General features: G+C 47.0%; 1 protein-coding gene across 3 annotated transcripts; it reads right to left on the bottom strand.

Moving 5' to 3' along the window:
• Nucleotides 1-52,909: 52,909 nt before the first annotated feature.
• On the bottom strand, nucleotides 52,910-69,699 carry SPRY3 (sprouty RTK signaling antagonist 3). Of its 3 annotated transcripts, none has more exons than XM_029067395.1 (3): nucleotides 69,223-69,699; nucleotides 68,996-69,137; nucleotides 52,910-60,007 (listed from the first exon to the last, which is right to left on the bottom strand). In XM_029067395.1, the coding sequence occupies exon 3, from the start codon at nucleotides 59,874-59,876 to the stop codon at nucleotides 58,977-58,979; it is 900 nt and encodes a 299-aa protein (XP_028923228.1). In that variant the 5' UTR covers nucleotides 59,877-60,007; nucleotides 68,996-69,137; nucleotides 69,223-69,699; the 3' UTR covers nucleotides 52,910-58,976. The 3 variants fall into 3 exon arrangements, with proteins under 3 accessions (XP_028923228.1, XP_028923229.1, XP_039768272.1); XM_029067396.1 differs by having other exon boundaries at nucleotides 69,253-69,699; XM_039912338.1 differs by having other exon boundaries at nucleotides 68,996-69,699.
• Between the last annotated feature and the right edge of the window lie 2,229 nt (nucleotides 69,700-71,928).

Genomic DNA, 71,928 nt, shown 5'->3' with positions numbered 1-71,928 from the left:
GCATGGCTTAGAGAATAGAGCACAGGCCTGGGAGGCAGAAGGACCTGGATTCTAATCCCAGCTCAACCATTTGTCTGCTGTGTGACGTTGGGCAAGTCACTTCATTTCTTTGTGCCTCCGTTTCCTCGTCTCTAAAATAGGGATTAATAATAATAATAAAAATGATAATCATGGTATTTGTTAAGCACTTACTATGTGCCAAGCACTGTTTTAAGCGCTGGGGTAGACACAAGGTAATCAGGGTGGTTGTCCCACATGGGGCTCACAGTCTTAATCCCCATATTACAGATGAGGCCCAGAGAAGTGAAGTGACTTGCCTAAGGCCACACAGCAGACAAGCGGCAGAGCCGGGTTTGGAACCCACGTCCTCTGATTCTGCACATAGTAAGCGCTTAACAAATACCAACCTCATTATTATTACTCTAAAGGGTTAATACCAATCCTGCCCTTCCTTGGAATTGTAGGTCCGATTCCAACTCAGGCACCACCAGGAGGTCAGGGCTAAGCCTGAATCTCAAAGATCTTAGAGACAAGCAACCCCTTGGTTGCCCCAGAGCCCCAGATTTCCCGGTCCCCAGCCACTGGGGAATCCCCAGGTCAGGAATTTCTGGGCTAGCTGCTTTCCTGAGTCTAAACCGCTTAGAGATTCGGACTTAGATTAGAGCATCCTCCTGGGACTGGCCATCAACACTTTGACCCTCAATGATATCACCCTACTTTATACATTCCCCAACTGCCTATCTAAACTCTTGGTTACAGAGAAGCATCGAGGCCTAGTGGAAAGAGCTCGGGCCTCAGAGGACCTGGGTTCTAAACCCTGCTCTGCCACTTGTCTGCTGCGGGACCTTTGGCAAATCAAAACTTCTGTGTCTCACTTTCTTCATCTATAAAATGGGGATTTAATGCCTCTTCTCCCTCCCCCATAGACTGTGGTATTTGTCTCTACCCCAGAGCTTGGAATATTACTTGGCACGTAGTAAGTGCTTAACAAATACCATTGTCATCATCACTAACCATTTCCACCATTCACCATTCTGATGAATGGACATTAGCCGAAAAGAAACCCTCTACACTGTGGGTCAACCGTTATTTAAAATTAACAACACATTGCACCCAATACTGCAAAAATGCAAGCTTAAGTTCCTGAAAAATTCCATGTTAAGGAAAATTCACGTCATAGTATGCACTCCTTAACCTACACTCCACCCGTAATCATGGAGGTGTTGACTAAGCACTTACTATATGCTAAGTTCTGAGGTAGATACAAAGAAATCAGGTTGGACTGTCCCAGTCCTACTTAGGTAAGGAGAACAGCCATTTTATACCATTTTAAAGATGAGGAAATTGAGGCACAAAGAAGTAACTTGACCAAAGGCTGGGACTTGAACCTGGTTCTCCTGACTGTCAGGCCTATGTCCTAAGCTATTTCTTCCAAGGTCAGGTCAAATTCCACAGAAGTGTGTTTTTGGAAGAATGCTCCCAAATTCCTTACCGTAGTCTAACTCAATCATGTTAGAGAAGAACTGAGTGTAACTTTATCCTCCCTTAATAAAGAGGCTGAAGGGTAGACCAGGTGACTCTCAAGGTCCCTATCTCACTGATTCTCTAATTGACTATGACTACTACTAATAATAACAATAATTGAGGTGTGCCAAGCAGTGTACTAAGCTCTGGGCTAGGTACAAGACAATCAGGTCACAGTGCCTGTCCCACAGGAGGCTCACAATCTAATGAGGGAGAAAAGGTATTGACTTCTCTTTGCCTCAGTTTCCTCATCTTTAGAAAATGGGGATTCAGTATTTATTATACAGGTGAAGAAACTGAGACCCAGACAAGTGAGTTGTCCAAGGTCACAGAGCAGACCAATGCAGAGCCAGGATTAAACCCTGGTCTTCTGACTCCTAGGCCTAAGCTCTTTCCATTCGGCCACACTGCTTCAACACGGATGAGCACAGATTCTGCAGAGAAACAGCAGTTTCTGCACAAATTACCACTTCCTTGAAGTAATAATTGTAATTATTAAGCCCCTGTAGTGTGCACATTGCTGGGAAAATTTAAGCTAATATGGGCTTAATCTCCTAGGTCTTCACAGCCCTGTTATTGATCACCTCAGTCTCTTGCAACCTTTCAGGAGCCTTTGGTTTCTTCCTTTGAGGGCCAGAGCTGCTCTGGGCAGGAATGCTCCATCATCACTGCTGAGTGAGCAGAGAGGAAGGAAGGGAAGGAAGAGTCAAAGCAGAAGGAGCCGAAGACAGATGTCGAGCCACTAAGATTGGAGACCGACAATTCCACACATTTTTGCAGAATACCTTAGTGGGGGGCTGTGGTACCGTCTGTGGCGTGGTATGTGACCTAGCTATGATGGGGCATGTGAAGTGAGCCTGAGTGAAAAGGAAGCCACCTGCTTTGCGGTATTTACGATTTGAAAAAACCAGTCCAACTACTACCAAGCCGATCCAAGCACTCATCATTTCCTGCCTTGACAACTGCATCATCCCTCTCACTGACCTCCCTGCATCCTCTGTCTCCCCGCTCCAGTAAAATTCTTCACTCTGCTGCCTGGATCATTTTGCTAGACAAACATTTGGTCCCTATCTCCCCCTTCCTCAAAAATCTCCATCGGTTGCCCATCCATCTCTGCGTCAGTCCACTGTATTTGAGCTCTTACTGTGTGCAGAGCACTGAATTAAACAGTTGGGAGAATATGCTATAAACAGAGTTGGTAGACACACTCCTTCCCACAATGAGCTTATAATCTAGAGGGGGTTAAAGACATTTATATTTATAATTTACGTAAGTATTGTGGGGCTGAAGTAGGGGAGAATAAAAGTGCAAATTCAAGTGCCAAGGTGACACAGGAGTGGAAGAAGAGGAAATGAGGGCTGAGTCAGGGAAGGCTTTGAAGGTGGGGCGAGTGAATGTCAGATGTGAAGAGGGAGGATATTCCAGGCCAGAGGCATGACGTGGATGAGGTGGGCAACGAGACAGAGGAGATCGAGGTACAATGAGTTGGTTGGCATTAGAGGAGCAAAGCGAGAGGGCTGAGTTGTAGTAGGAAATCACGGAGATATGGTAGCAGAGGGCAAGATGATTGAGTGCTTTATAGCTGATGCTAAGGAGTTTCCATTTGATGCAGAGGTGGATGGGCAACCACTGGAGGTCCTTGAGGAGAGGAGAAAATGATCTGGGAAATGTAGAAAAACAATCCAGGCAGCCAGGTGAAGTATGGACTGGAGTGAGGAAAGACAGCAAGCAGGGAGGTCATCAAGAAGGCTGGTGTAATCGAGGAGGGAAAGGATAAACTCTTGGATTCATAATAATTCATAATAATAATTATGGTGTTTGTTAATTGCTTACTATGTGCCAAGCACTGTTCTAAGCACAGGTTGCCCCACATGGGGCTCACCGTCTCAATCCCCATTTTACGGATGAGGGAACTGAGGCACAGAGAAGTTAAGCGGCTTGCCCCAGGTCACACAGCGGACAAGTGGCGAAGCTGCGATCAGAACCCACATCCTCCGACTCTCAAACCCTTGCTCTTTCCGCTAAGGCACGCTGTTTCTCATTGTGGTAGCAGTTTGGAGGGAGAGGAAAGGGCAAATTTTAGTGACGTAAAGGTTGAACTGAAGGGATTTGGTGTCAGACTGAATATGTGAATGAAAGAGATGAGTCAAGGATAACACCCAGGTTATGGGCTTGTGAGACAGGGAGGACAGTGGTGCTGTCTACAGTGATAGGAAAATCAAAAAGAGGAGAGGGTTTAGGTGGGAAGAAAAGGAGTGCTGTTTTAGCCATCAAACAGAAACTCCTTGCCGTTGTCTTTAAGACAATCTCTCCCTCCTACGTAACGTCACTGATCTCTTCAATCCAATTTTTTACTCCACTCTTTTAACGCCAACCCATTCCCTGTACCTGGATTCATTCATTCAATAGTATTTACTGAGCACTTACTATGTGCAGAGCACTGTACTGAGCGCTTGGGATGTACAATTTGGCAAAAGTTAGAGACAATCCCTGCCCAATGACGGGCTCACAGTCTAAACGGGGGAGACAGACAGCAAAGCAAAACAGAACGAAACAAAAACATCATCAAGATAAATAGAATCAAGGGGATGTACACCTCGTTAACAAAATAAATAGGGTAATAAGTAATATATATAAATGAGCACGGTGCTGAGGAGAGGGGAAGGGGATCTCATCTATCCAGCCGTCAACCCCTTACCCACAGTCTCCATGAGGCCTAAAACACCGACTTCATAACCGACAGTCCACTATTTTTCCCACCTTCAAGATCAGTGGTATTTTTTGAGCGTTTACTATGTGCAGAACACTGTACTAAGCACTTGAGACAGTACAATAGAATTAGCAGACAAAATGCTCTGCCCACAATGAGCTTCAAAACCCTCTTAAAAACCACACCTCCTTCAAAAGGCCTTTCCAGACGAAGTTCTTTATTTGCATTATCCACCCTTGCCTCTGTATCAAATAAGTTACTATTTCCCTTATCCTTAATCTATTTTAATGTCTGTATCCCCCGTAGACTCTAAGCTCCTTGTGGGCAGCCTCTACTCAACTCTTTTTTTTTTCCTTAATGGTATTTGTTAAATACTTACTACGTGCTAGGCACCCTGCGAAGCGCTGGAGTTGATACAAGCTAATCACATTCCATGTCCCATGTAGGGTTCACTGCATTAATCTCCATTTTACAGATAGGGTAATGGAGGCACAGAGAAGTGAAATGACTCACCTAAAGTCACACAGCAGACAAGAGGAGGAGCAGGAATTAGTGAACCCAAGTCCTCCGACTCTCGGGCCCGTGCTCTTTCCACGAGGCCAGGCTGCTTCTCAATAAAATGCTGTTGAACTATACTTTCCCAAGTGCTTAGTACCATCTTCTGCTCACCATAAATGTTCATTAAATCCCACTGATTGATGGCTAGAGTTCTGGCAAATAAAGGTCAAAGCACTGAGAGGCAGGAAGTGCTATTAGTGAGGGGAAATTTCTTCCTGTGCAGAGCATTGTGCTAAACTCAGAAGAAAAGCAATAGAGTTAGAAGTACCAGCTGAATATTAATAATGATGGTATTTGTTAAGCACTTACTATGTGCCAAGCACTGTTCTAAGCGCTGGGGTAGATACAAGATAATCAAGTTGTCCCATGTGGTGCTCTCAGTCTTAGTCCCCCATTTTACAGATGAGGTAACTGAAGCGCAGAGAAGTTAAGTGGCTTGTCCAAGGTCACCCAGCAAATGTCGGAACAGGGATTATATCCCACATCCTCTAACTCCCAAGCCCTTGCTCTTTCCACCAAGCCGCGCTGCTTCTCAATCAAAACAATCAGGGTAAAGGTAATACTGTTCTGGGAGAGAAATGATCTTAGGCTCCAAAGCATTCTATTACAAATAATCTTAAGCACTAATCCATGCTTTCTCCAGAATAAACACACTAACCGTGTTACCTTTCCGTTGGGTAATTTATGGTAAAAAGTTTGAATAATTTGAAGCATGTTCAATACTGATTTCCATCATATCACCATATTGTACAGTGATGATTCAGATTTCAAACTCCTGGAAAATGGGGTCACATCCTTTCCTTTTAATGTTTTTTATGGTATTTAAGTGCTTAGTATTTGCCAGCCACTGTACTAATTGCTGGACTGAGGAGAAGCAGCATGACTTAGTGGGAAAAAACCCAGGCTTGCGAGTCAGAGGTAGTGGGTCTAATTCCGCTTCTGCCACTTGTCAGCTGTGTGACTTTGGGTAACTCACTTAACTTCTCTGGGCCTCAGTTCCTTCATCTGTAAAATGGGGATGAAGCCTCTGAGCCCTACATGGGTCAACCTGATTACCTTGAATTTACCCCAGCACTTAGAACAGTGCTTTGCACATAGTAAGCACTTAACAAATGCCATCGTAATTATTATATTCTCTCTCCATTGCTCAATATAATGTTCCACATATAGTAAGTGCTCAATAAATCCTACTGAAAGAATGAATTCAGATAAATTATAGTCCAAGGATTGTTCCTCTACAGCTGGACAGGTATCCTTTTATTTATTTCATTCTGCTATATATGCATTTCTTCCAGCTATATCCTTGCTCTTCAATCAGTGGAATTTATTGATCGCTTACAGTGTGCAGAGCACTGTATTAAGCACTTGAGTACAGTAGAGTTGATACCACAGGGACCACTATTTGTAAATAATTTTTTATCTGTCTACCCTAGTAATGGTAGTGCTCGTTAAAGGCTTACTATGTGCCAACCACTGTACTAAGCTCTGTGTAGACACAAGATAATCAGGCTGGACGTGGTCCCTGTCCCTCATCGGGCTCACCGTCTAAGTAGAAAGGGAAAAAAAATTTGAATCCCCATTTTGCAGATGAGGAAACTGTTTCCCAGAAAAATGAAATGACTTGCCCAAGGACACACAGCAGGCAAGGGGCGGAGCCGGGATTAGAAACCAGGTCCTCTGGTGCCTAGGCCCAAGCTCTTTCCGCTAGACCATGCTGCTTCCATATTTACATGTTAGGTCCTTGACAGTAGGGAATGTTGCCTTGCTTCTGATGTACTCTCCCAACAGTTTAGCACAGAGTACCTGCTCCATAGGTGCTCAATAAATATCAATGATAGAGGAGCAAACCTGGTCTAAAAAAGGCCCCACAGACTGCCTAGGATTAATTCAGAGACAGCCCTATAAGTGCAATAGACAAGACATATCTCTGACTGAAGGTAACAGGATTCATGTGACAAAGGGACAGTGCTTTGATCTCTTCACCAGAAAGGAGCTACCTGAATCCTCACTGGTCATAATAATAATAATAGCATTTGTTAAGCGCTTACTCAGTGCCAAGCACCGTTCTAAGCGCTGGGGTAGAGACAAGGTAATCAGGTTGTCCCACATGGGGCTCACAGTCTTAATCCCTATTTTACAGATGAGGTAACTGAGGCCCAGAGAAGTGAAGTGACTTCCCCAAGGCCACACAGCAGACAAGTGGCAGAGCCGGGATTAGAACCCAGAACCTCTGATTCCCAAGCCCATGCTCTTTCCACTAAGCCACGCTCAGACCAGCTAAGTATGAGTATGAATATAATTATGCTAACACAGAATGGGCTTAACACAGAATAACCAAAGGGAGATCAGGATGAGGCATTAGCTGAAACCCTAGCAGTCTTCCTTGAGGCCTGTTTCAATAATTTGCACATGAGTCATATGTATTTCACCTCGAACCGTGCCTGGAAAAGCCCAATCTGGGTTTCAGGGCTGAAAAGCGGTCGTGTGCTGGGGCAGGATTGGGGAGGGTGGGGGTTGCCTACAATTTAGGTCTCACCATGGAGCTAGGCCATCGCATCCACTTTCACCTCATGGATATTTGCCAGGGGGAAGCGGATATTTTTGTGAGTTTGGGAAGTGGCCAGTGCACACAGCTGTTTGTGGTAAAATGACAACATAAAAATTCTTCCAGCCAGAAAGTCTCAGCCCCAGGGAAAGGGGTGTTTAGGGAAGCTAGGGTGAGGTTCTCCCCCCTTCTTCTGGCCCTCTGCTTTCTGTTAACAGAGAAAGATGGGCCGGGAAACAAACTTTCCCTCCTGACCCTTCCAAATGCCTTTGGGTGGGTTCCATTTCCCACATTTCCTGTTGTCCTTGGTGACGGTCTCTGTTTCTCCCTTACCTCTCACCTCACGCCAATGAAAGGGCGTGGGGCTTAGAGAAGCAGAATGGCAGGATGCTCCCTGCTTCTTTCCCTGCCTAGTAATGAAGAGGCAGATGAAGAGCCAAGAATCATAAACACTAAAGAACCTTCTGAATCTCCTCCCTCTGGCCTAGATTGCCCCTTCTATAACCTATAACACATTCACCTGGGAATCACCTAGGTAGAACTGAAGTTACTAGATTTTAAACTCCTTGAGGGCTAACGTCGTGTCTACCAATTCTACTATACTGAACTCTTCCAAGTGCTAAGTCCAGTGCCCAGTACACACTAAATGCCTAATAAATACCAATGACCGACATGACAGAATCAGAAGGTTTTATGTTTCGTTTGGGGTATTTTTTTACTGATATTTGTTAAGCACTTAATATGTGCCAGGCACTGTTCTAAGCTCTGGGGTAGATACAAGATAAGCAGGCTGGACACAGTCCATGTCCCACATAATAATGTTGGTATTTGTTAAGCGCTTACTATGTGCAGAGCACTGTTCTAAGCACTGGGGTAGATACAGGGTAATCAGGTTGTCCCACGTGAGGCTCACAGTTAATCCCCATTTTACAGATGAGACACAGAGAAGTTAAGTGACTTGCCCACAGTCACACAGCTGACAGGTGGCAGAGCTGGGATTCGAACCCATGATCTCTGACTCCCAAGCCCATGCCCTTTCCACTGAGCCACGGCTCACAGTCTTAATCTCCATTTTACAGATGAGGTAAGTGACGCTCAGAGAAGTGACTTGCCTCTCTGACTCCCAAGCCCATGCCCTTTCCACTGAGCCACGGCTCACAGTCTTAATCTCCATTTTACAGATGAGGTAAGTGACGCTCAGAGAAGTGACTTGCCCAAAGTCACACAGCAGACAAGTGGCATAGCCAGGACTAGAACCCAGGTCCTTCCAACTCTCAGGCCCATGTTCTTTCCACTAGGCCATGCTGCTTCTCACTGGTTCCAAGGTTCAAGCATTCAATTTTCAGCCCCGAGCCGGGACAATGGGTGAGCTTGGAGAAATTCTCTCAAGTGTTTCCCTTTTCCCATCTCCATCTGAAGCTCATGAAAATTCATTCAGGTTTGCAAAGTGCTTGGAAATGAATGGCAATTGTGGCTGCATATTTATTGTGTTATTTTTATTTCAGTTAATGGAATGATCATCATGAAACCCTGGGCTGGTGGAACAATCCCTGGCTTTTCCATTTGTTCTTTGGGGATGGGGAATGCATTTTGCCTTTAAAGAGTGACAACGGCAGCAGGTAACGTGGCTTTCAGGATGAAACGGAGGCAACCTCACCACACAGAGTAGAACTTCATCATCCCCTGACATCAAGGCCAGCCAGGCCATCTTCTTCACCGGAAACCTTCCCTCCACGAGACCGATCACATTCATTGAGCACTTACTGTGTACGAAGCACTGTACTATGCACTTGGGAGAATACAGCCCACTGTTTTTATTTATTATGGTATTTGTTAAGTGCTTAGTACATGCCAGGCACCGTCCCAAGAGCTGAAATAGATACGAGCTACTCAGATTGGATTCAGTTCATGTCCCACATAGGACTCACAGTCCTAATCCTTGTTTTACAGATGAAGTAACTGAGGCCCAGAGAAGTTAGGTGATTGCCTAAGGTTAGGCAGCAGACTAGTGGCAGAACTGGGATTAGAACCCAGGTCCATGTGACTCTCAGGCCCAAGGTCTATCCACTAGGCCACATTGCTTCTCACTGAGAGCTTACTGTGTATAGAGCCCAATACTAAGATTTTGGGAGAGTACAATATCAGAGTGTGGGTAGGCACATTCCCTTACCGCAGTCACTCCCTTCTGTGTCACCCTGACTTGCTCCCCTGATTTTTCCCCCTTTCCGGCCCCACGGCACTTATGTCCGTATCTGCCGTTTATTTATGTATATTAATGTCTGTCTCCTCCCTTTAGACTGTAAGTTCTTTGTGGTCAGGGAATGTCTCTGTTTATTGTTGTTTTGTACTTTACCAAGTGCTTATTACAGTGCTCCGTACACAGTAAGCATTCAAATTCACTCATTCAGTTGAATTTACTGAATGCTTACTATGTGCAGAGCACTCTACTAAGCACTTGGGAGAGAGTATAACAATATAATATGCACATTCCCTGCCCACAGTGAGCTTAAAGTCTAGAGGGGGAGACAGACATTAATACAAATAAATTATGGATAATTCATTCATTCAATAGTATTTATTGAGCACTTACTATGTGCAGAGCACTGTACTAAGAGCTTGGAATGTACAAATCGGTAACAGATAGAGACAGTCCCTGCCCTTTGACGGGCTTACGGTCTAATCGGGGCAGGCAGACAAAAACAACAGCAATAAATAGAATCAAGGGGGTGAACATCTCATTGAAACGATAGCAAATAAATAGAATCAAGGTGATGTACATCTCATTTACAAAATAAATAAGGTAATGAAAATATATACAGTTGAGCAGACGAGCACAGTGCTGAGGGGAGGGGAAGGGAGAGGGGGAGGAGCAGAGGGAAAGGGGGGAAAAGAGGGCTTAGCTGAGGGGAGGTGAAGGGGGGTAGAGGGGGAGCAGAGGGAGCAGAGGGAAAAGGGGAAGCTCAGTCTGGGAAGGCCTCTTGGAGGAGGTGAGCTCTATTTATAATAATAATAATAATGGTGTTTGTTAAGTACTTACTATGTGCCAAGCAGGGTTCTAAGTGCTGGGGTAGGTACAAAGTAATCAGGTTCTTCCTACTGGGGCTCACATTATTAATCTCCATTTTACAGATGAGGGACTTGCCCCAAATTATACCGCAGACAAGTGGTGGAGCCAGGACTAGAACCCACAACCTCTGACTCCCAAGCCCGGGCTCTTTCCACTAAGCCAAGCTGCAAACACCTACTGTATGCCAGGCACTGTACTAAGCGCTGGGGTGGATACAAGCAAATTGGGTTGGACACAGTCCTTGACCCCCGTGGAACTCACAGTCTCAATCCCCATTTTACAGACGAAGGACCTGAGGCACAGAGAAGCGAAGTGACTTGCTCAAAATCACACAGCAGATGAGTGGTGGAGGTAGAATTAGAACCCATGACCTTCTGACTCCCAGGCCCCGGCTCTATCCACTCTGCCAGGCCGCTTCCCAATATGTACGTAAGGGCTGTAGGAACTTACAGTCAGGAAGATGAACTGACGTAAGGGACGACTGTTAGCCGAAAGGGAGAGATGAGGGTTCAGCCATGAAGCTGCAGGCGGTGGCGCCTAGTACAATGCTCTGCACACAGTAAATGCTCAGTAAGACTGAATGAATTAATGAAATGCCATTGAGTAGTTTCCGACCCATAGCAACTCCATGCACACACCTTCTTTAGAAACTCCCACCTTCTGTCACAAAGTCTTTCTGGTATACGTGAAAACAGAGCCCTCACGTTACTCCCTCCGCTTCTATCATCCCATTCTTTCTTCCAAGACCCTACACCTTTACCTCGTCGCTATTAAACTCCATGTTCTAATCCATTTTCCTTCCCCCTTCAGTGCATAGTTGCATACTAAATTTCCAATCTGCATTCCTTCCTCCCCAGTGCATAAATGCATATGATATCCTGGCTCTGCCACTTGTCAGCTGTGTGACTGTGGGCTAGTCACTTCACTTCTCTGTGCCTCAGTTCCCTCATCTGTAAAATGGGGATGAAGACGGTGAGCCTCACGGGGGGTGACCTGATGAACCTGTATCTAGCCCAGCGCTTGGAACAGTGCTCTGCACATAGTAAGCGCTTAACAAATACCAACATTATAGAGAAGCGGCATGGCTTAGTGGAAAGAGCCCAGACTTGGGAGTCAGAGGTCCTGGGTTCTGATCCCAGCTCCGCTACTTGTCTGCTGTGTGACCTTGGGCAAGTTACTTAACTTCTCGGTGCCTCAGTTACCTCATCTGTAAAAATGAGGATTTAAAAAAAAAGTGAGCCCCACGTAGGACAATCTGATTACCCTGTATCTACTCCAGCGCTTAGAACAGTGCTCTGCACATAGTAAGTACTTAACAAATACCATAATTATTAATAATAGGATTTGTTAAGTGCTTCCTATGCTCCAAGCCCTGTACCAAGCACTGGGGTAGATACAAGATAATCAGTTAGTAGTGCTACAGTACAGCGGTACTCACTCTTATTTGCAAAATACTTTTTAAAAAAAATTGGATTTGTTAAGTGTTTAGAATGGGTTGGCTATGGTTCTAAGTGCTGGGGTGGCCACAGGATAATGAGGTTGGACACAGTCCCTGTCCCACACTGTGCTCACAGTCTTAATCCCCATTCTACCGATGAGGTGACTGAGTCCAGAGAAGTTAAGTGACTTTCCCAAAGACATACAGCAGGCAAATAGGTTGGGGTCTCCCAAGGTGGACCCAGGCACCCAGGTGTAGTCTTTTGGCTCCTGTTCTAGTTGCCCCTCCCTTGCACCTCATTCCCCCTGCATTTCTCCATCCCAAATTGTGTCCTCCCCCACCCCTGCAGCTAATGCCTTTGAATAGCCATGAAGGAGCTCTACTCTCAACCAGTCTGACAGCTGATCAATACTCAGAGGAAGCAGATTTCCTTTAGCCAGCTCCCCGGTCCTGACACAGAGGCAGCGGGCCTCTCCCTCCCCCTTTCTCTCAAACAATCCATTCCCATCGAGCCGTTGTAACCTCCGCCAAAGAAGCCCATTAACGCCACTAAGTACCCCATTTCCTGGAAGGCCTGTGGTCCCCCGTCAGATAAAGCAGGAGCAGAAAGAAATGCAGCGGAGAAAATGCTGGAGCAGCAGCAAGGGATTGCAGCAGCACTCACGGCTGGCTCGGATACCTGAGAATGGAAACCACCTGCCGCGGGTTATCAGCGATGACCCTCAACTCCTCACCCTGAAAGGCTGTCAGGCCTCCTTAAACTCCAGATGCAGGCTTGACTGGGTCAGGAAGCTTGGTGAGGAAACTCACCACAGGCAACTGGTTGGGTTCAGTCAACAAATCAGTCATCCGATGCTACTTATTGAGCACTTCTGGGGTGCGGAGCACTGTACTAAGCATTTGGGAGCTTACACTACAGAGCTGGTTGACACGGTCCCTGTCCACAATAAGCTTAAAGTCTAGAGGGGCAGACAGAAATATGAATAAGTTACTGATCCATACAGAAGTGCTGTGGGGATGAGAGGGGTGAATATCAAGTGCTAAAGAAGAGTACAGATTCAAGTGCATTGGTAATGCAAAAGGGAGAGGGGAGGGAAAATGAGGGCTTAGTGGGGGAAAGCCTCTTGGAAGAGACGTGATTTTAGTAAGGCTTTGAAGAGGGGAAGGGTGGTGTCTTGTCAGATATGAAGAAGGAGAGAGATCCTGGCCATAGGGAGGACACGGGCAAGGGGTTGGTGGTGAGACAGACAAGATATCGGCACCTTGAATAGGCTTTAAAAAAAAAAATGTTTTTTGTTCAGCACTTACTACGTGCCAGGCACTGAACTAAGCGCTGGAGTAGAGAAAATATAATAAAGTAGGACACAGTTCATGTCCCACATGTAGCTCATAGTTTTAATGCCCATTTTACAGATGAGGGGACTGAGGCACAGAGAAGTTAAGGGACTTGCCCAACATCACACAGAAGACGAGTAGCAAGCAGAATCAGGATTAGACCTCAGGTCCCCTGACTCTCAGGCCCTTGCTCTTTTCACTAGGCCACGATTCTCCTCTTCGCTGCTTCCCGTAAGGTGAGATCTGACTGGATCCAAACGACCGATCCTTGGGGCTCCTTGAGCTTTTTGTGTTGCTGCTAGATCAGAAGGGAGAGCGCTGTCCTGTCTTGGGGGGACTTGAGAGGACTCAATCACGGATCCATAACAATAATAATAATAAAAATAATTATGGTGTTTGTTAAGCGCTTACTATGTGCCAAGCAGGACTGCTGACTTCTAAATAAGAAGTCCAGGATTAAGGCCAATGCTAATATCCTGAGGGTCATTTACAAGTTTTAGGATGACCAGAGATAATAATATGGCCAACTGTGGTATTTGTCAAGCCCTTATTATGTGCCATGCACTATACTAAGGAGTGGGGTAAATGCGAGATAATCACATCTCACTGGAGATCACAATCTAAGGGGGAGGGAATACAGGTATCAAATCGCCATTTTGTGTATTAGTGAACCGAGGCCCAGAGGTGAAGTGACTTTCCCAAGGTCACACAGCAGGTATGTGGTCGAGCCGGTTAGAAACCATGTCCTCCGATGCCGAGGCCCTTGCTCTTTCCAGTTGGCCACACTGCTTCACGGAGCCAGATTATTTCTGGCTCCAGCTGTGGCCTCTAGTTAGTCAAAAAGCCAACTCCCACGGTGGTAGATATGGCTGCTTTGTTCCATCCCAAGAAAGCTCTCACCAAGTGAATCATAGCATTGGCTTAGTGGAACGAGCACAGGCCTGGGAGTCAGAGGACCTGTTTCTAATCCCGACTCTGCCATGTGTCTGCTCTGGGAGCTTGGGCAAACCACTTCACTTCTCTGGGTCTCACTCACCTCATCTGTAAAATGGGGATTCCACCCTACTACTACTTAGACTGTGAGAATCCTGGGACAGGGACTGTGTCCAAACCAATTAACTTGTATCCACCACAGCACTCTGAATGGTGCTTGGCACATAGTAAGTGCTTGGCAAGTGCCATGATTATTGAACCTTATTTAAAACACTGATGGTCAGTCTCCTGAAGCAGATCCGGGCGCTGCTCTCTGAATTCACAAAGGAAATGGCTTTTGTGTACCATTTGGAGATCATTTGGAAATTTAGGCTGCAGTTTTCATCCTCTACTTTCCCTCTTCCTTCTTCCTATCAAACTTCTGGGCCAACTAGCTTTTTGGGGCCGCTTCACTAGAGAACCCTGAGTCCAGGAATCACGCTCTTAGCGCACAGGGAACGTGTCTACCATCTCTGCTTTATTGTAGTCTCCCAAGTGCTTAGTACAGTGCTCTGAACACAGTAAGTATTCGTGGCTCAGTGGAAAGAGCACGGGCTTTGGAGTCAGGGCTCATGAGTTCGAATCCCAGCTCTGCCACTTGTCGGCTGTGTGACTGTGGGCGAGTCACTTAACTTCTCTGTGCCTCAGTTCCCTCATCTGTAAAATGGGGATTAAGACTGTGAGCCTCACGTGGGACAACCTGATTCCCCTATGTCTACCCCAGCGCTTAGAACAGTGCTCGGCACATAGTAAGCGCTTAACAAATACCAACATTATTATTATTATTAAGTATTAAATAAATGATTGAGTTTTATAATAATCAAATCAATCAGTGATCTTCATTGAGCACTCACTGTCTCCAGAGCTTTATACCAAATGCTTGGGAGAGTACAATACAATAGAAGCAGCTTAGATTTTTAAAGGGGGAGAGAGACATCAAAACAAACTATTGAATGGGGAAATGGGAGAGTAAAAGAAGACATACATAAGTGCCGTGGGGCTGGAGTGAATACCAAGTGTGTAAGGGATAATAATAATAATGATGACATTTGTTAACTTATATGCCAAGCACTGTTCTAAGTAACGCAAGTGCACAAGCAACCCAAAAGGGAAGGCAAATGGAGGAAATGAGGGTAGAGTCAGGGAAGGCCTCTTAGAGAGATAATTTTAGTAGAGCTTTGATGGTGGAACAGTGGTGGTCTGTTGGATGTGAAAGAGGAGAATGTTCTGAGCCAGAGGGAAAGGGATTGCCAATGAGCCAAATGATATGATTGAGTGCCTGCCTTAAAGACGACAGTGAGGAGTTTCAGGTTGATGGTCTTGGGCAGGTTTTTGATGAGTGAGGATATGTGGACTGAAGGGGCTTTTTTGTGTGTTTTTTTTAGAAAAACTATCTGGGCAGGAGAGTGACCTATGGTCTGGACAGAAAGGAAGCAGGGAGGCCAGTGAGAAGAACGATGCTGCAATCAAGGCAGGATATAAGAGCTTGAATCAGTGGGGTTCGAGTTTAGATGGAGACGAAAGGGTGGATTCCAGAGATGTTGTGAAGGTAGAACCAGAAGGATTCCTTAACAAAATGAACATGCAGGTTGAATGAGAGAGATTAGTCTAGGAAAATGCCTAGGTTATGGGCTTTTGAGACAGGGATAACTGTGGTGTTGTCTTCGGTGATGGGAAAGACTGGGAGAGGATGAGGTTTTAGGAAGAAGATGGGGAGTTCTCTTTTGGATATGTTGAGCTTAAAATGTTGGCAGGACATCCAAGTACAGATGTCCTGAAGACAGGAGGAAGTGCAAAACTGTAGAGAAGGAGAGAAGTCAGGGCTGTAGAGCTAGCTTTAAGGAAGCATCTGCAACGAGATGATAGTTGAAGCCCTAGGAGCAAATACGTTTTCCCCAGGAACAGGTATAGACGGAGAACAGAAAGGGATCCAGGATGCTGAGAGATTCCCACATGGGGTAGGAGGCAGAAGAGGAGGAAGCAGCATGGTATAGTGGTTAGGACATGAGCCTGGGAGTCAGATTAGAGCAAGGGCCTGGGGCTCATAAGGACATGAGTTTTAATCCTTGTCGGCTGTGTGACCTTGGGCAAGTCACTTCACTGTGCCTCAATTACCTCATCTGTAAAACGGAGATTGATATTGTAAGCCCCATGTGAAACAAAGACTGTGTCCAACCTGATTACCTTGTATCTACCCCAGGGCTTAGTACAGTGCCTGGCACATAATGAGTGCTTAGCAAATACTATTTGAGAGCACACATCTGTGACAGAAACTGAGGAGAGGTGGAGAGATAGGAGGAGAACCAGGAGAGGACAGTTTCAGTGAAGCCAAGGTAATATAATTCTTACAAGAGAAGGGTTTGTCTATAGTGTCAGAGGCAGCTGAGATGCCTAGGAAGATAAGGATGGAGTAGACACCAATGGATTTGGGAAGAAGGGGGTCACTGGTGAGCTTAGAGAGGGGAGTTTTCATGGAATGGAGAGGGTGGAAGAGAAATGGAGGAGAGAAAGTTTAGACAGTGGGTAACAGCAACTCATCTGAGGCATTGGAAAAAGGAGGCAAGAGATGGGGCAATAACTGGAGGGTGCTGAGGGTTCAAATCAAGGGTTTTGTTAGGATAGGGGATACAAGGGCATGTTGGAAAGCAGTGGGGAAGAAACCATTGGGGAGTGAGTTTTAGTTGAAGACGGCAGTCTTCTGGGAAGAAGAGGGCAAATACTTTAACAGAGGAGAGAAGGGATGGGGGAAGAGGGGGAAGATTTTCAAAGGATGTGGAAGATCCCTTTCCCCTTTAGACCAGAGCTGTATCAGCTAATTCTGTTGTATTGTACTCTTAGTACAGTTCTCTGCACAAAGTAAAGGTTCAATATATACCATTGATTGATTGACTGACACGATACTATGAATGTTTTGCTGAGCCAGTGACCACATGGGCCACTCTGGGCTAGGTCAGCATCCAACAGGCTCCTTGGTTCTCAAATCTTGGAGCAGAGTCAGTTGAGCGTCATGATTAAGGAGAGAAGCTTCCATGCTTCAAGTTTCCCATCTCTCAGAGTTCATGCTAGGAAGCAGTGTTGCCTAATGCACGGAGTCACGGGAGTCAAAATGTCAGAGGTTTTAATCCCACATCTGCCACTTGTCTGTTGTGTGACCTTAGGCAAATCACCTCACTTCTCTGGGTCTCAATTCCCTCTTCTGTAAAATGGGGATTGAGACGATTAGTCCCATCTGGGACAGGGACTGTGTCCAACCAGATTTGCTTGAATCCACCCCAGCGCTTAGTACAGTGCCTGGCACATAGGTAGGGCTTAATAAATGCTATTATTTTTTCCTGGTGAGAATTTTTGAGTCAGTCAGTCCCTGTTCAGAGATGCAGGTTCAGACTGAGTTACTCCTTTAGACATCACATCTAAAATGGCCTCTGTTTCCCCGCTGAGAATGATTCGGCCTGGGTCTCAAGGAACCTCACAAAGCCAGGTGAGGTCTAAACTCCTCCCAGGATAGACCCAGAGTTGAATTTCACTTCAAACCAGACCCCAGGCCCACCCAAGAGTGGATCCCTAGTCCCTCTAGGCTCTTTTGCTTCAGTAGAGGGATACATAATGGGGAAGGGGGTCACCACCCTCAACCGGGACAGAATGGCTTGGCCCTGACATTTTTGCTGCCCCTTTCCACCCAGGGGTGGCCCCAGGTTAGAGCCCTCTGAAAATAACCCATCAGGGACAGAGATCAATCTTTCAGTGGCATTCATTGAGCACCTACTCTGTGCCAAGCACTGAACCAAACACTTGGGAAAATACAACAGAACAGGTAACACCCGATCCCACCCTCAAGGACCTTAGAACCTAGCAGAACCTCATTCTAAAATGGCCAGGTTTGTCCAACAACTCTTATAAAGCCAAGATGGAGAACATGTCAATGTCAGTGGGTTAGAAAACAAAAGGTGCACTGAGCGCTTAGCACAGTGCTCTGTACAAAGTAAGCACTCCATACCACTGATCGATCGATTGCACTAAGAAGGTCTACTGTCAGGCTAAAGAAACCAGAGAGAGAATGAACGGAGCCCGGCCCACTGGGCGTAGCAGTATCTCCTTCTGTTTCGCCTCCAAAACGGGCACTGAGTATTCTGGAAGTTGTACGCGGTGGCACAGCCTCAGCTTCCTGTCCTGCGGTTCTCCCAGCAAGACCTTCTGCCATCCCAGTCATCCCCCCGACTGGCAATCATGTGTTTCTCAATAGTTTCCTTCCAGAAGGTGGGAGGCTGAGGCAGGAGAGGGATCCAGAAGTCTGTTTCCTAGCATCCCATCTGGGAGCTCATACGGGAGGACTAGAAGCACTGCGATGGACCACACTGAAATTGAATCCTATATATAGAGATTGATGAAGGGGGGAGTTGAAGTGGGTGGAGTGGCTACGGGAATGAAAAGGAGGGGCGTGGGTAGGAGCGGCGTCGTGAGGGCAAGCTAATGAAGGTGCAGAGGAAGATGGAGAGTGGAGGCGGGTGGGAGCAGAGAACGGAGGGCCTGAACAACTGCCAAGGGTGAGAGGGTGTGTTGTGTGAAGAACTGGTGGGTGACCTGGGTGAGCCACAGCAGGAGATGGGATGGGAAGATGGGTGAGCAATCATAAGAGCTATGTGGTAATTGTAAAGAATATTTATTCATTCATTCAAAGGTATTTATTGAGCGCTTACTGTGTGCAGAACATTGTACTAATGATCCAGGGAGAGGAGAAGCAGAGTGACCTAATGGAAGGAGCATGAGCCTGAGAGTCAGAGGACCTGGGTTCTAATCCATGCTCTGTTACTTAATGGCTATGTGACCTTTGGCAAGTCACTTCACTGCTTTGTTCTTCCCTTTCCTCATCTCTCCTACTTAGTTTGACAGCTCCATGTGGGACAGGGACCCTGTCCGACCTCGTTATACTTTGTACTGTATCTACCCCAGCACTTACCTCAGTGCCTGGCACAGAGTAAGTGTTTAACAAGTACCATCAAAGGTATCAGAATGAGCCTCTCCATGGAATCAGCTTGGAGCTTCAAGAGGCAGGCTTGCTGAAAAGTTCTGAAATCTCTGTGACCCAGGAGAAGAATCGACTCATATCTGAGAAGTAGCATGGTTTAGTGGCAAGAGCTTGGAACTGGGAGGTCAGAAGACTTGAGTTCTAAGCTCAGCTCCACCCCTTGCCTGTCGTATGACCTCGGGCAAGTCACTGAATTTCTCTGTGCTTCTCTGTCCTCTGTAAAATGGAGATTCATTAACTATTCTCTCTCCCCACTTAGACTGTGAGCCCCATGTGGAACAAGGACTGTGTCTGATCTGATTATATCTTCTCTAAACCCAGTACTTGATTCATCTTGTTATAATGTACTCTCCCAAGCGCTTAGTACAGTGCTTTGCACACAGTACGCACTCAATAAATACAACTGAATGAATAGTAAACACCGAACAAATCATATTATTATCTGAAAAAGCAGCAACCTGCTTTGCTCCTCCCCACCAAGGACACCAAGGAAGAGGCTTTGGGGGACACCGTTGGAGAAGCAGCGTGGCTCAGTGGAAAGAGCACGGGCTTTGGAGTCAGGGCTCATGAGTTCGAATCCCAGCTCTGCCACTTGTCGGCTGTGTGACTGTGGGCAAGTCACTTAACTTCTCTGTGCCTCAGTTCCCTCATCTGTAAAATGGGGATTAAGACTGTGAGCCCCACGTGGGACAACCTGATTCCCCGTCTACCCCAGCGCTTAGAACAGTGCTCGGCACATAGTAAGCGCTTAACAAATACCAACATTATTATTATTATTATTAACTCCCCCTCCCTGGCCTGCCCCAGACTTAGCGGGGCCCTTCCTGAGCTTGTGTGTCTGGGGACGTGCGTGCGTGTCAGCAGATGTGGGCGGGATGACTCCATTGTGCACCAGGGCTGAACCTGGGTTGGCTTTTCTGGACCGACATCACATGAGTTATTTATAGCAGAGGAGTTGGAAGGCAGTCGGAGAGGGGACGGGGAAAGGAGCGGAGGGGGGTGTCTGATGGGAGCTTGAAATCACACTCAGGAAAGCAGAGTTTAGCATCACAGGAAAGAGTTGAAGTGTGGAAACAAAGACTCCCTTCCCTGGCTGTAGCCAGCAAGACTCCTTCCTCTAAACCACTGTCAGTTTCCTAGAAACAACTGGCTCGGAGAGTTGCTTTTTCTTCCACGGTTCGGTGTGTTTATTGTTCCGACAGAATTCTAGAACTGGGCCGGGAACTGCCGGGACAGGTGGGGAGGGGATGGGGAAGAACAGAGATTGAGGGAAGAAAAGGAGTCAGCAGCGGTAGGACACGAGGGCAGAGGGGAGCAAGGCCGGCACAGGTGGGCTTGAGAAGCAGGGGTCAACGAGCTGGGGGGCGGAGGGGGAAGTTGAGGAGAAATCTGTGCCGGAAGAACTGCATCGTGGGAGAAGCACAGGAAGGATGATAGTAAGGCACCCAGGTTAGTGGAACCGATGGGGCAGACAAGCGTCCGTCTTTGCGAGTGAAGAACCAGGTATGAGGAGAAACCTGACCACCCCCCTTTTGCTCCCAGATATTTGATTTTAGCCTTCAAGTTTGAGAAGCCCAGTAATCCCCAATGGAAAACTGTGACACTCCCACTCCCAGCAGCCTTGGGAAAGGGATGGCAATGAATCTGGGAAAGAGGCTATGAATCTGGCAAAGAGGCTCCCGGGCACCCCCCCCCCCCCCCCCCCCCGCCTACCATCTCCTCCAGCCCAGGAAGTTTTGATCTGTTCCCTCATGATACCCTCATCTAGCTGGCGTTAAACACCAGAGACCAGCTCTTGACCCGGGTTTGCCCTCGCCGAAGAAATCAGCCAGTGCTCCAGGCTGAACCTGGCTCCCGCTGTCGAAATGGCACAATCACATAACTTCCCGGCATTCATCTACCATTTCCCTGGTCCAAGAGGAGTGGCCTTGGAACGCCGAGTCCTGCAGGTGAACCCTACAGCAAAGAAGCTCAGACTGTCCAGCGCCCTTTTCCAAATGAGCGACTTCGTGTGTGGGTGTGGGACACACGTATTCCACAGATTCCCTGAGAAATTTTCCTTTCCCTCTCGGCGAGCCTTTCCAGGTATTCCCACCCATCTGGAGGGTTTGACGAGCAGCTATCTTCATCCTGAATGACACTTTCAAATCTAGCAGAGTGTGTGAGGGTCATTGAGGGTAGCTGACCTGGTCCCCGCCATGCAATAATGACAAGAATAGACCCGTCGCCCTCTCCTTAATCCACCTTCGCTTCATAACTAAGAGGAGTCAGCGAACCTTGTCCCTCTGACCCAAGGAAAACTAAAGAAACAAGGGAGGCTGGGGGGAGGGAGTCAGGACTCACTTTTCCGAGTCCCCCTACTAGGCTGGGCCACCCCGAGCCCTCTCTCTGTGTGTATTGTGTCCTCTGAAAGGGGGGGAGGGGAACCTGTGACAAGTCAATCCAATTGGTACCATGAAAGAATCTTTTGTTGTCGCACTGTCACTCTGGCCAAGGTGTCATGGCCTTCGTTTCCAGGACAACCAAGCCACGGCGGAGGGGACGAAGACGCTGTGAAAGGTGTAAAGTAAAGTGAAATGCTTGACAGCTTGAAAAGAACTAATTAATTAAAACAGGGAGCTGGGGAAGAAAAAAAGAGAGAGAGAAACCAAACCAGCCCACTTCATCATTATATATGAATGTCATAAGGAAGGATTTTGGTCTCCCAACATCAGAGGGGAGGAAAAAAAAAAGGAGAAATAAAGCCAAGAAGGACAAATGCAAGACCAAGACTCTTCTGTGGGGTACCGGCAGCAAGAGATGTGCACACTTATGCGAGAAGAGGCTTTTATGAAATGGCCCTGTTGCATCTTAAAGCTTATATAAGCAAGTCTCATTCTCAATTCAGAAATGAAATTAAACCCATAACAGGGAAAATATTGCAAGGACATAACCTCCGCTAAAACACTCTGTATTTTCCTCCATCTGCCAGAGAGACTGAAGAAGGCAACACTGAGGATGCCAAGTCTATCATTTGGATGATTGTGTGATTCTTCGACACAGATCCATTCATAATGGAAGTCGTGGACGAGAGTCAACTTAGGCTGGACCTACGAAAGGCAACGGGGTCCCAGAGAGTGAATGATTTTTTGACTGTCTTCTGGTTCGGGCCTGGGCCAGAGGGGTCAAGAGTTCCCGGTTAACTTTGCCGACTGACCTTTTGCCAGGACTGTACCCTGGCAAAGGTGAGAACTGAGAAGAGAGATCCCAAATTCAGATTCATAGGCTTAACTGGTAGCCAGTAATCTCACGGAACATTGCTGTCTTTTTCAGCCCCCAGGGCTCTGTGACAGGATGTGAATTGTCGGGCAGGGGGAGGGGAGCGTTAGTGCCGGGGCTGGTGATGAGTGCTAGGAGATGAATCTCTGTATCTCTTGAAGGGATTTTGCTTTCCGTATATAGTTTGGTGTGGGTGGGTGGGTGGGACTGGTTATTTTTTTTTCCCTGAGGCTGAGCACCAGCTGCCAGCAATTGTAGCAGGCTACAGCTGGCTCCGAGCACACGAGACGCATCCAGCCCCCAACAGACCAGAATCCTAAAGCCGCCTCGTACCCTCCAGATGGCCAAATGAATCTTCTGCTGGGCACCCACAGAAGTCAAAAGATTATCCAGCAACGACAGAGATCCCCAGATTGGCCAGGCCCAAAGATTCAGAGGAACAGTGTGGCCTAATGGAAAGAGCACCAGCCTGGGAGTAAGAGGATAATAATAATTATGGTACTCGTTAAGCGCTCATTTTGTGCCAAGCACTGTTCTAAGCACAGGGGTAGATACAAGGTAATCATTTTGAACACAGTCCCTGTCCCACATGGGGCTTACTCTTAACCCCATTTCACAGATGAGGGAATTGAAGCATAGAAAAGTGAAGCGACTTGCTCAAGGTCACACAGCAGACATGTGACGGAGCCGGGATTAGAACCTGCGTCTTTCTGACTCCCAAACCCGTGCCCTATCCATTAAACTATGCTGCTTTCTTCTTAGCCACGCTGCTGATCCCGGCAGTGCCACTTGCCTGTTGTATGACCTTGGGCAAGTCAATTCACTTCTCCATATCTCAGTTTCCTCATCTGTAAAAATGAGGAGTCGATGCCTGTTCTCTCTCCTTTTAAACTGAGCCCCAAATGGGTCAGGGATTGTCCGACCCGATTAACGTGCATCTACTCCAGCGCTTAGAGCGATGCTTGGCACATAGTAAGTACATGCTTGGCACATAGTAAGTACTTAATGAATATAATTCAGAAGAAAGAAAATTGGAAGATGCCCTAAAAGCTACAACCCCCAATTGAATAACCACCCCAGGAATCTCCTTTTTGTGTACCAGAAGACTTATTTCCTGGCTACTCAATTCCCTGCAAGTCTGTTGTCACCCAGGTTCTACTGGTTCAGGCCTGGCCTGGGTGGGCTCGTGAGTTTTCCTCCCATCAACTGGAACATCAGCAGTTAGAGCATCCCCCCGGTCCCAAGGATACAAAAAGAGACCCTTTGGGGGTCTGAGATTTTGAATCACTTGAGAGTGGGTTGGAGAAAGAAAGAACCGGACCCAACCTGGTTATCCCAGAGTCCTCAGACCCTGTCTAGAATCAACTTCGGAGTCAAAGGATCTGGGTTCAAATCCCTGCTCTGCAGCTTGTCTGCTGCATGACCTTGGACAAGTCACTAAACTTCTCTATGCCTCAGATACCTCATCCGGAAAATGGGAATCAAGACTGTGAGCCCCATGTAGAATAGGGGCTGTGCCCAACCTGATTAGCTTGTATTTACCCCAACGCTTAGTAATGTGCCCTGCACATAGTAAGCGATTAACAAAAAACGTTAAAAAAAAAAACATTCACAGGCTTCAGTCCAAACTGGAACAACCTCAAGCATGAATCAAGTCATAAGTGTTTGGGTTTCCTCCTTTCCCTTTTTCTTATCACATGCCCTATTCCTCAGTTCCTGTGAACTTTTGTCCCACTGCAAGCAGCTCGGGAGTTAGGAGATCGGGATTCTAGGCCCAACTCTGTCTGCTTGCTGTCTGACCTTGGACAGGTCACATTAATTCTCTGGGCCTCAAGTTCCCTCAATCTGTAAAATGCAGATTAAATACCTATTCTCCCTCCCCTCAGACTGTGAGGCCCGCATGGAATAAGGATGTTGTCTAATCAGATTGTGTTGTATCTACCCCAATTTTTAGCACAGGGCTTGGCACACAATGAGCATTTTAACAAGTTCCACAATCAGTATTATTATTTTGGCACTCTCCATGGGGAACTGTCCTTGTGTGACTGCCACCTATGAATCTATAAAACCCTCAGGAAGAATAAGGGGATACACTGTGATGGAAAAGCTAAATATTAACTCCGAAAGAAAGGAAATGAAAAGATGCAGACCTCATGACGAGAGAACCGTGAATTTTAGAGTAAAGGGAGACACGGTAGCAACTAATTTGATCATCTGCAAAAACCGTCTCCTGAAACTATGCCAGTCTCTTCATTCAGGAGTACCAGGAGAAAGAAACGAGACATGCAGCTTAAGGAATACGTTTATTGGCCCGACCTAAGAAAGCCAAAATTTTCCATATATCAGTGACTTTGGTGACAGTCCTACTTATTTCATTAGGGTGAGGAATGCTTAGCGAGGGTTTTCTCTTTAATAGTTATGCAAATATTTTGAAATCTAGAGTAGAGGTTACTCCTACCAGAGGAGAAGTGAAAATCCGGAACTGCAGAATTAGAGGATTCAGTGTGTCCCAATTTAACTCCTTGAAGACCACACCTTGCTAGCAGCAAGGGGAGGAATTCACTCTGCTGAGGCCCGTGACTGAGGAAGAGAAGCCTGCCTAGTCTCACTGGGATATCCAGGTATCTGATATGCTCAGGACAGAGAAGGAGAACTGCCGACTTGGCCGTTAAACTAATCCAAGTTAACAGTCTCGGCCAGACTGGGGAGCGGATGGCTGGGATACAGGGTGACCTGGAACTACATGACCATATGTCAAAGGGATCCGGGTGGGTTTGGAGGATACTGGGGAGATCAGGTGGTTCTAGACTTCCTTTTTCCCCCCCTTTCCTTAAAAGGAACTTGTTAAGTTCTTACCATGTGCCAGGCACTCTACTCCAACTAATAATAATGTTGGTATTTGTTAAGCGCTTGCTATGTGCCAAGCACTGTTCTAAGCGCTGGGGTAGATACAAGGTAATCAGGTTGTCCCACGTGAGGCTCACTGTCTTAATCTTCATTTTACAGATGAGGTAACTGAGGCACCGAGAAGTGAAGTGACTTGCCCAAAATCACACAGCTGACAGGTGGCGGAGCCAGGGTCAGAACCCATGACCTCTGACTCCTAAGCCCGTGCTCTTTCCACTGAGCCACACTCCTACTAAACACTGAGGGTAGGTACAAGATAATCAGGTTGGACAAAGTCTCTATCCCATATAGGGCTCACAGTTTTAATCCCCATTTTACAGATGAGGCACAGAAAAGTTAAGTGATTTACCCAAGGTCACACAGCAGACAAGTGATGGAGCGAGCTGGGATTAGAAGCCAGGTCCTCTGACTCCCAGGCCTGTGCTCTTTCCACTAGGCCACACTGCTTCCCTGGAGGTTTCACAGTGTGAGCCCCCATAAAGAGACAGAAACAGCATCTGATTCCCCCCGTGTATTCTTTCCCAGGATTCTGTACAGTGCTGTACCGACACGAAACAGCTAATAAATACTACTGCTATTACTACTAGCAATAGGTTTGGATCACTTTCACTCAGCCTGGTGATCCACGAGGAAGGAGAAAACTTTCGCCCCGTGCTACTGCTGGGGCGCTCCACAAGGCACCCACTATTTTTGCTAGAGCTGCAGATCGTAGGAAAGGTATGCGACCTTCCTAATTGGATGACTGGTCTAGTCCCTCTGGACCGTAAACTCACTGTGGACAGGGACCTTGACTCCCAACTCTGTTTTGAATTCTCCTAAACATTTAGTACAGTGCTCTATACACATTCATCATTCAATCGATATCAACCCCCGACAAAATGGCAGTCCCGGCAGTAGTTACGAATAGGAAGCAGGCATTTTAGTCATATTTATTGAGTGCTTACTATATGCAGAGCACAATACTAACTATATCCTTACCCTCTGAACAAGGCTTCCAGAAACGTTCCCTGGTCAATTCCCCATGATCAGCCTCCTTAATATTCATATGAATATCTGTTTATTCATGTACTTGCTTCTGTTCCTTTATCATTTGTACCTTTGTATTATTTGTAACATTTCTCTCTCCCCTTTAGCCTGTGAGCTCCATGAGGGACAGGGACCGTCTCTGACTTGATTATGTTTTGTTGACCCCAGAGCTTGGTACAAGACTTGGCACATAGTAATCACTTAGCAAATACCACAATCATCATTATACTATTATCGCCTAGTCTCTTACTCTTTAACCTGTCGATTACTTGACAGTTTCAATTCGCCCCATTCACCAGTTTTCACATCTTTTACTACAGTTCTGTGATTTGAAGTGCCTCATATCATAGAGTGCTCTACATAGAATAACCAACCAATAGCTACCGCTGCCTGTCTGTCACAATAACACAGCCCTGCAAATACCCTTCGGGCCCCCCCAAAATCGTTTGTTCTATAAAATAGGCATCGGTTCCACTCACACTCACCATGTTACCCCTCTCCTTCCCCCTCCTAGCCATCTCCATAACCTTGACTGTGTCCATTATTACTAGAACCATCTACCTCAGCAAGCACACCTGAATCAGGTCTAACCAAGCAAGAGAAATGAAGAACTAATAATAATAATGATCATAGTAGTATTTGTTAAATGCTTACTATGTGCTAGGTGCTGTACTAAGCCCGGGGATAGATACAAGCAAATCAGGTCAGACACAGTCCCGTCCCAAATGGGGCTCACAGTCTTAATCCCCATTTGACAGATGAGATAACTGAGGCAGAGAGAAGTGAAGTGACTTTCCCAAGGTCACACAGAAGACTGGTGGCAGAAGCCAGACTAGAACCTAGGTCCTTCTGATTCCCAGGCCGGTGCTCTCTCCACTAGATCATGAAACCTCTGAACTGAGGTAATTATCCAGACAAGGGATCAGGGAAATAGCTTTTACCTGAAATATCCAGATAATTGAGTCTACTTTGTTAAAATGATCTGGAGAATCACCTTTCAGTTAATCATATTTATTGAGCGCTTACTGTGTGCAGAGCACTGTCAGTTCGACACTTCTCTTGGCTAGTGTAGACATTCTTTAGAGTTCTCCCAAAGTAGAGATTCTTATAATAACCCACACGAAGAGGAAAGATAAATAGATTCTATTTGATTTGACTCGGACCCTTCACTTGTAATGATTAATCATTATGCATTCACCGTGTGTCAAACACTGTGCAAGGTTCAAGCTAATTATATCAGACACAATCCCTGTCTCAAGCAGGACTCCCAGTCTAAGAAATCAAACATTCAATCTCAGCGTGGCGCAGTGGAAAGAGCACGGGCTTTGGAGTCAGGGCTCATGAGTTCGAATCCCAGCTCTGCCACTTGTCAGCTGTGTGACTGTGGGCAAGTCACTTAACTTCTCTGTGCCTCAGTTCCCTCATCTGTAAAATGGGGATTAAGTGTGAGCCCCACGTGGGACAACCTGATTCCCCTGTGTTTACCCCAGCGCTTAGAACAGTGCTCGGCACATAGTAAGCGCTTAACAAATACCAACATTATTATTATTATTTTACAGCTGGGGAAATTGAGGCCTAGAGCAGATAAGTGAATGGTCCAAGATCACACAGCAGGCCAGGGAAAGAGCTTGAGATGGAGCTAGGGTCTCCTCACTTTTTGCACTAGGCCATGTTTCTCCTGGGCATCATCTGCACCAGTTTTTTTTCTAGTGCATGGAATTGGAGGCCAGGGCTTTATTTTAATGGTTGGCATAAAGATCTCTCTCCAGAATTGGGGAGACATTTTGCCAAGTGGGACAGGAGATTCATTAGGAAGCTTTGATGTGGGTAGAGAGGGAGTCTGAAGGACCTGTAAGGTGTGGGAGGTCCAAGAGAGGTTTAGGATGAGGGATAGCTTTTAGGACGCATCGGAGAACTCTGACCAGCAGGACATGGGCAACAGTTCAGTCCCTTCTTGCCCTATAGCCTGGCATCCTTGTGGCTCCCTCTTCTTCCACCACCTCCCCCACCCCACCCGACTATATCAAGGATTGAACAGAAACAAAAATCATCTCCTCCATTCTCCCTTCTCTGTCACCTATGCACTTGGATCTGTACCCTTTAAGTATTTGATATTCACCCCACCCTCAGCCCCACAGCACTTAAACATGCATATCCTTACCCTTTGCCATTCCTCTTATTTGTAATTTAATTTTAACATCTGTCTTCCCCTACTAGCCTATAAACTCCTTGAGGACAGGGATCATGTTTACCAACTCTGTTGTACTATACTCTCCCTAGCCCTCAGTACAGTATTCTGCACATAGTAAACAATCAATACCATTCATTGTCATATTTATTGAGCACTTACTGTGTGGAGAGCACTGTACTAAGCACTTGGGAGAGTATAATACAACAGTAAGCAGGCACATTCCCTGCTCATAATGAGTTTATAATTAATTGGTTGATAGGGCTTTTTTAAATGAACAATTAGAAAAAAAATCTAATTGGAAGGGTAAAATTCCAAGATGCAAAAATCACCTTCTGTCTGAACACAGAGGTAACATAATGGTTAGAGGCTATCATTACTGGGGCTGCAGAGTAGTAAATTGAAGAGAGCAGATGTATATTTTACACACAGGATTGCTGTGACAATTATGATAAACTAGTACTAAGCTTCCTTTGAGTCATAGGCTATTATGTATAGTCGGTAAGCTGCTTTTGCGTCAGTAACAAGGGGGTACATTTCTAAAATCTTCAATAATTTAAGCCAAAGCCCATTTTTTATTTTATGAAATGCAATATTTGATCAGCCAGACATTAAATTACTAAGAATAGGTCTATAACCCAACGTCACCCTAGCCAATCGAAACCTAGAATTCGTCTCTCGACTCGAAGTTCGTTGTGGGCAGGGATTTTGTTGTATTCTACTCTCTCAAGCTCTTGGTATCGAACAATCCGTTAATGGTATTTATCGGGTGCTCACGTGCTGGGCACGCAGTAAGATCTTTATATAAATACTTCTGATTGATTGATCTCCAGGTCAATCATTCCTCCTATGAAAAGGATTCCTGAGCGAGGAAGGATAGATCAGCATCCCAAATGACAAACTTATTATCACTCTCTTCAATGCAGAACAATGGGGAGGGAGTAGGTAGAGAGTAGGTAGACAGAGTCAGAGACAGAGTCAGAAAACAGACTGTATTTAGTTCCAACCAGCACCCAGCATTAACTAATGTTCATATTATTAATTATAAATGGTGAACTTATCCGGCATTTTAATATCATTTTTTCCATCTTTTACATCACTGAGTTTACCTCACTTTGGAGATTTTCTACCAATTAAATTACTTCCCTTAATAAAGCGACTGGTGAAGGCTGTATCTCCCTTAGCTCCTGGACAGTGTAAAGCCATTAGGATTACCTGGTCACTCTGTGTTTTTCAGTGCTTCATTTTTCCTTTTCTTGGGAGCCTAACCCCCATCCCATTCTAACTCTTTCCAGTTAGAGATGCACAACCCCCCAACCTCACAATTCTGCTTTTCTCTATGTGCTGCATAGCCAATCAGTCATATTTCTTCATGGATTAACCCCTCCCAGCAAAAGCTCCTTATCTTAGCTCAAAAACTAATTGAGCTTTTAGTTAGTGATTTGCCCACAGTCAATACTTGGTTTTGCACAGATTTTCTGCATTTTCAGGCTGGCGCTTTACCAGGGCACAAGGATTAAGTCTCTTTCTTTGGACGGAAGGGCCATTCGATCTCTAATGCCTGGAACCTGGTTCTCCTTCAAAAAAATAAAAAATAAATTCTTCCCTTTGTTCTGGGTTTGCAAACCCATCTCTCTTTCATCCTTAGCACTGCTGTAGGGAAGCAAGGAGCACACTGTTTAAAGAAATGTCCAGTAATATTACAATTACTTTGCATAAAATTCTCCAGCTTCCCTTAATCTCTGGCAGTTCCAGACAGGCAACAGGGAGACAGAGCTGTCTTATCTGATCACCTGAAAGATAGAAACTGAGGCTTCTTCAAGTGCCTGCACGGAAATCAGAGACACCAAACTGGAAATAAAGTCGACCACAGAACCTGATCAGATCTTCATTCCAGAGTGTATTGTTCACGTGACCTGACCATGTGACTGTACGTTCACTGTGGGCAGGAAAAATGTCTACCAAATTTCCCAAATGCTTAGTATAGTGCTCTGAGCACAGTAAGTACTCAATTGTCATTGATTGATTGGTTGATTGATTCAGTGACTTCATCTCTCTGAGGGCTCAATTTCCTTTTGTGTAAACTGGAGATAGGCTACCACCTCTCCCTACCTCTTGTCAGCCCCATGGGGGATAGGGACTGTGTCTGATTTGATCAGGGAAGCAGCATGGCTCAGTGGAAAGAGCCTGGGCTTCAGAGTCAGAGGTCATGGGTTCGACTCCTGGCTCTGCCACTTGTCAGCTGTGTGACTGTGGACAAGTCATTTAACTTCTCTGTGCCTCGGTTACCTCATCTGTAAAATGGGGATTAACTGTGAGCCTAATGTGGGACGACCTGATTCCCCTGTATCTCCCCCAGGGCTGAGAACAGTGCTCTGCACATAGTAAGCGCTTAACAAATACTATTATTATTATTTTGTATCTATCTCAGAATTTCAAGCATAGTAAATACTCAATTTTTCCCCTTTCAAATCTAATTTAATATCTGCCTTCTCATTTTGACTGTAAGCAATTTTTAAAAATGGTATTCGTTCATTCCCATTTGCCAGGCACTATATTAAGCACTGGAGTCGATACAAGCTCATCAAGTTAGACACAGTCCAGGTGCCGCATGGGGCTCACAGTCTTAACTCCCCATTTTACAGATGAGGTAACTGAGGCACAGAGAAGTTGAGTGACTGACCCAAGGTTACACAGCAGACAAGTGGCAGAATTGATATTAGAACTAAGGTCCTCTGACTCCCAGGCCCGAGCTCTTTCCACTAGGTCATGCTGTTTCTCGTAATCTGTGGGCAGCGATCACGTCTACCAACTCTGTTGTGTTGAACTTTTCCCAGTGTTTAGTCCTGTGCTCTGCACACAGTAAGTGTTCAATAAGTGATATTGGTTGATGAATAAATACTGTAATTATTATAGTGTCCTCGGGTGGTTTTACATATTGTACAACTTATGCGGATGAAGTGGGAGTCATTCTTACTGTATTTGACTATAAATCATTTGTTGGCAGGGATAGTGCTTTCCTTTACTCACTACACACCTCAAGCACTTAATTAAGTGCCCTGCACCCTGATGATTATGTTATTTGTTAAGCACTTACTACGTACCAAAGGCCGCACTAAACGCCGAGGTAGATACAAGATAATCAGGTCCGACAAGAAGCAGCATGGTCTAGTGGATAGAGCGTGGGCCTGGAGTCGGGACTGGGTTCTAATTCCCATTCTGACACTTGTCTGCTGTGTGACCTTGGGCAAGTCACTCAACTTCCTGTGCCTCAGTTACCTCATCTGTAAAATGGGGATGAAGACTGTGAACCCCATGTGGGACAGGGACTGTGTCCAACATGATTATCTTGTATCTACCCCCAACTCTTAGTACAGGGCTTGACACACAGTAAGTTCTTAACGAATATTAAAAAAAAATAAGGTAGATACAAAATGATCAGGGCTGTGGCCTCCCAAACCATGGATCAGCCGGAAAGGAGGACAACTGGCTGGAGAGGAGCGTGTGGAGGGCCTGCAGTCTTTCCCAGAAGCCGCTGGGTCCAGTCACTGTCCCAGAGAGGATCTCAATTTTAAAAAGGGAGGGTGCATCGTTCCACCACCAAGTAACAAAACTGAGGGGCTCTAGGGGTCTGAATTCATTCTTTCTACTTGGACTCTGGGAAGTCCACTGAAGGCAGAATAATGCTAATTTGGGTTTAATTTTAAGCACTTACTATATACTAAGTCCTGCAGTATCTACAGTGAAAGTAGATCAGACGCAGTGCCTGTACAGCTGTGTAGATCAAAGAGAGGCCTGACCTAGTACAAAGAGCCCAGGTCAGAAAGTCAGGGCCTGAGTTCTAATCCTGATCCTGTGACTTGCCTACCAAGGGACTTGGGGCATCACTTTCTCTGTGCCTCAGTTTCCACATCTGTTAAAGGGAGATGAAACTCCTGGTCTCCCTCCCTCTTGGACAGTGAGCCGCATGTGAGAAAAGGACTGTGTCTGACCCGAATTAGCTGGTATCTACTTCAGTGCTTAGAATGTAAAAAGCACTTAAATACCATTATTAAGCCATATATTTAATTTTCTGCTGCCCGACTTGTGTCTTTCAATTCCAAAGACCAGGGATGTTGCTCTTTGTCTGGCTCAGAACCATCTATTGTTTAGTCTCATAGAGATTTATGATGCTACATAAATAATGCTCCCAACGATAATGATGATGATAATAATAATAGTTTGTAAAATGTACGTGTCAAGCAGCATGCTGGACCGATTTGGCTACTTGCAAGAGAATCAAACCGTACTCTGAACAAATTGTTAGAGGTCAAGTATAAATATTAATACAGGCGTCTGGTCTCCAGGCAGGATTTCACACCCACTATTTAATCATTAGCATTTATTAAGCGCCTACTACATGTACAGTGCTGTACTAAGAGCTTGGGAAAGAACAACACAATCAGTAGACACTAGTACACATTCCCTTTGAACTCAAGGAGTGAACAATCTAGCAGGGGAGAAAGATACTAAAATAAATTTCAGACCAGAGGATGAAAGAAAAAAGGATGTACTCATGAGACTGATGCTTGAAAACAGGCAAGAAGGCATGGGGAAGCAGCGTGGCCTAGTGGATAAAGAACAGTCCTGAGAGTCCGAGGACCTGGGTTCTAATTCCAGCTCTGCCACTTGCCTGCTGTGTGTTCTTAGGCAAGTCACTTGAGTTCTCAGTGCCTCGTTCGCCTTATCTGTAAACTGGGGAGTTGATAACTGTCTTCCCTCCTACTTGACTATGAGCCCCATGAAGGACAGGGACTGTATCCAGCCTGATTATTTTGTATCTACCCTAAGCGTTTACTACAGTGCTTGGAACATATATCATTAAGAAAAATGCAGAAAGTGATATATTGGACAAAAACTGGTTGTACCACATATAGCAGAATAAAAACAACAGCTACCCCTATAACTGTTATAAGCCCAAACACCTTCTCCTGGTAAACACATCACTGACCATGGCCAACAAACTAGAAGACTCCACCCAGCAAACTACCAGGGTGGTAAAGGAATTTGAAAGGAACTGTTTTAGCGGAGATGGGAAATTTGATTTCACTCTTACTGGACACCAAGTTCATGCAGTCAAAAAGTTCAAAAAGGACAGAAGGTTAGAATGAGAGACTAGAAGGGATTATAGATGGGAGGCCTGGGAGTCAGAGGATCTGGGTTCTAATCCTAGTTCTGCTCCATATCTGCTGTGTGACCTTGGGTGAGTCACTTAACTTTTCTGTTCCTCAGTTACATCATCTGTAAAATGAGGATTAAGACTAAGAGCCCCATGTGGGACTTGGAATGTGTCCAACCTGATTAACTTCTATCTATCCCAGTGCTTAGGACATAGTAAGCACTGAACAAGAACCTTAACAAGAACTTTTTTGTTCTCCCAGTGACCACATATAGATTCAGAGACTTGAAACACCTCTGAGGACCCACTAGGAAAGTTATTTAGATGTGACCCAATGCATTCTCAGGCACAATTTCTTCCCATGAAGAAATCCATAACCTTAAAGAGCCAAGAAGTATTAACTGAGGCTTGAAGAACTTCGGAGTTATGACAGGGAACAGCTCTCTGGGGAAATAATTCTAGTGAGAGTGAGCTAGGAAAAAAACCAATGAGATTATTAGATGTTCCTCTGAAGCCAATTACTTTGAGGTTCATGCATTCCTACTGAATAGAAGGTCCCAAGTTGATCTGCATTGGAACTATGCCAGTGAAATGCAGAAAGAATCATCTCATATGATTATAAAAATGCTAAACATGTAAGAAATTACTAGCCTGATTCTTCCGTTGAGTGGGGGAAGTGGACTAGGTTATATGAGCTCTGAAGAAGGGGCATGGTCAGAGAGGAATGAGAAGGTCACAAATGAGAATTCTGGGTACACATTCACTGTCTCTGCTACACTAGATGGCATGGGAAGAAATGGAGGAAGCAGAAGAAGGCCCCAAAAGATTACATCTCTCAGCAGTGGTGGAGCTTCAGGGAAGCATGAACGGCCAAAAACTGAATAATCATATTTATTGAGTGCTTACTGGGCGTTGAGCACTGTACTGTACAGGCTATCACCGTGGCTTAGTGGGTTTGGGAGTCAGAGGTCATGGGTTCTAATCCCAGCTCCGCCACTTACCAGCTGTGTGACTTTGAGCAAGTCACTAAACTTTCCTGTGCCTCGGTTACCTTCCCTGTAAAATGGGGATGAAGACTGTGAGCCCCACGTGGGACAACCTGATTACTTTGTATCTACCCCAGCGCTAGAACAGTGCTTGGCACATAGTAAGCGCTTAACAAATACCATTATCATTATTATTAAGAAATTGGGAGAGTACAATACAACAGAGTTGGTAGACATATTGCCTGCCCCCAACAAGCTTACAGCCTAGAGGGGGAGACAGATGAGATAAATTACGGGTATAATAAATTACAGATTATAGAAATGAGATGTAGACTCTCCACCCCTCGAGTCACAGAAAACCATTTTGCTAACACCTACCAGGGCTCAAAGGACAGAATTGAGATAAAACAGAAAATAATAAAATGAAATATACAAAGGGCTGTAGTCAGTTAATGTCCATCTAGGAAAGATGGGTGATTTCAAAGGGGCCATACCATGAGAAACATCTAGAAGGAAGCAGGATTTTGGGAATTGACATCATTAGGGGACAATGGTTGAAGTGAATGGAGAAGAAGAATGGAACCCTCACTCTCTCCCACCCCAAGAAAGGCAGGTCACTTGATAAATGAGACGCAGTGGAAAGAGCACAGGCCTGACAGTCAGAGGACCTAGGTTCTAATCCCAGTTCTACCACTTGCCTACTCTGTGAACTTAACTTCTCTGTGCCTAAATTTCTTCCGCTGTATAATGAGGGATTCAATACCTGTTCTCCCTCTTAGACGATGAGGGTCATGTGGGACAAAGACTGTGTCTGACCTGATTAACTTGTATCTGCCCCAGTGCTTAGAATTGTGCTTGACACATAGTAAGTTCTTAAATACCATTAAAAAAAAGGAAAAAAAAATAACCCGTGGCTTTGTGGAAAGAGCATGGGACTCAGGGGTTACTTTTAATTCTACTAGGGCCTGCCTAAGTGACCTTAATCTCTTTGGGCTTCAATTTCCTCATCGATAAAAGGGGCAGAAGATACTTGTTCTATCTTCCTTTTAGAGGAGCAATGTGGTGTGGTGGGTAGAGTATGGGGCTGGAAGTCGGGTCACGGGTTCTAATCCCAGCTCCACCACTTGGCTGCTGTGTGACCATGGGCAAGTCACTTCACTTTTCTGGGCCTCAGTTACCTCATCTGGAAAATGGGGATTGAGACTGAGCCCAACATGGGAGAGGGACTGTGTCCAACCTAATTTGCTTGTGTCCACCCTAGTGCTTAATACAGACCCTGGCACATAGTAAGCCCTTAAATTCCATTATTATTACTCTCCCTCTCTAGACTGTAAGCTCATTTTGAGCAGGGAATGTATCTGTTTATTGTTATAGTGTACTCTCCCAAGCACTTAGTACAGTGTTCTGGACACCGTAAGTGCTCAATAAATATGATTGAATGAACTGTGAACCCATTGTGGGAAAGGTGCCTAGTTTGATCACATCATCTCATCTGTCTCCCAGAACTTAGGACAAAGTGTCTAAGAAATATCACCGATTAATTGCCCTGTGGGAAGAGACCACATCTAACCAACTCTGTTGTATTGTACTTTCCCAAATGTTTAGCAGAGTGCTCAGCATACGATAAACACTCAATAAATACCTTTGATCGATTTTATTGCTGTCCCTGAGAGATAGAGTGACTTTCCTAAAGTCATAAAAGAGATCAGGGCAGAGATAGAACCCTGTCCATCACAATCCTGAGGGCTGGGGATGTCATTCATTTATTTAATTGTATTTATTGAGCACTTACTCTTTGCAGAACACTGTACTAAGTGCTTGGAAAGTACAATTCAGCAACAAAGAGAGACAACCCCTACCCACAATGGGCTCACAGTCTAGAGGGGGTGAGGACAGGCATCAAAACTAGTAGACAGGCATCGGTAGCATCAATATAAATAGAATTAGCTATGTACCCAGCATTAATATAAATATATAGAATTATAACTATGTGCATATATACACAAGCGCTGTGGGGCGGGGACGAGGGTAGAACGGAGTGAGTTGGGGCAATGGGGGCGTGGGAGCAGAGGAAAAAGGAGGCTTAGTCTGGGGAGGCCTCCTGGAGGAGGTGAGCCTTCAGTAGGGTTTGTGGGGGGGCAGGGTGTGATTATTCGAGGTCGTACCCTCCAAACCCCTGTGCTTTAATATCCCTGAGGTCTGTCTACAACTCTGGCTTAGAGGCTAAAGCATCCCTGACTGCTACTCCAATTTCATCCTCCCTGCATCCCAAGGAGCCTCCTCGTTTTGTCTCTCTCTCTCTGGATGTTAAAAGAGAATCAGGCCAAAGTCGTCATCCCTGTCGTCGCAGTTCCCCGTATGGAAAGTAGCACAGGCGATAGTATCAGGAAACCACCCCACGGAGCACTGAAGAGAGAAACGAACCCAGGAAAAGAACCGTTCAGGCTCTGGAGAAGCAGGCATTGTCCACCCAAGCCCCACCCATCCCGCTCACGCAATCCTAAGAAGCCAACAGTCCCGTCATTGTCCCTGCCTCTGAATGCTCTAATTTATTCACCACACAGAGCCTGCCTTACACCACTAGTAGTACGGCCCACACACCCAGCTATCTCAGACCATCTCACTGGAAAGGCACCCTGGACAATCCAGTTGTCCTGCCATCTCTACTCTTTTCAAAAAAATCATCCTTATGGGGCCCTTTTCCCATACTCTCTACACTGACTAAAATGGCCCTGGAATCAATAGGGAAAGACAAGATGGGGAAGCAATGGGTATCTGGTTTTCTTCTCTGTTCTTTTCCTAGTACTTTGAGTCTTTCCAAAGTACAATACATCTATTCCCGACTTGGATGACCATTTGCTCCATATTCCCACATGCCTCTTCCAAAAACATAGGTCAATTCTAGGACATTTAAGATGGGCAGTTTGGCTGTGTATTTATTCACTTGTTTGAGGCGACATGGAATCCTTAAGAGGTTAATCTGCAGAAGGTATGGCTGTATACACCTATAGTCTCATTCATTTTGAGAAAGATACACCTTCACATTCAAATAGATTTGAACAAACCATTTCTTGGAATTCAGTTCTCTCAGAAAGTTTATTTATTTACATGGACATTGTAGAGATTATTCCATACCCAGCATTATGCATCATGATCTTTGACCTGAACAGGTCAAAAGTTCAATTGGAAAGTTCCACTGTTGCCCCCACTTAATTCTCTTTCAGCTACTCTTTCTTTGAACCTCTCTACCCTACTCCAGCAGTGGAGATTCCTCATCAATGCTATGGGATCATGTCTCTGGGACCTTTCAGTCTGCCAACAGAAGTCAGAGGACACAGCAGAACATTTTCCATGTTTTTATTACTAGATTTTAACTGGCACTTTTCTCCTTTTCCTTATCTCTCTTTCTTGGATTTTCAACCTATTTTCTGCCTTTTCTGGATCATAACCTCTCAATTTGTGTTTCTGTTTATTATACTGATATGGTAATCTAATTTGTGCAGGTTTAAGTAGGTGCCTGGTAACACTCATAAAAGCAAGAGATCTTTGGTCCCTCTTTAAATCCTTTAATGATACCAAGTTTCTACATATGTTTTCTCCTGTAATTTGAAGCAGAAACTATCTGTCTCAAAATGATCCCTTCTTACTTATCAGCCCTCCATGTCTTTTGGACCTCTACTAAACTTCCCCCCAAATCCCAAAGATCCTGTTCTCCCAGGAGAAACAATATTTTGTTGGGGCAGGGAAAAACAGATTTTGCTTCATTCACTGGCAGAATAAACTGGAATTGCACCATCTTTTAAAAAATGTATGATTTGACTTGCCTCTGAAGATCCCAAAGCACTTTTAAAGTCAAACAGTCTCAGGGTTTGGCATTCACTTACCAGGTCTAATTGTTCCTGGGGTTCCCGATACTGAAGAGATGCAGTTCAGCCCAGAACATGTACTTCGGTGGGAGAATTGAGAATAGAACCAGATTTCCATAGGTCCTCTCTACCATTCTCACCTCTGAACAGCATAGCCCTGTAGTGGTGTAATCTTTCCTGGCTTCCACCGAACACAGCTGAATTCCTCATGGAATTGGGAGTTGCAGGCCTCACTTTCAAGTTGTGGGTCAATAAAATTGTTTCCTGAATTAGAAACTGAACCTATTTGCTGAGGAAACCGATAGAGAGGCAGACTAAGTCAGCTTAGCCACACTACTTAATCCTTTAAAAAGCTAGGACCCTCCACACTGCTCCAAGCTAGGAAACCTCTCCTGAGGGAAACAAACTCTCTCAGGCCACAACCTAAACCTCAGAGAGTTTACCAAATCAGAGTGAAACAGCCATTCACCTACTCACCTGAGGTAAATAACAATTTAGGCCAGGTGAGTAGCAGAGATGGTGGATTTCACCTATTTTACTACATGCACTACCTCCTCATGGGGTAGCGGGCTGGTAAAGAATTTGTTAGCGTTGGAAAATGTTTCATGCTTATTTACAAGAATGCAGCCAATGGCCAATTTAAGATATTGAAAATTATACATTCGTGAGCATTTGACTCCTAAAGAGTTTATCCTAACTGAGCATCAATCAGTTTGGGCCATTTTATTTTCATCACTCTGTAGATGGCAAATTTGCCTCTTTTAAAATTTCTTGTCATATCTTTGGGGATGATCTCTGGAAATCTCCCTCAGCCTGTTATCCAAATGACATGTGACAGGTAAGTATAAAATATTTCTTCTATTAAATTGAATGGGATCTCTTAATCCACCTTCTCCTGAAGTGCTATGACTGCCTACTGTAAAATGAATTAACATTTTCTGCTATGTACCTATTGGACAGAGGTATCACCTGGATGGAAGGATTAGTCGCCCCATGGGTTGGGACATGTGGCTCTCCGCAAGGTTAATGGTTTCGCTAAATGGGGGGGAAAAGCAGAATGAAAATCCTTCTGGGTAAATTTTCAAAATTTCATGTCCTAGCCCCTTCGCCCTTCTGGAGATGGATGGACACACATGCCACATACACACTCTCTCTCTTTCTCTCTTTCTCTTTCTCTCACACTCATCCATTACCTACCTGTGGTACCGATTAGAATTGTGAATATGGGATTCTCATGTGCAACTGGATGCCTGTGTTCTTATCAGAATCATAAAGCAACATGGCCTAGTGGAAAAAGCACAGGCCTGGGAGTCAGAGGATCTGAATGTTCATCTCATCTCTGGCAATTGCTGGCTGTGTGAACTTGGGTAAGTCACTTCACTTCTCCAGGTCTCAGTTTTCTCATCTATAAAATGGGGGTTAAAAGCCTGCTATTCCTTCTTAGCCCACATGCAGTCTGATTAACTTGGTCTACCCCAGGGCTTACATCAGTGCTTGACAAAAAGTAAGCACTTAAATGCCATAATAATCATAATAATCATTATTATAATAGAAGAGAAGGGGCATTAAGTGTAAACAATCCTGCAAATGAGAAGTGGGATCTAGTGGTCAGAGCAGAGGCCTGGGTATCCGGAGGACCTAGGTTCTAATCCAGATCTTCTACTTGTCTGCTGTGTGACCTTAAGCAAGTCATTTCTCTGTGCCTCAGTGACCTCATCTGTGGAATGGAGATTAAAGGGCTTAGAACAGTGCTCCAGTGCTTAGAACAGTGCTCGGCACATAGTAAGCGCTTAACAAGTACCAACATTATTATTAAAACTGTGAGCCCCATGTGGGACAGGGACTGTGTCCAACCTGACGACTTTTTATCTACCCCAGTTTCTGGCTTAAGAAATACCATTTAAAAAAAAACAAACTCAAAAAAACTAGAGTAGGTCCCTGAGGAAGGCTGTAGAATCTTTTTCTCTGGACATCTTTATACAGCAAGTTGGATTCAACTCGGAGATACGGGTCTGCTCGAAGACAATGGTATGACGTCCCACAGTTTCTTTTAGCACAATGATTCCATGATTCTCTATTGTGAAAAACCTAAGCACTAGCAACGAGTCATCCTAACTTATACAAGTTTCTGTAAGTATGAGGGAGAAAGAGAGAGCAAGAAAAGGAACTTCAAATAGCTTTAATGACACTTTTGATTGACAGCCCGGCCCATCCATAGAAAAGTGACAAAGGAGATCCCAGATCTACAGGGTGTGCAAGTTAGGAAGCATGTGTTTGGTCATCTGGTCCTTAGTTGGATGAAAGAAAGAACAATAAAACCCTCAGGGCTGGAGATGACATTAGCTAATAGGCGGCAATAGAGAGAAAGCCCGAACTCTGGGGAGGGGACAGGGCTGTGATTCTGGGAAAGGTTGAAATGCTTGTTCAAGGATGAGAGTCAAAGCTGGCTTTGTCCCAAGTGGAGTCAGTCCTGTGGGTGCAGAGCCCGCTCAGGGCTTCAGGGGTAAAATGAAGGACAGAGAGGGACAGATAGCCTTCAAGAACCTGCTGCGAGAAGCAGCGTAGCCTAGTGGATAGAGCAGGGGCCTGGAAGTCACAAGGACCTGGATTCTAAGTATTTTGTTAATGAGATGTACATCACCTTGATTCTATTTATTTGCTATTGTTTTAATGAGATGTTCATCCCCTTGATTCTATTTATTGCTATTGTTCTTGTCTGTCCGTCTCCCCCGATTAGACCGTAAGCCCGTCAAAGGGCAGGGACTGTCTCTATCTGTTACCGATTTGTACATTCCAATCGCTTAGTACAGTGCTCTGCACATAGTAAGCTCTCAAATACTATTGAATGAATTCTAATCCCGACTCTACCACTTGTCTGTTGTGTGACCTCGGGTAAGTCACTTCCCTTCACTGTGCCTGTTACCTCATCTACAAAATGGGAATTAAGCCTGTGAGCCCCATGGGGGACATGGACTATGTCCAACCTGATTAACTTCTATCTACCCCAGTGCTTAGTACGATGCTTGGCACACAGCAAGCACTTAACAAACACTATTAAAAAAATAAAACTCTGAGCTTAACCATGTCAGGTTGACTAAAACGTGCAGTTCCAGCCCAGTTTGTGTCCATTGAGCTATCTGTAGCTCCAGATTCCAGCACCTGGGTAGGGAAGTTAGTCGATCTTTGGTGGAGGCTGAAAAAAACGGTCACACACCTATCAGTGTCAATGATTCCTGACCCGAGCTTCCAAATAAGTAATGAGGAGAACTGCGTTTCCAAATTGGATTGCAAAAGCATTAGAAAGGAAACCACTGACATCTCTCCCCTTTTGGTCCTTTTAGCAAGGTGCAAATTATCCTCTGGGTGAAATTAGCTTTACCTATATTGGGGAAGTATTCTGGAAACACTCTTTCTTCTGCTGGCCCTTGGTATATGGTTAAAAATAAAGGGACATCGGGGTCCCTTTGGAACTGTTCTAATTCATCCATATCCTCTGACTTCCATTTGCATAGGGTGTCCATGGGGCAGTTATTTTTGGAAAAGCATATAAGAGATAATTGGAATACTAAGCAGGGTGGACTTCTTTAATTTACTTTCAATTAGTCAGTATAGTTATCTCTAATGATAATTTCCTTATGTCAATTTATTTTGCCACCTTTTAACCCTGATGCTTAGGACACTTCACAAACCATTCTGTGACTCTGACCCGACGAAGGTTATTCTCTTTCTGAAAATGTCATAATAAAGATCCTTGTCTCCTTCAAAAACATTCAGGACATGTTTTCCCACTCCTCAAGAAACTCCAGTGGTTGCCTATCCACCTCTGTGTCAAACAAAAACACCTCACCGTCAGCTTTAAAGCAGTCAATCACCTTGCCCCCTCCTTCCTCACCTTGCTACTCTCTTACTACAACCCAGACCACACACCTTGCTCCCCTAACGCTAATCTTCTCGCTGTACTTCAGTCTCCTCTATCTCACCACCAACCTCTTCCCCACATCCTCCCTCTGGTCTGAAAGATCCCCCTTCTTCATATTCAAAAGACAATTACTCTCCCCCACTTCAAAGCCTTATTGAAGACACACCTCCTCCAAGAGGCCTTCCCTGATTAAGCCCTCCTTTCTCCATCTCCCACTCCCTTCTGCATCACCTTGTCTTGCTCCCTTTAATCATCCCCCCTCTCAGCCCCACAGCACTTAGATACATAACTGGAATTTATTTACTTATATTAATATCTGTCTCCCCCTCTAGATTGTAAACTCACTGTGGGCAGGGAATGTGTCTGGTTATTGTTATATTGTACTTTCCCAAGTACTCAGTAGAATGCTCTGTACCCAGTAGGTGCTAAGTAAATAAAATTGAATGAATGAACTTGGTCTTGGAATCGGCCTTGAAATCTACCTAGACAAAAAGTCAAAATACAGAGAAGAGCCACGACTTTCTAAAAGTCTTGTGTGGCCAGGTGAGCGATTCCTGTTTCCTTCAACCAGTTCTATTTATTGAGTATCAACTGTGTGCAGAGCCCAGTACTAACTGCTTTGGAGAGAATGGAAAATAGAGTTACTAGGCATGATCCCTGACCTCCAGGAGCTTACGGTCTGGGAGGGTAGATAAATATTAAATTGCAGCTAAGAGAAAGAAGGGAAAGGGGCTGTGTATGTGAATTCATGCTTAAATAATAGGGTACACGTAATATGTCATAAGTGCTAAGGGATGCTGTGGGTAGATCTGTGCTTAGGTGGCACAGAAGTGCTGAAGGGAAAGTTGAGGGAATATAAAGTGGAAATTAGAAATTAATCAGGGAAGACTTTCATTTGATTGTATTTATTGAGCGCTTTACTGTGTGCAGAGCACTGTACTAAGCGCTTGGGAAAGTACACTACAACATTAAACAGTGACATTCCCTGCCCTCAATGAACTTACAGTCTAGATGTGGGAAGACAACCATCAATACCAGACTTCCTGGAGGAGATGTAAAAATAATGTTGGTATTTGTTAAGCGCTTACTATGTTCAGAGCACTGTTCTAAGCGCTGGGGTAGATACAGGGTAATCAGGTTGTCCCACGTGAGGCTCACATTAATCCCCATTTTACAGATGAGGGAACTGAGGCCCAGAGAAGTTAAGTGACTTGCCCACAGTCACACAGCTGACAAGTGGCAGAGCCGAGATATGAGGTCAGAAGGCTTTTGAAGATGGGGAGAGCTGTGGTCTGTCGGATGGGAAGCTGCAGGCAGTAGTGGATAGAGCACGGGCCTGAGAGTCAAAAGACATATGTTCTAATCCTATCTCTGCCATTTGTCTGCTGTGTGACCTTGAGCAAGTCATTTCACCTCTCTGTGCCTCAGTTACCTCATCTGTAAAATGGAGATTGAGACTGTGAAACCCCCAAGGGTCAGGGACTGTGTCCAAACCAATTTGCTTGTATCCACCCCAGTGCTTAGTACAGTGCCTGGCGAATAGTAAGTGCTTAACAAATACCATAATTATTATTATTATCATTATTATTTGAGGGGTGAGGGAGTTCCAGCCAGGGGGAGGGTCTAGCAAGAGGTCGCCTGAAAATGGAAATAAAATATCGTTCTCCTTCTCTCCTTAATACCGTGATGGGCTGTCCATATTGTATCTACTCCAGTGATTAGTGCCGAACTTGGCACTTAATAAGCACTTAACAAATACCATAATTATTATTAAAATGAGGATCCAAATCATTCAATCATATTTATTAAGCACTTACTGTACCGTACCGTACTAAGCGCTTAACACCTATCCTTACTCCCCTTTAGACTGTTAGTCCTATGTGGGGCAGGGACTGTATCTGACCTGATAATTCGTATCTACCCCAAGGGCTCAGTATAGTGCTTGACACATAAAGCACTAAACAAATACCATTGTTATTATTATCATCATTATTAGTAGTAGAGGTAGATTTTCCTATGAAGAATAGAAGGGGAAGACCCCAGGAAAGAGCGATGCCATTCTAGTTCTAGGCTATCTGATGAAAATTAAGGTCCTTCAGGAATCCAGAGTCCTGCTTACAAACAGGCCAGAAAATCCACGATGGGAATTGGTGGGAATGTCCTCCCAATATGTTGGAATATTATCAGGATGTTTGCTCTCAAAAATGCCTCCCGTAGCTGCTCCAAATCATCTATCACATCCATCCTCTTCTCTGCCCATCCTCCCGAAATAGCCACCACTTGTCTTTCATTCTATGTGAAGCGTGTAATTAGGACTAGAGGAGCCAGTCGAGATGAAATCGTGCCTCCCACATGCCTCGGAGCCCGGGGGTTCAGCAGAGTTCAGGCCACGGGTTGTTTTCTCCCTGGCGCTCACTTAAGTGGGAGTCTCTGCGCTTCTGCCTTCCGGCCGAGACCAAAATACCCAGCCAGGGGCCACGCTTATTCTCAGGCTCTCGTGAGAAAAATCACGTCTTGAGGATACTTCCCAGCCGGCAGCATCAGAGGGTTGGACAAATTATACTTTTTGGCAATAAAAAATGGTATTTATTGAGCACCTATTGAAAATCATAATAACTGTGCTATTTGCTAATCGCTTACTATACGTCAGTCGCAGTACTGAGCTCTGGGGTCAATATAATGTAAGCAGATTGGGCACAGTCCCTGTCCCGCATGTAGGTCACAGCCCAAAGGAGAGGGAAAAAAGGTATTTTTATCCCATGAGGAAAATGAGTAAGCACAGAGTAGTTGGTTGACTTGCCCAAGATCTCACAGCAGGCAAGAGGTGGAAAAGGCTCCAGTGCTTTTTCCATGAGATCACACTGCTTCTACTGAGTGCAAATGCACCACTCTAAGGACTTGGAATGTACAGCAGAAGAATGAGGCACCTCCCCTGTCCACAAGGAGCTTACCTTCTACGGGGGGAGACAGCAGAGAAATATTCACAAACAGTGAGACCAGAATAAACAACATGTGAGGATGTGCATAATCTAACCACTAGCCTGGTTGTCAGAAGGACGTGGGTTCTACTCCAGGCTCAGCCACTTTGACTGCTGTGAGATCTCGGGCAAGTTACTTCACTTCTCTGTGCCTCAGTTACCTCATCTGTAAAATGGGGATTAAGACTGTGAACTCCATGTGGGACAGGGACAGTGTCCAACTTGATTAGCCTATATCTACTCCCGCACTTAGTACAGTCCCTGGCACATAGTAAGCGATAAACAGATACAGATTTAAAAAACGCCTATTTAAGGTGGTGAAAGGGGGGCCGCTGTCTCCTGGCTTCCAAAGCGACCCGCCGCCGGTGACAGAACTGTGTCCAACTGAGTTTGCTTGTATCCACCCCAGGGCTTAGTACAGTGCCTGGCCCATAGTAAGCACTTAACAAAAAGCATATTTATTCATTGTTAACCCTGAGCCGAATGGACCCCAGGGCCCAGAAATAGCCTTGCTTGTGTTCACATGGGGCATCCAGAATGACTAAGCACTTGGGTAGATACAAGCTATTCAGGTTGGATACAGTCAATGTTCCGCATGGGCTCACAGTCTTCATCCCCATTTTACAGATGAGGGAACCGAGGCACAGAGAAGTGAAGTGACTTGCCTAACGTCACATAGCAGACAAGTGGCAGAGCCTTCTGACACCCAGGCGTGGGTTCTATCTTGCTTCTGCAGTAGGGTCTCTGCTATTAACTCCTTAATCCCTATACTCTGAGTAAAGAGGCCTTCCGTCACCAGGGAGGCAGGGAGAGACCTAGGGAAATGGTCCCCTGACTCTCAGGACTTTATGCAAGTCACTAATCTCTAACTCATACTGCCCCTTGTCCAAGAAAGTGGCCCTTTGTTTAAACCAAGTCAGTCTTCAAGCCAATTTTATATGGTATTTAAGTGCTTACTATGTGCCAGGCACTATACTAAATGCTCAGATTGGACACAGTCCTTTTCCCACATGGGTTTCACCATCTTAGTTGGTGGGAGGAGAATTTAATCTCTGTTTTACAGATGAGGTAAGTGATGTATAGAGATGTTAAGTGACTTTTCCAAAGTCCTACAACAGACCTGTGGAGGAGTTGGGATTAAAACCCAGGTCCTCTGATTCCTAGGCCAGTGCTCTTTTCCTTAGACCACTCTGCTTCCCACTATCTATGCCAGGGCAAGGCCCTGCCCTGCTCAATCGATCAATCGCTAGTGCAAAACCTTGTGCTAGGAGCTAGGGAAGTTACAAAGAAATGAGTTGGACATGGCCCCCCCGTCCTAAAAGCATTTAATACTTATGAGAAAGATAAGCACATAGAAAAATTCATCACTTTTTTTTAATGCAACAATCAAATGTGAAATGAGTGTTGTCAGGGTTTTTCAAGGTGTGTGCTCCCAGCCCCTTAGATCTCTGAATTTCTTTTTTTAAAAAATTTACAAGTTACTCTCAATTTTTTTCCTCCACCTTTTCAGTTATTAATATTATTATTATTATTGTATTTATAAAGAGCTTACTATTTGTCAAGCACTGTGCTAAGCACTGGAGTAGACATAAGATTATCACAACTGCCACAATCCCTATCCCACAGTCTAGGAGATAGGAAGAACAGGATTTTTTTATACCCATTAAAGATGAGGAAACTGAAGTATAGAGAGCCTAAGTGACCTACCTAAGCAGTCCAGGGGAAGAGCGGGTTTAGAACCCAGGTCCCCTAACACCTAGTCTCATGTACTCTCTCTCCCCTGGACCGGGCTGCCTCTTCTCAGGGGGTGTGACCAGGAAATTTTGCTGAAGTGGGAAAGTCTTCAGTCTAGCCACCGGACAGAATTCTCAGGGGGCCCCTCAGGACCCTTTTGCCCAGTAGAATGTTGGCATTACGTCTTGATACTCCGTTCACGGTAATCCCAAATTTTGGGCTCGCCTGCGGACTTTGAAGGATTTATTGTCTTTAGGGACCACCAGCGCCTGAGAGTCTTTATAGTAGCTCTTTTGCTGAAAGGGCACGTGACTGCGAGTCAGGACTCAGTTTCATCATCTATAAAATGGGTATTAAATACCCATTCTCCCTCCTTGCAAGCCCCAAGTGGTGACAGGGACTGTTTCTGATCTGTTTGTATCTACTCCAACAATTGGCACAATGCTTGGAACGTAGAAAGTGCTTAACAAATACCACTATTATTAAGAGTAATAAGGCTAGCCACCCTATGTTCTATTGTACTCTCCCAAGCGCCTAGTACAGTGCTCTGCACAAAGTAAGTGTTCAATAAATACGACTGATTGAATTAATGAATCTGACGGTACTATTAAGAAGGAGAAATGAAGCAATCTCCCAGGCCCAGAATGCCGTGAGTAGAATGACGACTGTCATGGTCAGCTAGGAAAATGAATAAGCAACTCAGACCCCCAAATTCAGATGGGAGGGGTAAACATAAGTTACTTCACCTGCTTTTTAATGACCAGATCTTCAGAGGAATTAGATGAAGCAAGAGATGGCTTGCGATCTAGACTGTAGAGGTCAAGGTGAAGGTCAATCGGTAATTTTTCTAGTTGAGAAAACTAGTTTAGAATCCTAGTTTAGAAGGAGGCTGGGAAGATTAAGTGGCCAAGAAACTGGGACTGGACAGCCCTGGGAGAAAAGAAACCGTGGGCTGGAAGTATATTTTTGCATTTTAACATTAAATGAACAACTCGCAAACTGTATGCAAAACACCATGCAAATTAGCATCTGTTATTTTTTGAAGCTACTGCTTAGGCACTTTTTGTAACAGGACTCTGCAGAACTTAATGAACTAGAGCAGTTTATCAGGCAAGATCTTAATATGACCAGCAAAGCAGTGGAATTCAGAGGACTTGATCCCTGAATTAAAAGGGAAGATCTTCAAAGCGTTGGTGCAGAGCTAGGGACATGGATTCCACACAAGCCCACCCATTAATTTATTCACTCAATTGCATTTATTGAGTGCTTACTCTGTGCAGAGCTCTGTACTAAGCTCTTGGGAGAGTACAATATAATAGTAAATAGACATATTCCTTTCCCACAGTGAGCTTACATTCAATCATATTTCATTCAAACATATATAGTTAGTGCTTACTGTGTGCAAAGCACTGTTCTACAGTCTAAAACCCCTACAGTGAGGGGCTGAGATGGTGGACACAAAGGAAAGAGGACAAAGGTCATCTCTTTCTCCCCATGTAGACCCTTGGATCTTCCCCATCCTCCTCTCCTGAAGTTTGGAGGTTTTTTGTTCTTTCTTTAATGGATCACTGGGGCAGCATTAGTGGTATTTTTAAGCTCTTACTATGTGCCAGGCACTGCCTAAGTACTGAAGTAGTTACAAGCTAATCAGGATGGACACAATCCATGTCAATCAATCATATTTGCTTATTGAGGGCTCACTGCGTCCAGAGTTCTTTACTAAGCACTTGGAAAAGTCAACACGACAACAGAACAGACAAATTCCCTGCCTGCAGTAAGCTTATAGTCTAAATGGGGAGACAGGCATTGATATAAATAATTAAATTATGAATATATACATAAATACTATGGGGCTGAGTGAGGGGCAGCGATGAGTAAAGGGAGCAAGTCAGGATGGTGCAAAAAGGAGCGGGAAAAGAGAAAATGAGGGCTTAGACAGAGAAGGCCTCTTGGAGGAGATGTGCCTTTAATATGACTTTGAACGGGAGGAGGATAATTGTCTGTTGGCTATGAAAAAGGAGGGCGACCCAGGTCAGACGCAGGACGTGGGTGAGGGGTCGGTGGTGACATAGGTGAGATCAAGGTGCAATGGGTAGGTTGGCATTAGAGAAGCAAAGTGTGTGGGATGGGTTGTCGAAGGAGAGTAACAAGGTGAGGTAAGAGGGGACAGGATAACAGAGTGCTTTAAAGGTGACAGTAAGTCCACATGAGGCTCACAGTCTTAATCCCCATTTTACAGATGAGGTGACTGAAGCCTAGACAAGTGAAGTGATTTGCCCACGGTCACACAGTAGATAAGTGGCCAAGCAGGATTAGAACTCAGGTCCTCTTGACTCCCTGGCCTGCGTTCTAACCACTCTGCTACACTCCTTCTCAGTGAGCTTCTATGAGTTTGCTTGGAGGCAAACCTTAACTTCCCAACTTTAACAGAGAGGCGGCCTTGCCTCTGACAGTTAGGCAGTCATCGATTCAGTGAGGCGAGAATCCAGTTTCGCAAGGGGGAGAGTGAAAGAGGAAGCTATCTGAGTCATTAAGGCAAGCTTCTTCACAGTCTCTGGAGATCTTTAAGGAAAGATAAGGTGTCAATGAGAGAAATTCTCTGCCTTGAAACGAGAAGTAGCATGGTCTCAAGGTAAGACCCCCGGACTGGAGTCGGAGGAACTGGGTTCTGATTCCAGCTGCTGCGTTTGCGCTGTTGTCTACTGTGTGACCTTGGACAAGTTACATAACTTCCCCGTACATAACTTTCCTTATCTGTAAAATGGGAATTAAAGGGCAGGGAATTTGTCTACCAACTCTGTTAAATTGCACTTACTGCAGGCCTCATCTCTTGTTAATGTTGGGAAGTTGGGGTTTACCCCCCCAAGTAAGCTCATAGAGCCTCTTTGAGGATCAGCGTGGCCTAGTGGGTGGGACGGGGGCCTGGGAATCAGAAGGAAGTGGGTTCTAACCCTGGCTCTGCCACTTGTCTGGCCTATAACACCCTCCCTCTTCCTGTCCAACAGACAATTATTCTCCCCACCTTCAAAGCCTTATTGAAGGTACATCTCCTCCAAGAGGCCTTCCCTGACTAAGCCTTCATTTCCTCTTCTCCCACTCCCTTCTGCGTCACCCTTATACTTGGATTTCTACCCTTTATACACTCCTCCTGTCCTATCCCCACACCAGCCCATAGCACTGATGTACATATCTGTAACATTTTCTATTAATGTCTGTCTCAGCCCTCTAGACTGTGAGCTCACTGTGGACGGGGAATGTGTCTACCAACTCTATTATATTGTACCCTCCCCAGCGCTTAGTACAGTGCTCTGCACACAGTAGACAATGAATACGAGTGATCGGAATTGGAATGATGGAAACCTTAGTGAGGACCTGAGTCTCCAGAGAAAGAGCCTTCATATCTCCAAAAGACTCTTTCCCACAGAGGGAGAAACTTGTCCCAAGGATTAATTCTTGGTCTCTCCCAACTCCCTGCTCTGTATGCATCTGGGGCTAATGAAGATGAGAGCTGCCTAGTCATCTCACTTCTGGTACTGCCTTTTCCCTCTGTCCCCCATTTCCCACACTGCCTCTAGAGAAGCCCTGGCAAGACCTATTGCTGTTTGGGAAGAAGAATGTTAGTTTTTGACCCTATGTCTGCTCTCCCCGTTACGCCTGCTTTAGGAGAAAATGATCAAGTACTCTAAGTGATTGGAATGTATGTACCTGCTCCCAACATGCACCGCTTCCCTCTCCGAGGCTTGGAAATATTGCATTTCTAGATTGATTTGTCCTCTGGAAAAACTCCAGTTTCCTCTCTTGTCTTGCTCAGTGAGAACTGAGCCAAACGGACTTGACTTTTCCCATTTCTTTGTCCGTCTCCTTCTCCAGGGGATACACATAAATATTTCTAAGTCCCGAGCAAGAAAGTATAACGTAGATTCCTCCCCCACATCTTTTGACTCTCCCAGCCTTCCCCAACTGTGCTTCTCCCTACCAATAATGTGGAGAAAATACCATCAAATCCCAGCCATCCTGGGGCTGGCCCAGTGGCTGGTCCTCGGGTCTGTGAAAACACTTTCATCTCAGATTGCGTCTTGCGTTTTGAAAGCCTCCACCTTCGAATCAACCCCCCACTCTTGCCATACCACACTTGCCATCCCCTGGGAATCGATAACACAACCACCATCGTGGAAACCAGGTTGGCGGGTTCTTTTTTGCCTTTGTTGATAGGCCCCAGGCAATGGCAGATTCCCACCCCAGGTCCCAAAGATTCGACGGTGAACACCAACTTATTTTCTCATTTTGAGTCAGAGATGAGTGAGCCGTGATTAAGAGGAAAAAAAAAAAAAGAACCAGCTGTCTGGAATCCAAAGGGTGCTCTTCTCTGCCTCAGGATCTTTCAAAGGTGACTTGCAAAAATAGACCTTGAACCGTTGGTCTCCAGCAACAGGAAACCCTTTACCGGCCCCCGGTAATCAGGCTGATGGGGGCTGTCGCTTCCAGCCTCCTCAGCTGTATCCTCCCCATGGAAGAGTTTCATTGGCCTCAAGCAGCCCTGCTCCAGCTCGGCTGTGATGTGCTCCAGTGACATCACAGCTACCAAGGAAACCCTGCTGCAATATTGAGCTGGCCCATAGGGGCTCCAGGAAGTGGTGGGTTTTTAGCAGATGGTATGGATTTTCAAGATTCCTCTTAAATATCACTCTCTTCCGAGCTTCAGGGCACAGAAAAGTAAAATAAAGGAGAGCAGCAACACATTCTTCAATTTGGGCTTCCTGGCTCTTCCCTCCTCCCTGTGTGCACGTTTCTGCTCTGAAAGGGCCAAGTAAGTGCTCAATAAGTACATCTGATAGATAGGTCAGGGAACGTTCCAGAGAGGTGAGTCCCCACATTAATGGTGCCCGTGAAAAGGGCCAGGGAGAGCTAAGGAGAACTCCCTCCCTCCACATCATACCCTGCCAGTCCCAGCCATTCCTCTCTCTCTAGGCATGAGCCTTTTCACCTGCTCCCACCTTCTGGCCAAGGCCTTATCCCTGAGCCCTGGATTCTGCCAATCTGAATCCTTCATCATAACAATAGCGGTAATTAAGGGCTTGCTATAGGCCAAGCACTGAGGTAGGAACAAGGTAATCGGCTTGGACGGTCCCCGTTTCACGTGGGAGTAATAGTTCAAGGGCGAGGGAGAACAGGCATTTCATCCCCACTTTACAAATGAGGTAAACTGAGGCACGGGGAAGTGAAGTGACTTGTCCAAGGTCACACAGTTGATAAGGGGTGGAGCCGGGATTAGAACCTAGGTCTCCTGACTCCTAGTTATGTGCTCTTCCCCCTAGGCCACACCGCTTTTCTCCCGTTTGAGGCATGTTGTCTTGTCTTTTGCCGTCGTTTCTGACCCATGGTGACACCATGGACACATTTCTCCCAGAAAACCCCACTCTCTATCTGCAGTCATTCTGGTAGTGGATCCGTAGAGATTTCTTGGTAAAAATATGGAAGTGGTTTACCGTTGTCGACTTCCACGCAGATACTAGACTATAAGAGCTCCTTGAGGGCAGAGGTCATGTGTCTCCCAACTGTATAGTATTCTCCCAAGCGCTTAATACAGTGCTCTGTGCATTGAAATTGCTCGAATACCTCCTTCTCTCATATTCAATATCGAAATGCAATATTGACAGCCGGAACCCACCCAAGTCTTCATGTCTCCACCACCCCGCTTCAGAGATAGGAGCGAGACATTTCAAAATTAATATATATTTTTATTGAATAGTTGTTTTAAGTAGCTTGTGATGCCACCTATAGAATTCTTTTATTTCAGCCGTGGTTCAGTAACAGTTATTAGCTTTGCATGAGAGAGAGAAAAAGAGAGAGACGACAAATCTGAGGGTGCTTTTTAAATAAATAGATTTTTTTTCTTTAAAATAAACTTTTTAAATAAATACTTTTTTAATGGTAAGGAGTATTGGCAAAAATCAGCAGTGGATTATGAATATGTAGTTATGCCTTAAAAATAAGAAAAAAGAACAAATGCTATTTTACACATTGTACAGAATGCCTTTGGTACCAAATTAACAGAGTCAGATGCTTGAATTCTTGGTCACGGAGGTGTTCTCTGGAAGGTTAAGAGGTGGGTAAGGAAGAAGAGGGGACAGAAGAAGAACAGGAACTTCCAGCCACCAGCGTGTAGTGAATTTCCAAAGGTTAGGGCTCTGGGGAATCCAATTTAACGCTCCTCAGGGAGAGGGGGATCCAGTTAAAGGGAGCCTCCTCCTCATTATTATTCATTCCGGGAACCGTCCCCGAATCGGCCAATCTCTGGTTTCCAGTTGGAATTAAACGACGGAGCCAGGGCTCATCGTCTCCTTCTCCAGCTGCAGTCCTTTGCCGAGGGAAGTTCCCGTTGGGGAAGCCAAACCCTTTCCCCTGCTGCGGCCCCCCCAGGCAGAAGGCTGAAGCCATTCAGTTCCCATCTACTCCAAATTCCTCCTGGTTGTCATCCAGTAGAGGCAGAAGCAACTCAGACTTGGACCGGTTCAACAGCGTTGCCAGATTTCAATTTGGAGAAGATGGGACACCAGCTGCAACAACCTTCAGCAGCTCTCTGCTCCTGCTCTCTCAAATTCAAGGCAGTTATGACTTCGGGACAGACTTCTTTGGGAAAGCAGGGCAAGGAAACAAAACCGGAGGCAAAAGTGCACGTGATCCTGCCACGTGACCGTCCCTTTCCCCTCTCTGGCCTCTTCCTACCCCCTCACGCACACTTAGCATCTGGACATCTTCTAGACATCTGCTTCATCTTCAGAAATGCCACCTGGGGAAAGGAATGTGGCTATAATCCAATCCAGGCAAACCCCAAATTCAATCTGGGGCTTCGCTCTGGTGGCCAGAGTGAAACCAGGTCCCTCACTAAACGGCTTAGCAAGTAGAGAGATTTCAGGGAGAAGGTGGGAGATCCTGAATGGAGCTTCAAGGTTTACCCAGCAGGGATTTTCTCAACTTTTCCTTCCCTTCTCTTTGTTGGAGGAAACCGAGGAATGGGTGTGTGATACGGGAGCCTCTTAAAACCTCTAGAAAAGTGTGTCCTTTTGGAGGAGAAACGTTCTCAGACTTGCCTCCCGAAGTCCTTGGCAGAAATGGAAGTTTTGGCAGGAATGGTTTTTTCTAAGTTGATTGGTCCTTTTATTGCCCTAGAGAAGTCATTCTCACATGGATTTTGGCACCTGTTAGCCAGAATCACTAAGAGCCCCCTTAAAGTGAGAGAGAAATAGAGGAGAGAGAGAGCCGCGCTCAGTACTGAGTTTATTCTGAGAGGATGGAAATCTCCAACTCCCTACACAGGAATGAGGGTAGGATGAGTGTTGCAGGAGTTTGGGCTAGCACCAGCCATTGTCATTTTGAGGAAGAGGAGGAGGTATTGAGGGCCAGGAGAGGAGTGGGAACAAACTCTTTTATTACATCATTAGCAAAGAACCATCATGCCTGCTTAAGATGTCATCAGCTTGGCAAGGTTATTGGGGATTGGGGTTATTCAGATCAAGAACAAATGGTGCGCTGAAAATGGGAGGAGAGGAGTGGGTTTGGGGAGGGGAAAAGGAGTTTCATTCTATTTACCAAGCTGGGGGGAGGTTAGATTTAAACTGTGAGTCTAGAGGCAATTTGAGAAAATGGCTCAGCTGCTTACCGTATCAACCAGCCTCAAGTGACAAAGAAGACCTTGAGCTCTGGGGAAAGGGACTGGATTTATTTATTTTTTCTGTCAGACCATCCCTCAAAGGCAAGAGTGAACCATCTGGATGCAGAAGCAGGAGATCGCCTCAAATCCTGGGGAGACTAGACTGTAATCTCCCAGGTCCCCCTAACACATATCTAGTTTTTTTCCAAGAACCGGATCTGAGGTGGAGAACTGAAATCATCTGACTCCTGAAGACGTCGGCTATAACCTCAAGCTGGATCGCGTAGTCCAGTACGCATCCCCAGGTTTTGCGGACTTTGGCCTGATCCCTAGTCCCGCCCCCCCTCCACCCCATATTCCCTCTGCTCCGGCCCTGACAATCGAGGCCCGGTTTTACTGGGCTCGGTCTTCCCGCCTAGGGACCTCGGAGGGCACGGGGAAGGAGAGTGAATCCCATTGCTCAGATATAAATCAGGAGGAGAAGGAAGGTCGTGTTAGGGGCTCCGGATGGCATTGGGATTGGGACTACATACTTCGGAGCCCAACCATGAGTGGAGACAGGCAGAAAGCAAAGGGTGATGGTGTCTGGTGAGCATGCCTACTGTACACTCTCCTCTGGCATAAACACTGGTGAGGAGAGGCTCCTTGAGCATTTCTATCTATAAGAAGAACATTTTAACCACTGGGACAAGTGCAGAATTGACTCCAAACTTTTCAAATAATCCAGGTTCTGTCCCTGAGAGAAAGACACCTCTCCTTAGGTTCTGGGCAACTAGAAAGCACAACCAGGTAACTGACTAAAACTCACGATCTCTGCCTTGAGAGCTCTATGTCCATGAGCTGTTATCCCACATTTTGAGAAGGAAGTGAGTGGGAGAGTGGGAGGAAGCCATCGGCCCTGCCCGCAGTCTCAGTCAGGATCAGGTGGAGGGAAAAGGTGAGCTCCTTTTGTCATGACTTTGGCCTTCTCCTTACTAATGACAGATCTGGGGTTCAGTTCTAACAGAAGGGTTCTCCCTTCTTAACTCTGGAGGGAGAGCAAGGAGGGGAAAATGGGGTGGAGGTGGAATTCAAGGAGTAGGGAGGACAGTGGTCATCAGAGTGACCAAGTGACCCCACAAGGCTTTGTCCCTGTAATTTAGTTTTCCCTGAGGGCAAAAAATGGGATGGGACTCGAGGAAATCCCTTGGCTCATTCCACATGTTCAGTGTCCTGGGCCCAGAATATAGGAAACAAATAATTAGGGATAAACATGACCAATCGGAAAACAATCCTCAGTCAGAAACAATCTCTGCCTATCTCTGCTGATACTGTAAATGACCATCATGAAAAGAGAACCTCTCTGAAGGACCGGGGCTCCTACCGTCCATATTTTTGAAATGCCAGTGCAGTACACTTTGTTGTAATTGTAACCAAGGCGTAGGTTTCTAGGAAAGCCCAATAGGACTCCACTCTAGGAAGCTCTGAGGCAGCAAGAGTCCGGTCAGTGATGACACCAATGAAGGTCTTGACTCATTGGAAGATTTTAGGATGTCCCTGCATTGGAGAGGAGTCCCCTCACCCCCTAGCCTTGTGGGACCCCCGGTTCTCCACACAAAAAAACAGATGAGTTGGCCATCACGAAAGGTCAGGCAAGACTCATTTTTGACTGAAGAAAGACATTTGCCCAAATGAAGGCTGTGGGATTGGAACCCGCAAACTTCAAGGGGAAGTACTGTCGTCGACTTGAATCTTGGATCGGAAGCAAGCACCCAAAGTACAGTTTTGGCCTCAGAAAAAAAAAAAACAAAAAGCACAACGTCTCAGAGGGTCCTCGTTCGACTCGGCTCTAAGCAAAGTTCAGACAGAAGCAGCCAAGAGCCTGCTGAGACCCTCCGCGTTCTGTCCTGCCTTCAAGGAGTTAGCACAACCCTTATTGGCAGGTTGGCACAAAGCTCTGTCAGGAAGGCTTAAAGGATACACAAGTTTCTTATAAATTAAGGGTCCGGAAATAGCACAGGAGACTTTCAAATATCTGTTTGGAGTTCGTAAATGTACCAAGAAGCCAAACCTTGCATATGGCACCATTCGCAGCAATATCATTAATATTATTAATAATAATAATAATAGTCCTAACCATCATAACATTATATTTATATATACAAAAATATATCAAAGTAATTCTAAACAAAGAGGAGGAGTCAGCGAATGGGTGGGGACATCGCAACCCGAATGTCAGCACCGCATCGGGGGAAGATTCGGGGCAGACCAAGGATGTGTTGCATATATCTCTCGAGTTCTCTCGGGAGGACGCTCTGCCCACTCCCCTGCCCTACCCGCACCACCCTGCAGCCCAATCCATTTCTTCTATACGGGACACGTGCCTTCCTCCCCTTCCTCCGCACAAAGGCACACACACGCGGGCATGCGCTCACACCCACACACACCCACGCACACACTCCTTAAAATATGGATGGAGAGGGACTCTGGAAGTACTATACCACTTTGGAGCTCCTGTTCCAAGCAAATCCCCCTCTGTGTCTGAATGCCTCGGCCGGTCCCGGGCTATGTCATAGCGGGAAAGCTACCGCAGTGGAAAAAAAACGGCCTGGGAGCCGCTCCGTGTAGGAGCGTAGCTCTGGAGCCCTTTTGCCTTGGAATGATCGGGAGCCCGGCCCCCTGGAGGAGCCAAGGTTCCCACAGAAGGATGAGCCAAACCGGGACCCTCTGGGATTCCGCTCGGAGGAGCGGGAAGCAGCCGCCTCTCGATGGGTGACGTGACACCGTTCAGCTTTTCGCTCTCTTCCGCATCTGGATCCTCTCTCCCAGGACTCTGAGCCGACGCCTCTGCCTCGGCAACACCGGGCAATGGAGAAGTCCCAGTGCTGGGGAGGGGACGAGCGCCAAAAAGCATTCCATCTCTTTCTACTTTTCTGTTTGGAGCCCCAGGCCCTCCCCGGTCACCCAGCAGGCTCAGCGGCAGGACCAGCTGGTCCCACCCTGCTGTGCAAGCGGGCCTCGGCCTCATCCCTGCCAAAAAGGAAGCCCCCCTGTGACCGCTGCTCCGGCTGCGGGATTGGGACACACATTCGTCGGGCTCCGGACCAAGACCGCTAACTCACTTCCCAGAGGCCAGTGAATGGCGTCGAGGCTCGACGGCTTCCTGCTTTTGTCACAGAGAGCCAAGGGGAGGGCCCCTGAACTCATCCCCGGGCTCTAAGCTCTTCCCTGCCGGTGGTGTTTTCGCTTCAGACACGGGACTGAGCTCTCTTGGGGCCCCGTGCTTGGTTTGGGGCCACGGGTGACCGAAGGTGGCACCTCGTCTCGGACTCTCTCCGCCCCCCCACCCCGGGATGAAGGCCACTGAGCGGCGGGCCCATTTCTGCCACCCGGAGAGCCCCACGGATGACTGTGATGGGAAGACAGGGCTCAGAGATCCAAGAGTTCCGACCCGACTGGGTCCGACCGCTCGGCGTTCCGATCCCCAGGAGGGTCGGGCGTGGGTATGGATGGTGTCGGTGGGGAGAGTGGACGTGCACGTGTATCCGGAAGGATGGTGGAGCGCTGCCACCGGTCAGTACGCGACCGGTAACCTTCTCTCTAAAGACCGGCGAATAGCATGACAAGGCAGGGAGCCCAGAGGGTGAGCCACGGGGAGATCCCATACTTGGAAAGTGCCAAAGAAAGGAAAACCAAACAAACCAAAAAGAAAACACGACGACAGCCACGTGGGTCGTGTGGTCCCTGGAGGGTTGTAGTGCTTGGACACGCCGCCCTGGGGAAACGGACCGGGGGGCCACGGAGTCCTACCGTGAGTCTCGCCGCCTAGGAAGGGAAGCCCCCCGCCCACCCGCCAGAATCTGGCTCGGCTGGTCCCCGATGTGCAAAAACCCACGACGACGTCGGGTCTTTCGGCTGGGCCACGGGGGAAGGCGAGCGGGTAGGGAGGGAGGCCGGATCGAGCAGGGCAGCTCCCCGGATCTCGGGACGCGCCGGACCCCGCCCGGATGTCAGGACGCACGGGACCTTCCCCCGGAGCGGCGGGGGAGCTGGTTGGAGTCCGGCCGACGGCTTCAGCCTCACCCTGCCCCCGAAAGGGGGTCGCCCGGCGGCGAAGGAGGCTCCATCTCTGCCCCCTCCCCGGGCGGAGAAGGTCATACGGGCTTATCGAGCGCCTTGGGGAAGGTGGCGCCGCCGGACGAGGAGATCTTCCTGCAGACGGTGTTGGTGTGGCTCTTGCAGCGGCAGCCGGGCCTCTTGAGGCCGTCGTAGCCGCGCTGGCAGAGTCGGAGGCAGGCCCGGCTGGGCAAGTAGCAGCAGAGGCAGGGCAAGAAGAGCGAGAGGAGGCTCATGGCGGCCCAGCGGGTGCAGCAGGCCCCGGGCCCGCAGGAGCAGGGGTCGTCGGCGCAGTTGTCCTCGTCGTCGGAGGAGCAGTGGTAGAAGAGGCCCTTGACGCAGCAGAGGCAGGTCCCGTAGTCGAGGAGGCTGTCGGGAGAGCAGAGGCAGCGCTGGTTGCACAGCCAGCAGGAGGGCAGGCGGCGGGCCGAACCGCAGCGCACGCATTTGCAGCGGCCGCACTCCTCGCAGATGAGCATGTGGCCGCCTCCCGCGTGCAGGCCCGGCCCGGGCCCGGGCCCGGGGCCTTTCCCCGCCGGCCCCTTGAGGAGCCGGTCCTCGGCCTTCGGGTCCCCCCCAGGCCGGGGCTGCGTCCGGACCAAGGACTGGCCGGAGGGCGAGGGCGTCAGGCCGCCCAGGAGTCGCTGGTCCGAGGCCGTCGTGCTGCGGGACACGGAGCTGGCCGTGCTCCACTGGCTCAGGGGCGGCGCCGGGGGCTGCATCTGCTGGTGCTGGCTCAGGCTCCGCGGCAGGTCCCCCCGCCCGGACACCTGGGGCCACTCAGCCGCCTTGGGCCCCGGCTGGGCCAGCGACGGGTGCGAGCGGGTCGCCTGGAAGGACACAGGCGGACGCTCCACGTAGTCGTTGCTGGCGCGGACAGAGCGGATCTGGTCCAGGGGCCGGACCGGCTGGACGTCGTCCTGCGCGGGGGGATCCATGCTCCACACCCGGTCTGACGCTTAGGGGGTCTGGAGGGGCGGCGGGGAGGGCGGTCGGGTGGACGCTTGCGGTGGGCACGGAGAGAGAGCGGGCCGGCCGTCACTCTGGCATCAGGGCACGTCGGAAAAACCTGAGAGGAGACGGGGGAGAGAGGAGGGAAGACAGAGAAATCGAGAGGGAAGAGAGAGAAGAGAGACAGAAAGAGAGAGAGAAAGAGAGGGGAGAGGAATAGAGAGAGGGAAGTGAGAAAGAGGGAATAGAGAAATAGAAAGAGGGAGGGAGATGAGAGAGAGAGGGAGGGAAGGAAAGAAATGGAGAAAGAGAGGGAGGGAGAGAAATGGAGAGAGAGGAAGGGAGGAGTGAGAATAAGAGAGAGAAATGGAAAGAGAGGGAGGCAGAGAGATTAAGAGAGAAATAGAGAGAGGGAGGGAGAGAGATTACGAGAGAAGCAGAGTAAGAGGGAGGGAGAGAGGAAGAAAAAAAGGGAGAGAGAGGGAGATTAAGAGAGAGAAATAGAGAAAGAGAAGGAGGGAGGGAAAGCGGAAGAAAGAGAGAGAGGAAGAAAGAGAGAAAAAGGGAGAGAAAGAAATACAAGTAGAAAAAAAGAGAGAAAGAGACGAGTGAGAAGAGCTGGGGCACCTCACCCACCACCAGAGGGGGAAGAGAAGTCCCAACTGCAGGCGACAGCACGGTGCAGGTGGCACCGACGGGGCCGACACCCACAATCGGCATTCACCAGCCTCAGGGACGGTTGTCCGGACGCGAGAACCAACCAAAACACTGAGACCCACTGCATGAACGAGGGCTGTTCCTCATGCAAGGGGGTGAAAATAAGAGAAACGGAAACCTAGGGAAGATTCCATTAAAGCTCTCCTCACAGTAAGCGTTCAGTAAATACGACTGAATGAATAAATCACCTTGTGGTCACTCAGGGGAAGGGACAGAAGCTACCCCAGTCACCTAAAACTGGATGTGATACACCCGAGAGGTGACGGAATGGCAGGCATTGGGTGACTCGATAGAGCCACCGTCCCCCCACCTTGGCATGACTAAATGACAGCAGGAAGTACTTGGGCTACCTCCAGTGAATAATGCTAATAGTTGAGGTACTCATTAAGCGCTTACCAGTTGCCAGGCACTGTACTAAGTGCCAGGGTAGATACAAGCTAATCAGGCTGGACAAAGTCCCTGTCCTACATGGGGCTCAGTTACAGATGAGGTAACTGAGGTACAAAGTGAAATAACTTGCCCAAGGTCACAGAGCAGATGTGCAGCAGAGCTGGGATTAGAACCCAAACCCTTCTGTCTCCCAGGCCTGCACTCTATCCACCAGGCCACGCTGCTCCTCTATGAACTTCCTTTAGAAGTTGGTAGAGGTGGTCGGGTAGGGAAGAGTTATTCGGGTTGGAGATTAAACAATCTCCCTTCTTCTAGACCGTAAACCCGTTGTGGGCAGGAAACGAATCTCTTTACTGTCATATTGAACTCTCCCACGCTCTTCGTATAGCATTCTGCACACAGCAAATGCTCAATAAATATGATCGATTGAATGAATGAATGAATTCCAGAGCATCTTTACAAAGAAGTCAGGGGTCCACGCGGGACGGCCTGGGGGCCGCTTCGCCTGGACTTGGATCCGGGGGCAGTTTCTGTGGGTCGATGATTTATGCTCCAACCGAGGGGTCAAGTTGCTGCGGCTCAGCTCCCGCCTGCCTTTCCTCGAGCACACTAAAAGGTGGGTTTGGATGGAAGGGATGGGATTTTCTGCGGTGGGAAGAGACCACACCTAGCAGAATGGCTTGGGAAGGAAGGGACGGGGCTTTCCGAGAGAGGCGGAGGGGGCGGGGAAGGAGCGTCAGCCTAACCGAAGCGCCTGCTGCACAGTCTTGCAGACTGCCATGACTTTTCTAGGAAGCGTCGCTTTCTGAATGGCAATGAAGCCCTGGAACCAAACTTTGGCGCCACTCCAGGAGGCACTGCCTTCCGGAGGCCTTATACACGGAAATGACGTCAAATCTCACGCTGCTCTTGAGCCTCCATAGGTGGAAGAAATATTCTGGGGGAGATCCACGGGGAATGGAGAGCTGCCAGCTGGCTCACCTTCAGATCTAATGCTCTCAAGAAGACAGCACTTCTGTGCGGGGATTGCAAAGTGCTGAGGGTACAGCACCGGTGTGGCGGGCGGGGGGAATAGGAACTGGACTGGATTTCTCTTCCCATCTGGAAGGGACTCAGTGTGCAACACAGAAGGAAGAAAGAATCCAAAATGGATTTTTTTCTCCACCCCCCCAACAGGATTCTGTCAGCACTAGGCTGAAATGAATTAAACAGCCAGACTCCGAGTTGCAAAGTTATTTGTGTCGTGTCTTGTGCTGAAAACCATCCCACTTGGGCACTGCGAATCGTTTGAAAACCGGACCTTTGGTGACGTCTGGTATCGTGACGTGTTGACTATCCACCTAAAGCTTTCCAGGAAGCATTTTTTGGTTGTTATTTTCAGGTTACAGGTAAGCGGGAACTGAGTGGGGCTTTCCTCAGGCCCCATCCTATAAAATAGGTCTCATGAAATACCAAGCCTTCGGTCCCGCGGTAAACAGAACCTTCAAGTCAGTGTGATAATAATCCCAAGAACATTTCCAGGAAGCAGATGGTCATGGAAAAAGTCTCCGGCCCCCAGTAAAGAAAACAGGTAGGAGATGGATTGTCATTAGCTGAGCTGACCTGGAGAGATTAAGAATGAACACAACTGGCTTTGATCTCTAAAGTATGATCTGTTTTATTTCCCTTTGGAAAAGAATTGCCTCGCCAGCTTTCTTCTTATGCTAGGGAGCTTCCTGGCTCTGAAGGGCTACTCAGTCTACTGAGGCAAGCGGTCAATGTGGTGTTTGTGTGGCGATCCCGTAATCGGGGGCAAGCTGGACAATGGAAGGATGGCACTGTGGAAACGGATCCCCCTCCAAAGGGCAATTATAATAATAGTAATCATAATAATAACGATAATGACTGTGGTATTGTTAAGCGCTGACTACGTGCCAGACACTGGCCTGAGTGCTGGGATGGGTACAAGCAAATCGGGTCGGACACAGGCCCTGTCCCACATGGGGCTCACGGTCTTAATGCCCGTTATCCAGATGAGCTAACGGAGGCCCAGAGAAATGAAGAGAATTGCCCAAGGTCACCCAGCAGACACGTGGTAGAGCCAGAATTAGAACCCAGTTCCTCCTGACTCCCAGGCCCATGCTCTCTCCACTGGGCCACGCTACTTCATAAATTACCCAGCACGTGGGCACTAGGATCCAGAAAATTCTAGCCTGAATAAAAGAATGGATTTGAAACCCATCGGATTCCAGGGCTGCTCAAAATAGACCAATTAGTCACACCAACTGGATGTCACGGATGGTTTGAATGAGTAAGAGAACTGGGCTCGCTGAATGTAAATGATCGGCTGAATGGGTGAGGAAGGGGATGGTTCCATGTACATGGCCGTCTAGTAAAACTGACCCCCGGATGGGAGGGCAGCAGCAGAGGCGTGGCGGTGACGGACCCGGGTAGGATGGGAGACGAGGAAGTCGAGTTAGAGGAGCAGGGTGAGAAAATGAGTAGTCGGGCAGGCGCTTGAGAGAAGGCAGAGTTACATGGGGTAGGAGAGGCTCTTAGCCTCTACCGTTAGCACAGACGACCTCTAGAGAAGCAGCGTGGCTCAGTGGAAAGAGCATGGGCTTGGGGGTCAGAGGTCATGGGTTCAAATTCCAGCCCAGTCACTTGTCAGCTGTGTGACTTTGGGCAATTCACTTCACTGCTCTGAGCCTCAGTTACCCCACCTGTAAAATGGGGATTAAGACTCTGAGCCCCACGTGGGACGACCTGATCACTTTGTATCCTCCCCAGTGCTTAGAACGGTGCTCTGCACATAATAATAATAATAATGTTTGTATTTGTTAAGCGCTTACTATGTGCAGAGCACTATTCTAAGCACTAGGGTAGATACAGGGTAATCGGGTTGTCCCACGTGAGGCTCACAGTTAATCCCCATTTTACAGACGAGGTCACCGAGGCACGGAGAAGTGAAGTGACTTGCCCACAGCCACACAGCTGACAAGTGGCAGAGCCGGAATTCGAAGCCATGACCTCTGACTCTCCAGCCCGGGATCTCTCACCGAGCCACGCTGCTTCTCTAGTAAGCACTTAACAGATGCCATCATTATCATTATTATTATTATTATACTGCTCTGCCAAGTCGAAGGCGGTGGCAGAGAGGGGGAGAGTGAGGGTGATGGTGAACAGCCAGACAGTGGTGACATGCAGTCTGTATTCCTGTGTGGTACCACGGTGGGACCCTGTCAAACCAAAGCCTAAAGGCACGTGGAAGCAGGGAATGGTCAACTACAGAGGAGCTCGGGACACGTGTTCTACTCCCAGCTCCGACACCTGTCTGCTCTGTGAGCTTGGGCAAGCTCACTTGACTTCTCTGGGTTCCAGTCACCTCATCGCTAAAATGGGGATTGAGACCGTGAGCCCCACGTGGGACAGGGACTGTGTCCAACCCAAAATGTTTGTATCCGCCCCAGAGCTTAGTGGAGTGCCTGGCCCGTAGTAAGCACTTGACAAATTGGGAAGCAGCATGGCCTAGTGGCAAGAGCACGGGCTTGGGAGTCAGAGGTCGTGGGTTCTAATCCCGGATCTGCCACTTGTCTGGCTGTTTGATCTTGGGCAAGTCACTTAACTTCTCTGTGCCTCAGCTACCTCATCTGTAAAATGGGTATCAAGAGTGTGTGCCTCATGTGGGACCGGGACTGTGTCCAACCTGATTTACCTTGTGATAATAATAATAATGTTGGTATCTGTTAAGCGCTTACTATGTGCAGAGCACTGTTCTAAGCGCTGGGGTAGATACAGGGTAATCAGGTTGTCCTACCTGAGGCTCCCAGTTAATCCCCATTTGACAGACGAGGTAACTGAGGCACAGAGAAGTTAAGTGACTTGCCCACGGTCACACAGCTGACAAGTGGCGGAGCTGGGATTCGAACCCATGACCTCTGACTCCCAAGCCCGTGCTCTTTCCACTGAGCCACGATCTACCCCAGCGCTTTGAACAGTGCTTGACACATAGTAAGTGCTAAACAAATGCCATTATTATTATTACTACAAATCCGTTATTCGGGGGGAAGCCTGCCTTGGGGATTGGTGGGCCGGGGCAGAACCTGGGATTTGAAGATTCCAGAGCCCCAGGGGTCACTGGGAACCCCAAACCATATTTGAGAGCCCAAAGGATTCTGGATTCAGATAGCTTTCGAAAGCCTAGGTAGCACTAGAAGTCAAGGAGCTGGAATTAAAAGCCCACGGGCTTCAGGGGCCCAGCCAAGACAGAACACTTGCCGAAGAGAGAATCTCTGCTGAAGATATGGAAAGGTCCCCTGAGAGAAGCCTAGATCCCAAGGTGATAAAATCTGGAGCTAAAGGGCCACAGGACTCGATGCATTTGGAGATTCTGCAGAAGAGATGGCCTGCCTGCCAATCAGTCAATCAATCAATTGTATTTATTGCACATTTATTTACTTAATAAGAATGTCGGTATTTGTTAAGCGCTCACTATGTGCCGAGCACCGTTCTAAGCGCTGGGGCAGATACAGGGTAATCAGGTTGTCCCACGTGAGGCTCACAGTTAATCCCCATCAGCCAGATGAGATAACTGAGGCACAGAGAAGTGAAGTGACTTGCCCACGGTCACACAGCAGACATAGTGACAGAACCGGGATTCAAACCGGTGACCAGTGCAGTCCATTTACTTAGTGCAGAGCACCATTCTAAGCGCTGGGGAGAGTCCAATATGAGTTGGTAGCCACAGTGTGACTGTGGGCAAGTCACTTGACTTCTCTGTGCCTCAGTTACCTCATCTGTAAAATGGGGATTAACTGTGAGCCTCACGTGGGACAACCTGATTACCCTGTATCTAACCCGGCGCTCGGAACGGTGCTCGGCACATAGTGAGCGCTTAACAAATACCAACATTATTATTCCCTGCCCGCAAGGTACTTAGAGTCTAGTCATCCCCTCCGGTCATTCTCGCCCTCTGAGCTGGATTTCCAGAATTTGGGATTGAGCCGAGATTAGTTGGGGTAGATCCCAAGGGTTAGCCCACGAAAGGGAGTGTTTGATCAAAGGGAAACAGGAGGTGTTCCGTCTCCGGAGATCTGTGAAAGTAGGAGCCGATGTGGGCTCCAAAGGCAGGAGGATGGTCTTATGCCTTTCTCCATCGAGCCCTGACGTTCTAGGGAGGATGTGAATTAGGGTGGACCCTAGGACCCAGTAGGGAGGAAAAGGCAAAGAGGAGGCGCTAGGACCTAGGAAGGACCACAGGGCCGAATGGGATAAAAAAGGATTGAATGACAATAAATTGTTTGCCATTCCGGACGTGCTGAATCCTATCCGGCCAGCAGGATGGACTGAAATAGATACTGCAGGGAAAGGTACAGCGGGGGGAAAAAAAAGTCAAGGGATGAATAGGCAGGAGACTGGTGGCAGCAGGTAGACCAGAGGAAAAACTACTACAGCATGTTTCTGCTCCAGAAAACAATCCAATACAGAAACATTCATTCCAAGCAGGAGTAGCCAGGAGGCTGACCAGGACGGGGGTCAGTTTCATCCCTTTTGAAATAATGGGGACATTCTCCACATTAACTGGTATCGAGAGGTAGCTTTAGTTGGACTGTTCAAAATTCTCCATCGACTAGGGGGGATTCTCGGCGGATTGCTGTGATGTGTGTGTTTCAGGACTGTTCTAGTATCTCTGGAGCAGTAAGCGAGGAGATAGTTAACGCTGCTTCTGGAAACCGGTCCGATTTGAACCCCTCTGACCGGAGCCCGATTAACTTTCTCAACATTTTTCCTCTGACCCTGAAATCTGTCACGTGCGGGCTCGATCCGAAAAGAATGTTGCTTTTTCCCCTTTGTCATTTTTAGGGAGTTGCAGCCAAACCCATTCAAGGAGTTTGGGTTTTTTGTGAATGGGGGAAAATACTCTTTTCCCCTGGAACCTAAAACCAGCCCCGTTTGCTCTATATTATTGAGACCAAAGTTGCCAAGTTTCCCTTTCAAAGCCTTTCAGAACTCACACCTTCAATTTCAGAGGAGAATTCCCTCTTGACACGAGATGTGTCTCATGAATAAAGAAGAAGGAGAAAAGCCACCCCACTCTTTCCCCTACTTCCCTGCTTCCTGGGCTGTCTGCACCTTAAAAGAGCAGATTCTGGGAGGGGACTTTTGCTTATTTCTCTGAACTGTTGTTCTCTCCCCGTCAGCTTCAGAGAAACAAATCAACCACAATTGCATCCCAACTATGGCTTTAAATAATTTCCCAGGTCTGATCCTGTCACTTCCCTTTTCTCAAGCATTCACATCGCTCTCCTTTAATTCCCCAACTGGCAAATACCAAATTGTGTATATTTTATGCCATTAACCTCTGTTGGGCTGCCCTGCCTCATTCCTACCACACGAATGTCATTGAAGCGCCTGGCTCCAGATACTACTTTAACTCTTAACTAATAAGACACTTCCAGATAGTGATACATTACCTCGTTCTTATTTTTTTTAAGGCTCCTGCCAGCTCATCTGAGACTCAACTGCCCCATCTTTTCAGCCTGGGAAACCAAGGAGGCTTTAAGACCTTGAGTTAATCGAGATGTTTTAAGTCGATGTGATGAGGGACCCAGGACGAGATTGTAAAAGCAAATGAATTACAGATGTGTCTAATCCCCGGGAACATGCAGAGCAACTGGTCACTTATTTCAGGGGATTTTCACTTCTCCCTCTCCTGTCTGCCTCTCCCTCCCCTCAACAACCCCCACCCCCCCCCCCACAGACACACCACCCCCTTTCCTTTTGTGCTGTGGGCCGTTGATTCCATTTCTCGGTTCCAAAATCCCATTCCTTCAACCAAGTGTTTCTTTTCTTCCCTCCTCTGGACCCTGCCCACGATGCATCCCCTTTGCCCTGGGTATCTACCTCCAAATCCAAGTAATCACAAGTAATCACTTACATAGCCACACGGTGTTCCACAGCCACAAAACAACTCCAGCCCGTCTACCTCCCCCCGCCCCAAAAAAACCCATCACAAGTCAGCCTCTGAGCTTATATAATAATACCACCAACCAAGGCTTCCACCCAGCTTTTCTGACTAAAACCTCCTGAATCTGACTTTTGCCTGTCCAGCTTGGTTTGAAACATGCAGAGGTTACTTACAATCAGCTAGAAAGGAGTGAGCGAGTGAACAAGCCTGGGGCCTCATAGGGTCCCTGTGTAATCTCTGATGAGGCTCTCCTTTACAGTTTCTCCCTCTTCTTTAAATATGTACATATCATATACATACCTATACATATTCATATGGACACACAGTCACGCACAGACACGGATATTTTTAAATGACTGTTGGGTTTGATTGGGTTTGACGGGGGGTTACGCCGTGTCAGCTTGCGCCACTTCTTCCCATTGCGGGGTGATGTGATGAAATCTGGGCGATGCAATAAAAAGACCTGTGACTCAATGGCAGACTTTCTCCCTCCATTCTCCCTGAGCTGGTGAAATTCCCAGCTGGGCAGCCCAGGCTGCCCCATCTCCGGTTCTGGCTCTCCCATTGCCCTTTAGTCATTTTTCCGAATCAGTGTTTCTGACCTATGTTTTGGGTTGTTTCTTTTTTTGGGGGGGCGGGGGGTGAAATCCTGATCGTGGGGAGGGGTGCACTTAAGCCTCACCCAAGCCCAAGATGCATTCAAAGGTCAACAGAAGGGAAATGATTTCAGCTTTGGGCTTCAAGAGGGTTATTTTCAAGGGCTATGTTTCTAGCTGTCAATAACAAATTTAGAGAGTTTGACTAGGCCAGGGGATGGGGAGGGATTTTTTTTTATTTTTTTTTAGTTTGCTGTTCCTTTGGCATTGACACATTCAAGAGGTTTTCACTCCATAAGACCGGGTCTTTAACATTACCAGCCCCCTCCCCAACCAACGCACAGAAAGCAGAGTGCAGCACAGTGTGTAGCTAACACACGTAAATCAACACCCTGCCTACGGAGAATGTTGAAGGCAACATACGTTAGTCTTTATAAAGCTAATTCCTCACACTTACCTCGATGAGCGTGGAGATCCATGTTGCTGAGAGCCGTGGAACTAATCTCCCAGCCGGATTCAGGAACCTCTTCTTTCCTTGATTCTCCCTCTCTGTCTCTCCAGCTCTTTTCAGAAAGTCTGAATGAACACTCCTCCTCGGGCTGGGGAACCAGATAGAGACAGTTCTGTCTCGTTCTCTCTGACACAGCAGAGAAAATGAAAAAAAAAAAAAGGCAAGAAACGTACTGGCAGATACTCTGTATAGGTTTTACATACAGATATAAATCAAGATGCACATATTCCCCAAAGAAACCCAGGCAATGCAAGTCCTGTTTTTTCTCCTCCTCCTCCTCCTTTTCCTCCTCCTCCTCCTCCTCCTTCTCCGATCTGACAGATGAACAGAAGCAGGAACTGCAGTTGTAGGATTCAGTAAATCTCAGCGCAGCAATAGATGCTGCCTGTGTCTCATTCTATAACTCTAGACTCAGTATGTGTGGATATAATCTAAAAGGATGGAAAGGGAGGGAGAGGGAGAGAGGGAGAGAGAGAGAGAGAGAAGAGTGGATATGGTTGCTGTGTATTCAGTTGAGCAGGCTCGCTGTTTTGTGAATGTAGATGATTTCTGGAGGTCTTGTGAATGGGTTATAGGGGAGGATGGGAGGGGAGGGATTTATTGCTCCTTGTTATAATTTCTTTCTCTCTCTCTCTCTCTCTCTCTCTCTCTCTCTCTCCCTCTCCCTCTCCCTCTCTCTGTGTCGTTTGCCTTCCCGGAGCTGGAGCTCTTAATGCTTGGCTAAGTGGCGTCATCCAGTTGAAACTGAATCGGCCCATTAGAACTCCCCATAGAGATCTCTGTATCCGGTCCCTGGGTAATGACTGCTACAGAATTAAAAAAGAGAAAATGGGGAGGGGGGGGTGGAGGCGTGGAGTGGGGAGCAACAATTTTAAGGAGGACCCATTTGAATATTTTTGGCCGGATGTCACTGTGCTTCTGAGCCCCCGTTTCTAAAAGATGATAGAAACTTCAGTCTGATAAAGAGGTGAACATTCTTCTCTGCTTCTGTTCTTTTCCTCGCCGCCAGCAGATGCCTCCAACCCGCACTACCGCCAACGCGTTAACGAAGGCCCTCTTCTCCTTCGCCCCTTTCCCCTCCCCCTGTAGATTTTCAGCAGTGGCTGCCTCAGGCTCCATACCCTCAGAGCTGCTGGAGGAGCCCAGAAGGAAAGAACCGACCGAGGGGATCCATCAGCCGAAGTCTCATCATTAGCCACGTCCTCTGGGCCTCGGCTCTCCTCTAGGCACGCTCGGTCGGATTTTCCACCTTGATGCCAGAATGAGAGAAGCCTGGATAGCTGCTCTGGGGATCCATAAGAATGATCAAAATGGTATTTGGGTAGCACCTACCCTGCGCCACGCACCGTTCTAAGTGCCGGGGTAGATACAAGCTAATTGGGTTGGACACAGTCCACATCCCTCGTGCGGCTCTCGATCTTAATCCCCATTTTTCAGATGAGGTAACTGAGGCACGGAGAAGTGAACTGACTTGCCCAAGGTCACACAGCGGACAAGTGGCGGAGCTGGGATTAGAACCCAGGTCCTTCTGACTCCCAGGCCCGGGCTCTAGCCACTAAGTCACGCCGCTTCTCTCGAGGGAACAGGAGGGAGTGCTCTCCCCTTTCCGAGGGGGCCGCGTGCTAAAAATACATTCATCAGTTCTACTTCTGACTCCTTTACTGAGGCACTGTTTCACTTTGGAAAAGACACTGACCCTCTCTGGGCCTCAGTTTCCCCGTATATCAAATAAGGATGATAATCTCTGTCCCCCAATCCATTTCAAAGAGGGCGGGGGGAGGGGGAAATCATAAGATTAAACGTTAAGGTAAGCAAAGGCATGGAGGGGAAGGAAGTCTTTTTTTTGCTGCTGATGAAAATAAATTCAGCACATTGCCACTTTTAATCCAGAGCCCCCTTTTCCAAAATAAATGCCTGAGTTTGCAATCACACGTTCTTCTCCTTTGACTAACCCAGCCCAGATGTTCCCCTCCCCTCAGAGTCTGGGAGCCAGAAGGCCAAGGGTGCTAATCCCAACTCGGCCACTTGTCTGCTGTGTGACCTTCCACAAGTCACTTCACTTCTCTGTGCTTCAGTTACCTCATCTGTAAAACGGGGCTAAAGACTGCGAGCCCCAGGTGGGACAGGGATTGTATCCAACCCAATTTGCTTGCATACCCCCCGTGCTTAGTACGGTGCCTGGAACATAATAAGTGTTTAACAGATGCGATTGTTATTATTAATATTGTGAATTCAAGGAATCCCACCTGCTCGCAGAATCCCAGGTGGGCAACAAAAGACCCCTCCAGTATGTGCCTGAACTCAGTGAATGGGAATCGACAGAGCTGACTTCCCAGGTTTCTTCCACAGACGAGGGTTTGGCGATGTGAAACGTACCCAGCTTTCTTGGCCCCAGAGCTTCAGAAGAGGCAGAGGCCAAAGCAAACACACTTTCCTAAGAGGGACCAGGGAGAGCGGTGGGCGGAATGCCCCTGATTCGGAAGTGGAAAATCCCAGTTCCCCTTTAAGGTGGGCTGGGATGCCAGGGTCCTGGGCAGTACGGGCGACGCTCTCGAACTCCAGCCTTCCCCACTTCTCCAAAAGTAGGCTGTCTGCCATCTACTGGAGAGCAGACTGGGGCCTATAGGATTCATTCTAGTGACCTAGAAGCGAATGACTGCGGCTATTTAGTGTCTCTCTCTCCCTCACCACATACCCCCGGCTCCTCAGTATACCCTGTAGTGAGGAGTCAGATTGCTGCTTTGCCTCAGAACCGCTCTTTACCCATCCCCGAATCTTTGGTCTAGAGACACCTTGAGAGGTCATCCCCTATATTCAGGCAGAAATCTATTCTTTATTTTACATTACGAACATTGACCATTTAAAATCAGCTCATAGTA

Source organism: Ornithorhynchus anatinus, chromosome 6, assembly GCF_004115215.2.
Source record: "Ornithorhynchus anatinus isolate Pmale09 chromosome 6, mOrnAna1.pri.v4, whole genome shotgun sequence".
In the NCBI taxonomy this organism is placed as follows: domain Eukaryota; kingdom Metazoa; phylum Chordata; class Mammalia; order Monotremata; family Ornithorhynchidae; genus Ornithorhynchus; species Ornithorhynchus anatinus.
Note: the sequence above shows the minus strand (reverse complement) of the source record. Positions and strands in the feature narration are given on the sequence as shown.

What these genes read in the sequence shown, in the direction of transcription:
- SPRY3 (XM_039912338.1), bottom strand. Translation starts at nt 59,876, where the DNA reads ATGGATCCCCCCGCGCAGGACGACGTCCAGCCGGTCCGGCCCCTGGAC.